The following is a 72,089-nucleotide window of genomic DNA, read 5'->3' on the forward strand; positions in this document are numbered from 1 at the left end:
ATATATATATGATTTTTTTTCCCTTGTACAAAACAGAATATATATATATATATATATATATATATATATATATATATATATATATATATATATATTCTGTTTTGTACATGGGAAAAAAAAACCTTTCTACCCTAAGGATACTTATTTTACATGAATCTTTTTCTTTGCAACAAAGTTTACTTATTTTGATTATCTTTTTTTTTTTTTTGTGGATTTAGTTGTGGATTAGGTTCCTCAGAGTGAATCTTCCACCCAATAATTATTTTTTCTAGTTATCTCATTGAGGTTCATAAAATGCTAATTGATGAGATTAATATGAAACTTTACCAACATAGAAGGGATACTAAATACAACACAAAAAAATGTGACACTTTTCTCCTCATTTATTGAAGCACTTCTACATAATTATTTATTTGTTATCACAAGTATTCCCATATATAGCTCACAAATAACAACACTTTGATAAGCCTCAATTAGATGGTAAGAAAAATTATTGTTGTGTGGATGTTTCACTCTTAAGGAATTTATCCATGAATAAATCCATAAAGAGTGTCAAACTTTATTGCAAGAAAATAAAACACAAAAGTGCCTAATCGGATAGATAGTTCATTTTATATTTTTATCATGTCAATATTTTGTGATCATAAAGCTTTCTTGCAGTGTTAACATATGATTTGAGAAAGTAACAAATTGTGATATTGAATCCAATACAATTGTTTCTATATAGCAATGAAATTATATTTATGGAGATAAATTTAACTCAAATGGAAAAGAGTAAGTTTTTTTTAATATTTATTCCCTTTTTAGAAGAATTTGGATCAAATACTTCACATAAATTGAGTTTCTGTTTTTATATCTTCGTTGTTTCAATGCCAAATTAGTGAATATTGTAATTAGACATTGTACTGTTTTGTTAATTAGAATTGCTTCAGTGAGTTTTTATGTAAAGTTGGTAAACAAAGAGATAAAAATATTCTATTGATAGTGTAGATTCTAAATTTTTCTAGTTCAAATGTATTGTTGTCACTATCCAAAATTCATAATGGTCATGATGACACATCTATACTGTGTAGGTAGATAAGTGATTAAAAAATAAAGGCATAAAGAGGAAGTAAGACATTGACAGATTTTAAATCATAAGCAATCTTTAATAAAAAGGATAATTGTATATAATAACAAACTAATAATCTAAAATAAATGGAGTAGCTACGGTTTGATTTAATTATGCTCCATAACAAACGTTAGCCAAAGTTTGCCAGTCGTCTCTCTCCCAAAAATCTCACTCGCCACTCTCCCATTCTCGCTCACCACTCTCCCTCTGCTCGCCTCTCTCGCTTTATACACAGAAGTGTATAAATTGTGTTTCTGTTTTGTATAAAGCGAGAGAACATTGTATATACACATGCAAAAATATATATCTTCGTGCTATACACTTAATTATACTATTTACAAACATTTTACTTCAATTCAATTGTAGACAAATGCAAATTTTATACAAATATTGCAGCGAAAAAAATGAATTATACAATTACGAATTATACAATTGCAGTGAAATACAATTTTCTCTCGCTTTATACAACAGAAGTGTATATATTGTGTTTCTGTTTTTGAATAAAGCGAGAGAAAAACATATATCTTCTTCCTATACACTTATAATTATGCAATATACATACATTTTACTTCGATTCAATTGTATGCCAAGCACATTTTAAACAAATATTGCAGCGAAATAGACAGCAAATTATACAATTGTGCATTATACAATTGAAGTGAAATAGGATAGCGAATTTGTCACGACCCAAATTTTGCAAGTCGTGATGGCACCTATGTTCCCAACCAATAGGTAAGCCAACACAACATATTAACCCAACTAAACCAACAAATGAGTAAAAAAGACCAACGCTTAGCAAGAATCTCCAACATTGAGTTCCTTATAAGTACGAAATGCGGAAGATAAAATATATCACCCCAAGAATTGGTGTCTTAAGTACAAGAGCTTCTAAAATTCTATGCAAGTCTGAAACTAAATGACAAATCTAACATAAGGGATATCCTGTTTGAATACTAATAACAGAATAAATAAAAGATAGAGGGAGATGTGGGCCACGGAACAGCCAAGCAGCTCACCACAACTCCAAGCTCGGACTCAAATTGCTCCACGAGATGTGCTTCTACTCGGAATCGAATCTGCACCACAAAGAGTGCAACAAGCGTAGTGTGAGTACGAAACCACGTGTACCCAGTATGTCTCATTGACCGACAACGAAGAAGTAGTGACGGGAGTTATATAAGAAAATAAATTCTTAGATTGTACAAGTATATATATATATATATATATATATATATATATATATATATATATATATATATATATTACACTTACTATTTAAGTTTCATCAATAAAGGAAATCAACATTTAATATTTTTCAAACACCAAACGAAACATATAGTCATCAAGAATATGTCTCAGAATACCCAGTACTCACTCAACCGTATATACATGATACTCCTCGGAAATACATCGAGAGTTCATGACCCATGGGGGACTCACGAGGTCCATATACCGACACGGACGATCTCCACGTGTCTGTGCGGACGATCTCAACGCACTATCATAATATCAAACAATTTTCGCACGGACGGTCTCCACGTGCCCAAATTACAATCTTAACATCTCACCATCCCCAGCACGGACGATCTCCACGTGCCCAACTTATACTCAGTCTCATCTCTATGCATGTGCACAATATTGTTTCAATAGAGGGAATGATGATGCATCTCAATCAATCAATATGAATATAATACATAACCACCTCAATTATCTCAACTATACGGGTGAAATAAATAAAACACAATCACACAAGGAATTCAAGTCAATAATATATCAGCTAATGCCCATATGCTTTGGCATTCTCAAATTTCAACCCACATTCTATAATAGAAATTTTCCGTTTTATAACACCGGTACTCGTACCAATGCCCGTCACACCATTGATACGAGACCACCATATTTTCCCCTTACCCCTTTGTCTATTTTTATTTTTAATCTTTAATTAGGAAAACGTCCTTCAACAAGTCTAACAAGTCTTAACATACCTTAGATGTCGAGCTTGTGCCACGAATCTTTTAAGATTTTTCCTTTCCTTTTCGCAAGGTTTCGGAACATTCCCAATCTACCAATTTTGCAATATTCGTAAGTAAGCAATTTTTGTAGACATTCAAATTATTATATGTCTATCATAGACGCTAACACTCACTCATTTTTTTCAACAAACTCCAAATCTTGATATATATTGGCATGCCAAATTTTCAAGCCAAGAACTTAACTCTAACCTCTTCAAATGGACTAAAATTGAATGTTAGATCATATAAAATAACACCTAATAATTAATTATCAATCCCAATATATATTAAAAACTAGCATTTTAATATACGAATAAAACACGAACCAACTTCCCACCCATTGGCAGAAGTGGAACGCCCCTCCCCCCTTTTCACGTTTTTTTTTGTAGAAACCCATTTGTAAACAAGTGCCAATTTTTTAGAATATTTATCAAATTCCAATCATTGGCAATCATTGACAATGATTGGCTCAATCTTATTCCTACCATTCTGAAACTAACAATATATATAATAAATTCTTTTGACAAAATCACAGAAAACATTAACCTGCAGCCATTCAACTATTCGGCTTCGATCGATTTATATATATATATATATATATATATATATATATATATATATTTGAATACTAACCCAATTGCTAACAATGTAATATAATTTAGTAATCATCACCAACTTACCCATTATTTCTTATCACCCATTATCAATATAGCATAAAATAATAACATAATCCCAAGCACTCCGACAATATATTACTATATATAGAATTGAAAAGAACAAATATCTCATATCTTTACCTGAACAATGGCTATGATTTTTCTCCCTCTCGCTGGTCGCCTGTGGTAAGGTTTTGCCTCCCCACTTTTCGTTTTCCTTTTCTTCTAAATAAGAAATTATTAACCGTGAAACTCCACTAACCTATTATCTAATTATTTATTTAATAAAAGTTTCATCAATTGGGTACTCATAGTTATCTAATAGTTTAAAAATACCCCTTTAAATTTTCAAAAGGAGTCAAACTAGTCCTACTTCTCAAAACGACCTAGCGGGCCGTTACATCACCTACCACTTAAACAAATGTTCGTCCTCGAACGGAAAAAGAAAAGAGCTAACCTGGACGCTAAAAAAGATGAGGATATTTACTCCTCATGTCTGCCTCTGTCTCCCATGTAGCCTCCTCCACTGGACGATGCTTCCACTGAACCTTTACTGAAGCAATCTCTTTGGACCTTAGCTTTCGAATTTGCCTATCCAAAATGGTGATCGGCTCTTCCTCAAAAGTCAAATTCTGATCAAGTAACACTGAATCCCATTGAATCACGTGATCACCACCCTGATGATACTTCTTAAGTATTGAAATATGAAATACAGGATGGACACCTGACAACCTAGGTGGCAAAGCCAACTGATATGCCACCTCACCAATACGCTCTACAACCTCGAAAGGACCAATGTACCTTGGACTCAACTTGCCCTTCTTTCCAAATCTCATCACACCCTTCATGGGTGAAACCTTAAGTAGAACCCTCTCTCCAACCATAAACTCTAAATCACGAATCTTTCGATCTGCATAACTCTTTTGCCTACTCTAAGCCATGAGAAGTCTATCTTGGATCAACTTGACCTTGTCCAAGGACTCCCTCAATAAATCTGTACCCCATGGTCTAACCTCAAATGCATCAAACCAGCCAATTGGAGATCGACATCTCCTGCCATACAGAGTCTCAAATGGTGCCATCTCAATGCTCGAGTGAAAACTATTATTGTAAGCAAACTCCGCTAGAGGAAAGAACTGATCCCAGTGACCACCAAAGTCAATCACACACACCCGCAACATGTCCTCAAGAACCTGAATAGTCCTCTCAGACTGACCATCAGTCTGAGGGTGAAAGGCTGTATTAAGATCCACCCGAGTGCCCAACTCTTTCTGCATTGACCGCCAGAAATGAGATGTAAATTGAGTGCCACGATCTGAAATAATAGAAATAGGAACCCCATGCAAACGAACTATCTCTCGAATATAGATTTTGGCTAACTTCTCTGAATTATAGGTCGTCTGAACTGGTACAAAGTGTGCAGACTTAGTCAGTCGATCCACAATGACCCATATAGCATCAAACTTACCCAAAGTACATGGCAATCCTACCACAAAGTCCATAGCAATACGCTCCCACTTCCACTCAGGTATAGGCATCCTCTGTGTCACACCTCCAGGCTTTTGGTGTTCATACTTCACTTGCTGACAATTCAGACACTGAGATACAAAATCTACTATGTCCCTCTTCATACGACACCACCAATAATGTTGCTTCAAGTCACGAGACATCTTAGTAGCCCCCGGATGAATAGAGTACCTCGAACTATGAGCCTCCTCCATGATCAATCTAGTCAAATCACCTGTACGAGGGACACACATACGACCCTTAATCCTCAAAACTCCCTCACTATCAAGAATTGCAGCCTTGGCTTCTCCTTTTAAAACCTTGTCCCTAATCTTACATAAATCACCATCATCAAACTGTTGAGCCCGAATCTGCTCCAACAAGGATGACCTAGCCTCCATATAAGCCAACACCTTACCAGATTCTGAAATATCAAGTCTCACAAAGCTATTGGCCAAGGATTGGACATCCCTAGATAAAGGACGCTCGCCAACCTGTAACATGGCTAGACTACCCATACTTACCGCATTCCGACTCAAGGCATCTGCTACAACATTTGCTTTGCCTGGGTGATAAAGAATAGTCATATCGTAGTCTTTGAGCAACTCCAACCATCTTCTCTGCCTCAAATTTAGATCCCTCTGTTTGAATATATACTGGAGACTACGATGATCTGTGAACACCTCACAATGCACACCATAAAGATAATGCCTCCAAATCTTTAATGCAAACACAATAGTCGCCAACTCTAAATCATGAATAGGGTAGTTCTTCTCATGAACCTTTAACTGCCTCGAAGCATAAGCTATCACCCTTCCCTTCTGCATCAACACACAACCAAGACCAATCCGAGAAGCATCACAATATACAACAAAACCCTCTCCCTCCACGGGTAGGGTCAAAATCGGAGCAGTAGTCAATAAAGTCTTGAGCTTTTGGAAACTAACCTCACATTCGTACGACCACTGAAAAGTCACCTCCTTCTGTGTCAATCTAGTTAATGGAGATGCAATGGATGAGAAATCCTCAACAAACCGTCGATAATAACCTGCAAGGCCCAAGAAACTCCGAATCTCAGTAACTGAAGCAGGTCTGACCCAATATCTAACCGCCTCAATCTTCTTAAGATCCACCATGATACCCTCCTTGGACACTACATGTCCCAAGAATGCTACCGAACTAAGCCAAAACTCACACTTTGAAAACTTTGCATAAAGCTTCTTCTCCTTTAGAATCCCAAGAACAATCCTCAAATGATGCTCGTGTTCCTCCTTAGTGCGTGAGTATATCAATATATCATCTATGAAGACAATAACAAAGGAATCTAAATATGGTTTGAACACTCCATTCATCAAGTCCATAAAAGCTGCTGGGGCATTAGTCAATCCGAAAGACATCACCAAAAACTCGTAATGACCATAACGTGTTCGAAAAGCCATTTTAGGGATATCCTCCGCCCTAACCTTCAGCTGATGATTGCCAGATCTCAAATCGATCTTGGAGAAAACTGAAGCATCCTGCAACTGATCAAACAAGTCATCAATACAAGGTATCGGGTACTTATTTCTGATGGTCACCTTATTCAATTGTCGATAGTCAATACACATACGCATAGACCCATCTTTCTTCTTCACAAACAACACTGGAGCACCCCAAGGAGATACACTTGGTCTAATAAAACCTTTGCTCAACAAATCCCGCAGCTGCTCCTTCAACTCTTTCAATTCAGCTGGTGCCATACGATAAGGAGGAATGGAAATAGGCCGAGTGCCTGGCTCCACATCAATAAAAAAATCAATATCTCGATCTGGTGGAAGACCTGGCAAATCGTTCGGAAATACTTCTGAAAATTCACTCACTACTGGAATAGACTCAAGCATAGGAGCCTCAATACTAGTATCTCGAATGTGGGCCAAGTACGCCAAACATCCTCTCTGTACCAACTGACGAGCCTTAAGGAATGATATCACACCCTTAGAAGGATGACTAAGAGTACCTCTCCATTCCACTATAGGAATTCTAGGCATAGCTAAAGTGATGGTCTTGGCATGACAATTTAAAATTGCGTGGTAAGAAGATAACCAATCCATACCAAGAATCACATCAAAATCTATCATTTCTAAGACCTTTAAATCTGCATGAGTGTCATACCCCATCAAAGTAACAGTACATAAATGATACACTTGATCTACAACTACAGAATCCACGACAGGATTAGAAACACGTATCGGCAAATCAAGAGACTCACACAATATATCTAGACTAGGAGCAAAATATGTGGACACATAAGAATAAGTAGAGCCTGGATCAAATAATACAGTAGCTGGTTGATGACAAACCGGAATAATACCTGTGATAACAGCATCTGAGGCTTCAGCCTCTGGCCTACCTGGAAAAGCATAACAGTGAGAACGACCTCCATCAGATTGTGAACCTCCACGACCACCACCTCGACCAGAAGGAGAACCACCTCTACCTGAATGAGAACTACCTCTACCATTCTATGCACCACCCCTAGCTGGAGGTTGTGCAGCCCTGGAAGTCGAAACCTGAGAACCCTGATGTAAGCCACCACGTCTGGTCCTAGGGCAGTCTCTCACAAAGTGTCCCATATCACCACACTCAAAGCAACCCCTACGAGACGCCGGCTGATGAGAGGAACCGGAATGACCAGAATGCCCTCCACGAACTACAGGTCTAGAAGATGAACCCTGCGAAGTATGTACCGAGCTCGAAGAGTTATGCCCAATGTAACCAGCCTCAGACGCTGGTATAGCAGCATGAATGGGTCTGCTGGACTGAGGGTGATAACCTCTGCCCAAGTAACCCCGACTCCTAGGCGGAGCACCACCATAATCACCTGAATAACGAGTCCTCTTGCCCTCTCGCTGCTCAAGTCCCTCACGTCGAATCATCTCCAACTCCTTAGCAGCATCTACCACTTTCTGGAATGGAATACCAGAAGCAGCAACCTGAGAAACTCCTAGACGGATCGGAATAATCAGCCCCTTAACAAACCTTCTCACTCTCTCAGCCTCTGTGGGAAGTATCATCGAAGCATGCCTAGCCAAGGCATGAAATTTACCCTCATACTCTGCAACTGACATACCATTTTGCTGCAAACCCTCAAACTTGGCCCTCTTGCGCTCCCTCTCACTGCGTGGAACAAATTTGGATAGAAATACCTGAGTAAACTCAGTCCAGGATAGTGGATGGGATCCAGCTGGCCTACTACGAATATAATCCCTCCACCGCTGCTTAGCAGAGCCAGTCATCTGAAACGTTGTGTAGTCGACTCCATGAGACTCCACTAATCCAAGATTATGCAACCTCTCATGACAACTAACTATGAATTCATATGCATCCTTATCTAAGTCACCAGTATAAGTAGGAGGATTCATTAGTCTGAACCTCCCAAACATCTTTTGCTCATCAATAGTCATAGAAGGCCTGTTCACCAAATGTGATGTCATATCTGGAAACTCCATACTATCCAAACGAGGAGCTACAGCGACAGCTGGCTGAGTCCTAGGAGTCTGAGAATCTGGAGAAACTATCGGATCTGGAGTTTGACCCCCAACACGGGTCTGTGAGCCATCAGAAGTGACAGGCAAAGCTCCTGCCTGGGCCATCCCCTCTAGGATTCCTAACATACGAGTCAAGGTATCTTGAAGCACTGGGGGACAATAGTACTGGTTGGAGCTTGAGCTGGCCCATCCCCCTCGACACAATCTTTCACATCCCCATGAATAACCTCTGCATCAGGAGGTACGGTCCTATCATGACCCTGAGTAGATACTGGTACTTGACCATCCACAGGTGCTGCAATACGCCCCCTACCCCGACCTCGAGCTCATCTCCTACCTCTACCTCGGACAGTGTTCCCAGAAGCAGGCGCATGAATAGGATCCTGACCACCATTTGTCGATGTACGATTCCTCGCCATCTGAGAGAGAATGAGATATCAAGATTGTAATTTCTACAAGGTCAAGTGTGCACGATAAGGAATAAAAGAACAGAATATTTCCTAAATGTCCTATAGCCTCTCGAAGATAGGTATGGACGTCTACATACCGATCCGCAAGACTCTACTAGACATTGCTCTTGTACTCTTGAGACCGATGAACCTAGGGCTCTGATACCAAATTTGTCACGACCCAAATTTTGCAAGTCGTGATGGCACCTATGTTCCCAACCAATAGGTAAGCCAACCCAACATATTAACCCAACTAAACCAACAAATGAGTAAAAAAGACCAACGCTTAGCAAGAATCTCCAACATTGAGTTCCTTATAAGTACGAAATACGGAAGATAAAATATATCACTCCAAGAATTGGTGTCTTAAGTACAAGAGCTTCTAAAATTCGATGCAAGTCTGAAACTAAATGACAAATCTAACATAAGGGATATCCTGTTTGAATACTAATAACAGAATAAATAAAAGATAGAGGGAGGTGTGGGCCACAGAACAGCCAAACAGCTCACCACAACTCCAAGCTCGGACTCAAATTGCTCCACGAGATGTGCTTCTACTCGGAATCGAATCTGCACCACAAAGAGTGCAACAAGCGTAGTGTGAGTACGAAACCACGTGTACCCAGTATGTCTCATTGACCGACAACGAAAAAGTAGTGACGAGATTTATATAAGAAAATAAATTCTTAGATTGTACAAGTATATATATATATATATATATATATATATATATATATATATATATATATTATACTTACTATTTAAGTTTCATCAATAAAGGAAATCAACATTTAATATTTTCCAAACACCAAACGAAACATATAGTAATCAAGAATGAATGATGGGATGAAATGTAATGCAATATGATGCCATGTAATGATATGTCTCAGAATACCCAGTACTCACTCAACTGTATATACATGATACTCCTCGGAAATACATCGAGAGTTCATGACCCATGGGGGACTCGCGAGGTCCATATACCGACACGGACGATCTCCACGTGTCTGTGCAGACGATCTAAACGCACTATCATAATATCAAACAATTTTCGCACGGACGGTCTCCACGTGCCCAAATTACAATCTTAACATCTCACCATCCCCAACACGGACGATCTCCACGTGCCCAACTTATACTCAGTCTTATCTCTATGCATGTGCACAATATTGTTTCAATAGAGGGAATGATGATGCATCTCAATCAATCAATATGAATATAATACATAACCACCTCAATTATCTCAACTATACGGGTGAAATAAATAAAACACAATCACACAAGGAATTCAAGTCAATAATATATCAGCTAATGCCCATATGCTTTGGCATTCTCAAATTTCAACCCACATTCTATAATAGAAATTTTCCGTTTTATAACACCGGTACTCGTACCAATGCCCGTCATACCATTGATACGAGACCACCATATTTTTCCCTTACCCCTTTGTCTATTTTTATTTTTAATGTTTAATTAGGAAAACGTTCTTCAACAAGTCTAACAAGTCTTAACATACCTTAGATGCCGAGCTTGTGCCACGAATCTTTTAAGATTTTTTCTTTCCTTTTCGCAAGGTTTCGGAACGTTCCCAATCTACCAATTTTGCAATATTCGTAAGTAAGCAATTTTTGTAGACATTCAAATTATTATATGTCTATCATAGACGCTAACACTCACTCATTTTTTTCAACAAACTCCAAATCTTGATATATATTGGCATGCCAAATTTTCAAGCCAAGAACTTAACTCTAACCTCTTCAAATGGACTAAAATTGAATGTTAGATCATATAAAATAACACCTAATAATTAATTACCAATCCCAATATATATTAAAAACTAGCATTTTAATATACGAATAAAACACGAACCAACTTCCCACCCATTGGCAGAAGTGGAGCGCCCCTCCCCCCTTTTCACATTTTTTTTTTTGCAGAAACCCATTTGTAAACAAGTGCCAATTTTCTAGAATATTTATCAAATTCCAATCATTGGCAATCATTGACAATGATTGGCTCAATCTTATTCCTACCATTCTGAAACTAACAATATATATAATAAATTCTTTTGACAAAATCACAGAAAACATTAACCTGCAGTCATTCAACTATTCGACTTCGATCGATTTATATATATATATATATATATATATATATATATATTTTTTTTTTTTTGAATACTAACCCAATTGCTAACAATGTAATATAATTTAGTAATCATCACCAACTTACCCATTATTTCTTATCACCCATTATCAATATAGCATAAAATAATAACATAATCCCAAGCACTCCGACAATATATTACTATATATAGAATTGAAAAGAACGAATATCTCATATCTTTACCTGAACAATGGCTATGATTTTTCTCCCTCTCGCTGGTCGCCTGTGGTAAGGTTTCGCCTCCCCACTTTTCGTTTTCCTTTTCTTCTAAATAAGAAATTATTAACCGTGAAACACACTAACCTATTATCTAATTATTTATTTAATAAAAGTTTCATCAATTGGGTACTCATAGTTATCTAATAGTTTAAAAATACCCCTTTAAATTTTCAAAAGGAGTCAAACTAGTCCTACTTCTCAAAACGACCTAGCGGGTCGTTACAGAAATATACAATTGCAGCGAAATAGGCCAGCGAATTATACAATTTAGGCCAGCGAATTATACAATTGTATATATATATATATAGCGAATTATATAGTTTCATGTATGTTAAGGAGCGCAATTATGCAAACTTTGCAATATCATACAAATATGAATTTTTTGTTTACTATATGTGAAAGTTGCCCTTAATAAAAATTAAATGTGGAAAGAGAGACTTGAGCCTCATTTGTTTGCAGTTAATGGAGGTATGAATCTTAGTCATTTAAATTCAGCCCATCAAATACATTTGATTTTTAAATCTAAAGCTTAATCATTTATATTTTCCCATCAAATTCATTTGTTTTATTTACTTAAAAACCTCTTAATGGGTCTGAAGAGGTCTGAACAAATCAAATATGTACAAGACTTTTAACAATATTCAGACTCATTTGATAAGTTATCGAATAATAAAGCATCGTTTCTCTGCTTTAGGCGTGCCTTTTTTTCTCATAACTAAAAACTTTATTTATCTATTTTCTCAATCAAACACCATTTTTTCCCTCTTGAACCGATAATTTTTCATAAAACCTTTCAAATATTTTTTTATGTCAATAACTTTCTTGTATTAACCAGTGTCAACAACACTTATTGCAATAATATTTTTGATGTATTGTTGTTTATCAAGGTTTTTGAATGAAAAAATAGTACTCCAAATCATGATTATTAAAACTTTTAAACTTTTGTTTTAATCAAAATTGAAATATTTTGTTGAAATGAAAATTTTATAATATTTATTAATATAATGTTCAATTTCACTTGCACATTCAGATATTGAAAACAAACAATATAATTATTTAGTGTTCAAATTTAGAGACCACAACATAATATTCAGTTGTGTATTCAGATCAAAACACCTAATTCTTAATGCAAATCTTAATATTTAAATGCGTATTCAGATTCAGACATCTTAATCTTATGGAAACAAATGAAGGCTTTGATTCATGTGTATACGAAAGACTATAAGTATATTACAATTATTTAATAATCTATACACTGTCTAAAAGATGAAAAAAGATAGAACCTGTAAGAGACAGCATAATCCAGTCATGTCCGGAACATCGTCTACAACAAAAAGAGTAGTATAGTATGAATTCTGAAAAATCATGTATACTCAATAGGTATCATATGATAACAATTATATCATATTATCGCTCCCATTTTAGAGGATCCAACTGAATGTGAGGGAGCATATAGTAGCTAAGTGTAGGGAATTCTATAAAGGTGGTGAGAAATCTCTCTTCCTTCCTGGCCTACACTTTAAAAGATAATCAAAGATAGATGTGGATGACAAAGATTTGAGGTGGAGATTGATTATTTGTTCAACCTCCTATTAGTGAAGTAGCAACCCTACAGAGTACAAAAGAAAATGAAGGTAAGTGATTTCAATGATGATGAGAATATTCTAGCTCCTCTTACTTAATAGTAGTCCCTGATATCTAACAACCACTTTGAGGCAAATCTGGCTGCAGTCAGGAGGTACATGAAGGTCACTCCTACTGTAACATCTCGTAAACCAAAATAGTTAGGATTAAATAAAGAAACTAAGAATAATTATTTTTGAAAAGAATAGGAAAAATTTGGAAAATTTTCTAAGTGTAAAAGTAAGTTTTTGGTCATTTTCAAATGGACATAACTTCTAGATCAGGATGAGTTAGGGCTAGTTCTTTATATGATTGCAAATTCCTTGAAGATATATTTCCAACGTTGTCGAGTCTGCGTAATTCTGATATCGTATGAGGGAGATATGCGTATGGGAAGTTGGGTTGTTGGATTGAGGAAAAGTCAGTTCGGATTTTAGTAAGGGTAAAGTAGTCTTTACACCCTATTATTTCCTAATTTGTTTTAAGAGTTTATTAGCGGTAAAATTAAGCCTTCGTTCAGTTTTTAGAAGATTGAATACGCTTAGGAATTGGGAGAAAAAAGAATAGAAGAAGGAGAAAGGAGAAAAGACCAAGATTTCGCCAAGATAGTTGAGTAAGTTTCGCTGGGGGTGATCCCATTAAGGTATGTGATATCTCTCTGTGATGGTTCCTCCACCCACACAACAATATTCTTAATTCAGCGCAATTAGAGTAGATTGAATGATGAACATTGAAGTTCTTGATGAAAAATCGTTGAATTCTTGTTGGTTGAGTTGTAGTATACCTTTGGTTGTTTAATTCATGTTTTCAGGCTGATTTACGAGTCTAAACTATTATGTATTGAGGATTTTAGTGATTTTAAGTGTTTTGGGTGAGATCCATGGGAGTTTAGAAGGTTTACAATTGAAAATCGGGGAAGAAAAGTCGGAAATCCCATCTGATAAGCCCTGGGGCGCCGCGCCTGCCAGAGCCCCTCAGGGCAGCCTCCGTCTGACAAGGCCTGGCGTGCTGCACTAGCTAGAGCCTCTCACGACAGTTTCTGTCCATCATGCTCTGGCGCCCCGCGCCTCTTAGAGCGCCAAAGTCACCTGGAGATCCCATTTCCCCCCTATATTTTCATACGAGTTCCTAAGTTATGTACCTACAATTTCTAGTTGATTCCAACACTCTAAAGTACATCTAAACATCATGAAATTATCCATAAACATGAGATCATGGTCATTGAATTCATAATTTATTTCAAGGAAAGTTAAGAACAAAGTCAAAAAAGTTAAGAGTCAAGTCTAAAGGTTAAGAAGCAAGTCAAAGTGAGTTCTTAAAGTTTTCAAAAGTCTTAAACAAACATTTTTACTTTGTTTCAAGGCTCATGTTACAAGTTTAGCAAAGAGTAATTAGTTGAGTTCAAAAACTCAAAAGCTATAAGGGAACTAAGTATACCGTAAGAGTTAAGTTTCAATTAAAGCAAAGAGCAAGGAGTGAGTTCATTTCTCCTAAGCTATAAGGGAACTAAGTAGTCCTAAGAGTATAAATGTTTTCACATTTTGAGAGAAAAAGGAAGCTAGACTTCCATAGAGCCTTTGGCTAGTTTTAGAAAATGGGAACTATGATTTCCAAGAGAGATTTTAAAGCTAAGTTTGAGCAATTACCTCAAACGAGATATGAAATTGTTTTAAAGACATATGAGCTAATTATTGTGGGAGTAGTATTGAGCACTGATATGGGGACGCGAGTTGATATCAACTCAAGTCTCCATAAACCATGTAGCCAGCATGGACAATTAAAAGATCATACTTTTTAGGTGATTCCTTAGTGCTTTTTGCATAGACTAGTGGATCTACTTAGTAGTTTAGAAACTATACCGACGGCAAGGTATAGGGTGGTCCTTTTGCAACGTGAGGTAAGACGTTGTACCATAGCTTAGGCTCACAGTGATGGTTGTTGGTTAGAGAATCTCCCACAGAACTGTATTACTTTCATATATAAGTAAAGTTGAGTTTGTTATTGCATTTTCTATAATGATCTGAGTTGTTTTACTGTTTTTACATGTTTTCCATATATATTGCATGAGCCAAGGTAAGTTCATTCTTAATCCTTTCAAGCTTAGTGGTTGTTGTTTAGCATTCCAACTCATATACTTGTACATTCAATCAACTGATGTCACTTGGCCTTCATCGTCTTATGATGCAAACGCAGTTAACCAGAATTAACGTCCAGTACCTCGTTGATCCATCTTGAGCATTCAGAGTCAGTGGTGAGCCTTTTTGCGTTCCGGAGGACTCTTTAATTATTTTTCTTTCATATTTTCTTTATAGAATATTGTGGGGTTTGTCCTAACATTCATCTTACTAGCAGTAGCGGTTTCATAAGCAGATAGATAGTCATACATTTCAGATTTAATCTCTTTTATCTTACGTGTCAGATGTTTTAACTTGGAGACTTAAGTGTCATTTTGGCAAAAATAATTATTTAATCTGATGAGAATGTTCTAGCTTTATATTTGAGTTAAGTTAAGTCTTCCGCTGAGTTAAGCAAGCTAGACCAAGGGTTCGTTCAAGGCCAATAATGGTCGTTGGGAGCCGGCCACGTCCAGGATACAAGCTTCGCGTATGACAAACTTAGTATTAGAAGACAGAGTTCAAGAGTTATAGGGAGTCTACGAAGCTGTGTCCGTAAAGTCTTAGTCATCGGTGTGAAGCGCACATATCTATGATTAGGAGGCTGAGACATTTAGGAAATTTCTCATTTCTTTCATATTCCTTTTCATGCGTTAGAGTTTATCTCTAACAAAATTCCTTCTAATTCGTGCCTGCGCGTGCTTTTATATCATCATGCCTCCACGAAGAGCAGTCAGAGATCGACCAGTCAGAAGGAATGTCAAAGAGCCAGAGGTAACTCATGCACCGAATGTGCAACCTTAAGAAGAAGTCACCAACTCTGAATTCCGTGAAGCTATCGGGATATTAAGCCAAGTTGTGACCAACCAAGTCGGGCAACAAAGAGGAGCTCGACAAGAAAGAGGCTGACACTTCGAGGATTCATGAATTGTGGAGGATGAATCCCGCAGGCTTCACTGGTTCAAGCACTACTGATGATCTAGAAAACTTTGTGGAAGAGCTAAAGAAGGTGTTTGAGGTGATGCATGTTGCTGACACAGAGAGAGTTGAACAAGCTGCTTATCAACTCAAGGGCATTTTTATGCTTTCTGCATTGATATGAGATGGAAATAGAAATGTAAACATTTTAGTAATGAAGGCAAAAACAAAGGAATCCAAGGGTCATGTTCTGCCTCACCCTGAACGTTATAGCGATTAACACACCACTAAAGTGAAAAATTCACGCTATGGCAGAAGCACTATAGCGTGTCAGTTATGCTATAATGGCCCTGATGGGGTCGATCCAGAAATTTTGAAATTATACAAAGTTTCCCTATTCTCATATACATACCAACCCTTGAAACACAACTATACTTATTAAGATAATCTTAAGATCATCTCATAAATGAGTATCACAAATATGCAATCATAAAATCAAACATATAAATCCCAGTATCATACCCACAACACATATTTAAGTACTTACCACCACATTATAAAATACTAGTCCTGAATTATACCAGAATATATTACTTGTCCACAATCTCATCAAATTTCAAGCAAGTATATTTCATACTTTTTCAGTGATTCAAGCGATATAATGCACACAGTATCAATCATCAAGATTTCTGTAACACTTTCAAAGTTCATAGCTCAGTTGTACATAGAAGAATTCCAAAACATATTGGTGCGCTGATTCCAAAATCCATATACAGACCATAAAAGACTGCACTGGTTGCAGGAATTGGTTGTGTTTTGAGTCCTCAAAGTTGAGAAATATTAAGCCTTTGATGGGATTCTACAGACCAACATAACAGATCATAAAAAGAGGTACGTTATGTAGATGAGTCTCGTGAGTGACTTCAAGACATAGTGAAAAATTTGATAATTTAAATACCACTGGTGTCTTGTATAATTCATACGATAAATGACAATGCGTATAAATATGATTGTGGTTGATGTATGAAAGAAATTTCTGGACATGACATGTACGAGAGGTGTCGACGAGTCGAGGTTGGTTAGACGGACCGTAAGAAGTGGCTCATGGTTAATGATCAGAAAAGTTGATGTTTCAGTGATCCTTTTACCGTTGATCGGTACCGTCCGTAAAAGCTTATATGAACCGTACATAGTGCTCGTAGAAGTGATTCAGCACATTTTAAGTGGGGTTAGTTTAGGCTTTTTCACCCCTTCTAAGTTTAACCCTCATCGGTTTTATACCTAAATAAGGTTTCTATCATTTTAGTTTGACCCTAATGCTCTCATAAACAGTCTCAAAACTTAGAATAAGGATCTAAGAGGAGAAAGTTAGGTTTCAGTCGCCGTCTTCAAAGTTGCTCTGAGAATATTGTTCTTTTAGGTATGTAAATTTATTTATGGTGATGGACTAAGTTCGTCGTTACTCTCTACATCTAAATTCATTTAGTAAAGATATATATATATATATATATATATATAGTATTTACTATCTTTGAACTTTTATTGTGAAGCTTAAAAATGTTCATGTTTTACTTACATGAGTTGTTTTTAGTCTTTCACTTCAATTTTCTATTTCCTTCAACCTTATTACATATCGTACATCTATGTACTGATGTCATTTGATACTACATTATTTTATGATGCAGATATATGTATTCAAGATTATTAATAGACGTTTCGTTGAGATTATATTATCCATGCTTCAGCTTTTGGTGAGACCTCCTTCTTTTTCAGAGGACTCTAGTCTCTTATTGCTTTAGTGGGGCTGGTTAAGATTGTCGTGAGTTTTGTCTCGACACCTATCTTTAGATAGTATAGGCTTTATAAATAGACAGAGTTAGCAAGTCTTTCAATTTTTATTTTAGATGTTTTGATAAACTTGATCATTTACACTTAGTATCTTCAGACAACTTTAAGATTCAATTAACTGTTTTAAGTGTTCTTCAGTTGTAAATTTATGTATGCTTGAGTTAATCTTCGCTAAGTAGTCAGCCAGGTCAAAGATTCACTTGGATATCAATAATGATTTTCGAGTTCCGAACACGCTCAGAGTTTAGACTTGGGTCATGCCACTTTATCACTAAATTAAATCAAGTTCACTACATTATACTCGCACAATAGATAACTATAAACTAATCATCCATACATTCACATGCCTCTTAAGGTCAAATACCAATTGGAACCTTTCTGATTCCAACTTTCCTTGCTTGTTTGTGTCCCTTCAGCCGTGACAATAACATATGGTTTACTTCGTTGATACCAATTGAACTCAAACCATACCACAAGTGAAAGACCACACAAAATGAGTAAAAAGGTGAGACGACTTTCTAGATTTTTTCATGGCCTCCTTGAAGGTTAAATGTGGATGTCAACTCACCAATCCATACCTGGGCTCTGATATCAAATTGTCTGTATCCAACCTACTAAACCGTGTGAAGACCTATTCTAACACCTAGATAGGAGGACCCTTACCTCCTAATTTGAAAAAAAGGCAATGCAGAAATTAATAAAATATAATCTAACATCCTATTTAATCATAGAGATACCCTTAACTTGATTTAGAACAAGCCCTTTGTATAGAAACACACTAAACACTCCTCAAGGAACTAGTCTAAACAGGTATAAGAGTTTCTAAGAGTACACTTTATAAAAGAAATAAGACACAACTCTCACCACAAGGAAAGAGGATTAAAGGCTATTGGAGATCATCTTTGCATTCGACTAATGAACATCACTAATCCTACAACCAAACTATGTTAAGTGGCATAATAAGAGTAATATCAGTACAACCAACACATATTGGTAGACACCATCAATCGACCCAAATACACCACATAATATCATGCAAGTACTAAAAAAATTATACAATTTGAAGATCAAGGTAGGACCCCAACCCCTGTTTCACCACTTCCTTTCACTGCAAACTCCAACATCTAGGTCATTTCACTCACATATCATATCGTAACTTAACACTTCTATCCCATAGAGATTCCCTAAAAAAACAAGATTACTACTAACTTTGTTAATCACTTTACTATCTCCCCCCTCAAGCTCGCATGCCTACTTTGCCTTAATATTCACAAACTTATGACATAGCACAAACTTAACATTCACAAATCGCATGATCCTCAACCTCATAACAAGCAACACCCAGTCCATCATCCTTTTAATCTTAATCTGGACCTCCCTAATCATCATCTACATCGTTTAACATGCAATTCCGATCTACACGAGAACCGTCCGAGCATTTATACACACATCTTGGCCACTCATGGACCAATAGGTTATAGATATAACACAAAATTGTTAGTTTACTAGTGTCTGGTATCCATTCCAATTGTTATAGATATAACTCAAGTATAATTATTTATTTAATTTTTTAAGTTGATAATATAGATATTGTTTTGTAAAATAATATATAACATGGCTTGACAGACACGTACAATCCGTATGTAAAAGTATGAACAAATTAAAGAACTATACCAAATAATTAGTTGGGGCTGGCATGTTTAGGCAGGGCACTATAAAGGGCCGTTTATTAGAATATTTTAGAATTAAGTTCGAAAGAAAATATTTAATTAATTGTATAATCAATTTATCTCATCAATCAAATGCAATATAAATTTTGTTTTTATTTTAATCATAAAATGTCTCATTTTATGTCGCTCAATTTAGAATTATTTCATCTTATTTTTTTTATGAGATAAATTAATTTTGAATTATAATTCCAAAATAATTTAATCTGCGTATCAAATAACCCACGCAAGGAGAGTGGGTGGGAACCAAAATTGGCCTTTTCTATCTTGTTGGAAGCGATTATTACAATTTTCCCCCTATCTCAATGGGAGTGAAATTAACAAAAACACCAGGATTAAACAATTTAACATAATAAAATTGTTTCACCCTTAATTAGAGATTTGAATTAGAGCTCGAGATATGAAAAAATTATATTGAGAGTATTACTCTTAAATGACCCTCTATAATGCACGATCTAAATTTAGACGAAACTCCATGCGAACTCCGGACACGGTTTGGTATATGAGAGGAAGGAAACCATGATAATCACTTTAATAATTTTTTTTTTCATTATTTTCAAAATGGAGGATAAATTTGATGATATACTCTTTTTAGAGAATATATATTCAAACCACGGAGGATAAATTAGCATCTTCAAAAGGAAAATATATATTCAAACCATGCCTTATTTTATTCACCGTCACAAGACAACTCACAAAGCCTAGAAAAGAAAATTAAATTACAAAAGATTCATTAAAGTGAATATAATCTACAAAACAAAAAAGTCAAGATAAAGAGATTTGGTATTAGAAATGTGGATAAAGTTTCCCATAAGATAATAGTAGTATATATTGGAATAATAATATAATAGAATAAATGGATGAACCCATGATGTGCTAGAACATAATTTACATGAAAAAACACACTATTTATAACACTTTATGTTTATTTCTTGTAATTAATGTAACGATAATCTTATAGTCATATATCTTTTTAAGTTTAATCAATACTTAATGATTAAAAGACTATAGTTAACTTTTAAAAAATAATTATAAACAATCACTCATAAGAAAAAAGAAAATGGTTCAATATATATACAACTATATCAAACAAAACAATGATATAACTAGATAGGGATATCAAATAATTTACATCATTTTACTTACAAACTATAATTTACCATAAAAATAAATGACTTTGACCAAAAATTGAATTTATTAAGTGTATCTTTAAACTATATCTGTAGGGGAAAACAAAACTAAGCAAACTCTAATAATCTGGGAATTGGGTAAAATTAAGGATGTATTTGGTGGGAGGAGTACAATTTTTTTATATTTGATTGGTCATAACGTTTTGAAAATATATTTTGTGATAAAGTAAGTCTTTTGAAAATAAGAAAAATGACTTCTTTTATGAAATAGGAAAAACAAGTTCAATTACTAACTTGTCAAGTTCAATAACGGAAGAGAATGTAGAGAATATATGAGGAGCTAGAAGAAGACGGTTGCTATCCGTCTATCTCGAAATTCAATATATGAATAATGGGGCTTTTAATAAGTGTTTTTCTCGTCTTAGAGCCGTATTCAATTCTCATAAAACAAAGTGAGAAATATTTGCTTCTCACAATCCAATTTTTTTAGGTGAAAAGAAGATAGGTGATTGAGAGTCACAAAATTTTAAAAGCGTCGCTTCTAGCTAGCCTTTCAACTTCTACAAAAAGATGACTGATACAAAGTGATTACCTGTCTCCAACACCTCCAATCCTCACCCCATCACCTTGAACCAGTGGCGGAGCCAAACCCTCTTCGACGAAAAATTTTATTTTTATAAAGTTAAAATAATTTTGTAGGTATATATAATAAATGTCGAACTCCCTTCGCAATTTCATGTGTCTATTTCTTTGAATTTTGAATCCTCTTATCGAAAATTTTGACTCCATCTCTACCTTGAACCACATTCCATATCATATTCAACTCCTATTATATATGTTACTTTATGGAGTCCGAGTCCGGAGCCTAAAGGACATAAAATATTAACAAAAATTTCAAAACGGTTTATAAAATTTTATATTAACCAAAATGGCAAAATCGCTGAAACAACAGCGATTTCCTCCACCGAAAAAAGCAAAATCGTTGTTACTGTAGCGATTTTGCAAAATGTGATTTTTTTTAAAAAAAAAATCAAATCGCTATCTAGGAAGCGATTTTCAATTTATTTTTTTTTAAATTTTTTTTAGAAAATCGCTGTAGTGATTTTCATTTTAAAAAAAATAAAAATTTAAAAGAAAATAATATTTTTTTAAGAAAATGAAAATCGCATCCTAGGCAGCGATTTTCTTTTAATTTTTTTTTAAAAAATAAAGATTATGAAGAAGGTACTAAACTCACCAATGAAACTAATAATCGGTGATGAAAAATATGAAAATTAACATTATATGACATTGTGGAAATATAAATAAAAGAGGTTAAAAAGTTAGAATTCTATTTGAACTCAAACATCATTTAAATTTAAATTAAATATAATATCTTTTTTTAGAAAAAAAATATTTTTGTTACCTTACTTATTCTTAATTTTTTAGAAAGAAAATATTTTTGTTACCTTACTTATTCTTAATTTTTTTAAAACAATGCATATTTTCTTATAAGCTATATATTTAAATTTCAAAAAAATATTTGAAAATCAATTATTTTTTTAAAAAAATGGAAATCGCTGCCTACGCAAAGATTTTCTATTTTTTTTTTTCATAAAATTGAAAATCGCTGCCTAGGTAGCGATTTGAATTTTTTTTAATAAAAAATTACATTTTGCAAAATAGCTACAGTAGCAGTGATTTTGCTTTTTTCGGTGGAGAGAACCGTTGTTGTTCCAGCGATTTTGTCGTTTTGGTTAATATAAAATTTTATATACCGTTTTGAAATTTTGTTAATATTTTATAACCTTTAAACTCCGAACTCTTACTTTATGTATACTTTCTTTAGGAATAATATTCTTTGCTTACTTATCAAACACAATTTATAAAATTCTATGATTTAGTCGATAGATCCTCGTTATAATTATATTATAAAATACTATATGATTAGTGTGCATGGGCATGGGACAAAAAGCCGTCTTAGAAGGGGCATTTGAACCATTTTTTAGGAATCTAAGTACGCACGCCTAGCTAGAAGAAGATATTTTAAGTATGTAGAAGAAATCTTAATTTCTTAATTAAACTACATAGCAAATCAAACATGGTCATTTTAAATAAAATAAAGAAGAGGAATCAATGTTTGTTATTTGAAAATGGTGTAAATCCATCAACTTAACTTAATAGGTTCAATAAACATAACTTGTTATACTCTCAATTAATATTTATTGTAATTTTAGTGTATTTTTGTACATTCACATTCACATATTTCATATGTGATCCACCTTGAAAATGATAAATTTAAATCGATTGTTACAATTAATTTTTTTATATATATAATTATACTTCAAAATATACGACGATTTATTAAATATTTAGTGATCTATTTATATAAGACAAACACATTTAGAATCGTTCTAGCTCTTTCATTGACTTGTCAAAAAAAATAAAAGATTTCTAATCTCCATAATCGAAAAATGTGATTGGCTATGTAATTAACTAATTAAGAAAAACGTCTAAGTCATTTCAAGTTGTTATTTTTTTAAATTTTATTTGGAGCGTCTTTAATTTATTCCACAACCTTTAGATTGTGTTCTTTTGACTTTATCCTAAAATTGTTTGAAACAATCAATTAAATATTTAGGTATGCATTGTTTTGATGCTTCATCGTAGGTGTCAAACTATTTCATTGTTAATAGATAAGAAAATGCGTATCCCTTCAATTTATGTCTAAAATTTTAAATACATATTTATATTATATCAAAGTCTTATTACTCCATAAATTTATTTTATAAATAATAATATATCTCTTATAGATTTACATGACACTAGTTTGAAAAAAATGTCAATACATGCTGGACCCACAAGATAGTACCACGTAGGACGAAAAATGCTAAAACATTATTTATTAAATAAATTCAGGGGTAATAGAACCTTAGTATAGTATAAGTGTGTCTCTAAAATTTCAATCATAAGTTGAGGGGTACTTAAATCATAACTAAAATAATTTAAGGATCAGTTTGAATTAGTTATTAATTAAAATTAAAATTAATTAAATTGTAAATTCTTAAAATTAAATTAAATATAATATATATTTATGATTGTTATTGATTTTGATTTGATTATTATTATACATAAAAATAAAATAAAACATAAGAAAGGATTTATTCAAGAAGAAGACAAACAAAAGACAGCAAGTCAGTCAAAAGAAAAATAGTTAGAATCATAGCATTATAGATTTGATTTTTGTTTCAAATAAATTTTTACTAAATCATGAATAATCCTTCTATAGAACCAATCAATAAATAGTAGAAGACAATTTTATCTATGACAATATGTGAAATGATTTAATATAAGTGAATATAATTTGTTTTGAAAAATCTCGTGTATTAGTTGTATGTCACGAGTTTAAACATGATACAAATTAAATTTTTAACATTTAAATTTAAATAAATAAAGATTAAAGAGTGGTCCATTACCTTTGAAATTTTTTGAATTATAAAAAATTATTAGTTAAGAACAATTTCTTATATATTTAAAAAAGAAGTTTAGGTGCAAAAGTCTAAATATATTTGTGAAAAAAGAAAAGATTTCTTATAATCCCTTATGAATTGAACATAAAAAATAATTATTTAAAAAAGTTTTTGCCTCTACTATGAAATACTATAGATGCAAAAGCTGTCATTAATTTTACATAATTTATTGCTTCATCGTAGGTATCAAAATATTTCATAATTCATAAACCTATAAGTAAGATTATTCATAGATATATTTGAATCTGTTATTACTTAAAGTTAAAATTAAATTAGTTTAAATAATTTTTAAATTAGTTTAATTAATTTTTAAATTATTAAAATTAAATTAAGTATAATATATATTTATCAGTTTGGCTGTTATTGATTTTGTTTCAATTATTATTATACATAAAAATTAAAAATGATTTATTAAAGAAGAAGAAAAACAATAGACAACAAGTCAAAAATAGCTGAAATTGTAGTATTATACATTTGACTTTTTGTGTCAAATAAGTTTTTAGATTTGTACACTCCTGCCTATAGCACCAATATATAAATAGTTGAAGACAATTTTGTGCGTATATGTAAAAACGATTTAATATTAGTAAACGCAACTTAATTTTGTAATTCGAAAAGAAAAATTTTATGTGTTAGATATATTTCACGAATTTAAATAGGAGACCAAATAAATAATTTAACATTTAAATTTAAATAAATAAAGATTAAAGAGTTGCCCATTACTTTTGAAATCTTTTCAATTATTAAAAATAGTTAGTTAAGAGAGCAATTTCTTAATTATTTAAGAAAGAAGTTTTTGGGCATAAAGGCGAAATATATTTATGCAATTATTTTTCTTTTTTTATTTTTTATGATCACTTATTAATTGAATTTAAGAAATAATTATTTAAAAAGTTTAAATGTAAAAATAATTTTTTTGATAAATAATATATATTTCCTTTGTTTATTTTTATTTGTCATGTTGACAGTGGCGGATTCAGAATTTCTTTGTTATGAATGCTTAACTATTTGTAATTTGAAGTTGATATCAAAATGGGTGGTGCTCAATTTACATATTCGTACAAATTACTATGTTCCTTTTATAAATAGTAGTATTGGCTCCGAATATAATAAGAATGTGCATTCACCTGTTGCGCTTTTTGAAAATGAATTTGATTAATTTTTAAAGTTAAATTTGATTATATTAATTTGATATTTTAAATAAAAAAATTAGATATTATATGTAAAGTACTATAAATTATAATTTTTTACATATCTATATATTAAAAGATAATTCTTAAAATGTTAATTAAAGTTATAATTTGATTCTAAAAATACAAATCGTGACTAATAATGATGGACGGAGTGGGCAAAAGCTGTCAATAATTTTACAAAATCTCCTAGAAGCCAATCAAATCATTTCACATATCCATATGTACTATGAAAATAAAAGATCTTTTTTTTTAAAAAAAATGTATTAATTAATCTTTTTGCCTCTTGAATTTTTTGAAAAATTTGAAAATCTTAAAAATAACAACTAGGACAACAAACAATATATAATTTTTGAAACTTTGGTATTATGTCACCTCCATAGACCATGCTATGGCAAAAGAAAATTGAACACAAAGTGGGTCCCACTTAAACCAAAAAAAGATTGTTTTCCAACATTTTCATTCTTGTCTTCCTTAATTCATTTACATGTCCTTTCTCTCTCTCTCCCCTAAATTTTCTAGCAAGATTTTCCATTTTTTGGATACCCAATTGGGAATTATTAACTGGGTTTTTAGCTGGAGGATTGATTTTAAGATATGCTTCTGATTCATTTGGAGGGTATCTTAATTTGCTTCTTTTTACTGTAAGTTGATGTAAAGTTCAAATCTTTTTCTTTCTTTTTTGCTGATTGTTTAATCTTTATTGTTTTTTTGAAGTTTGTAATCTTGTTATTAGGATCTTTTTTTTTTTCATCTTTTTAGAGAATGGTTTTAAAGATTTCTCATGTTGATTAGATTGGAATTTTCCTTTTTGTGTTTTTATGAATTTTTAATTTTAGGCTATGGCATTGCAAGTTTGGGATTTCTATGATGTTTGTGAGTTGTTTGAATAATCGAAATTGGGTACAAGTTTGGCTACATAAATATTTATCTGTTTCGTATAGCCGACCATAACTTTGTTTGGGACTGAGGCGTAGTAGTGATAGTTCTTGTTGTTGGTTCATAGTAGAGTGGTAAGTTCTTAAATCTAGAAGATTTAATTGGAGTACTTTTTTGATAAATAAAGAAGAATGGTCTTTTCCCTTTTATTCTATGAAGTGACAAACTAATTCTGTCAATCAGTGATTTATGAACAAGTGTTGATATATGAAAATCCCGCATAGTTTTATCTTTTATGTTTTTTTAGCTCTTAATGGGAGGTTATCCATGTGCCCTGTGCTACTTGGTCAGAGCCTAAGCTAGTGATACTTTTGGTTACTGGTCTTACGCCATCTAGGATGCAGGATTTGGGCTGATCCACATTTATATGATTGGGTAGTACAAATGTTTTCTTTTTAACTTTCTTCATGTGTATTGTTTTGCGGCAATTGTTTTTTAATCTATCTGGTCTATCTTAGTCAAGGAAATATTTGTCTTTTTTTTGGGATGAAGGGAAAAATTTGTCTTTCTTGTAATGTGAGAATGTTTTTTTCTTTCTTTCTTTTTTTTGAGGCGTTTCGGATGTCAAATCCTGATTTATTTTCGTGCTCTTTAATTCATGGATATTAGTATAGAGGTTTGTGCCAAAGGACAGAAATAGTTACGGTAACTGAACTCCTACTTATCATGGAAAAAAAGGAATTGAAGAAGAATATAACTGTATTCCTGTTTGAGGCTAATGGACATTGTTGTGAGATACAATCTGTCATGTTACAATGTTTTGTTTTTGTCAATTCATTATTTTTATGTCATACGTATATATCACTGTAATTACATTTGTGAATGTATTCTTATTTCTTAGTGGTTATATTTTTTTAGGACAACTTTAACTGCCAAGTTTGTTTGGTTTTGGACAGCTTAATGTCTCGTAGTTTCCCATAAATGGTTCTACTTTTTCAATTCTACTTTCTGGAATTCTAAATTGCTTTTTCATAAGCTGTCTACTGATGCCTATTTAGCATTTGAAACTTAGCCTCTAAAGTACCCTCTCCGACCCATATCTTCATTTTGCAACTGTTTGTTGCAATGCCCATTAATGTAGTAGATCTTTTAGCCCCTTATCGTGGTGGAGGAAAAATCGGACTATTCTGGAGAGGTAAAACAGTATTCATTATGGAATTTGGCAATTGCAACCGATTAATTACCCCACCACATATCTTCTGCAACTTTTACTTATAACACAATTTAGAAAAGTTAGAAGGTTCTGGAATAACTCCGTATAGAGTGTCAAAAACATATATGATAATGGTTTTATTGATCATCTTAAGTTCAAATATGATTGTAATATAACATGAAACTAGTTCAATATAGAGTGTCAGTTGAAAAGGATGCTTGCCTATTACAAGCATGTGCTAACAATGTAGAAATAAACCTTTTCTTTATTTTTCTAATGAAACTTGAAGAAAAGAGAACACAAGTGATAAAATAATAGTGGTAATAAGTTGCAGAAGGGAGCGTAGTAATGGATGATATGTGACCAGTGAGGAGGTGCGCAAGCTTTTATACGTGACGGGAAAGAAACCATGCGATAATGTTTCATTCATGGTGGGTGGATACACATGGTGAACTATGGGATGTGGGACGTTCTCCATGCACTTACTATCATTTATAACCATATGGGGAAGCAGGATTTGAAGTTTACGCATGCAAGGTTCTAGCCCTTTATAAGTTATTGTGCTCTTAAGTAATAATTTATACCTATTAAATGGATTTCTTAAGACAAATACATGAGTTTGGACCAAATTACTTGGTTTGGCTGATCTCGTACCTTGGTCTCTGCCTCCTCCCTGTTTATAGCACCCAAGTGGTATTTAGAAATTACATCACCAAAAAAAAATTATTTCTAACTCTCACAAGTTTTTCTTCAGTATGTTTCTGCTCTATACTTTAAAAGCAAGGTCATTCAAAGGTGCATTTTTTCTCGTTAACTGGTAAATTCATAGAGATAACTTCTTAAAGAACTACATATTTGGTTATCGAAATAATGCCAACATGAAGTCATTAAGCTTTTCTGATAGACTTGGTCGTCTTCATATGAAAGATTTAGGTTGCTGCATCATATAAATCTTTGTTGTTGAGAGGATGGCTCTTTTGTTTGTTTAAGTTGCTCACGTTGTTTTTCTCGGCTGTTGTAAGTTAGCAGGCTTAAGATCTTCCTTGCATCCAATATAATTTGTGTCAATACTGTGGTGCTCAATCAACAAAGTCTAGTGGAAGCATGGAGAAGCTGGAAAGTGGAAATTCCTCTAAGTTTAATGACAGGGATTCTGTACAATTGCGCCAATTATGTCGCGAAATGCCAGATAATTCAATTTTGATGATCAATCCAGCTGCTTCATTACCAAGCCTAAACAGCTCTGGCTCATGTTGCAGTATGCTCTGCTTTCTTTATCATATTCTTTGACATATTAGTTACATTTACCATGCCCCTTAAGCCCTATTCTGTGACCTTTCAGGTGACTTCTCTGTTGATGCAAATTCAGATGTGAGGTTAGTTGTAATTAGTTATATCAATGTTCTTCTTAGGTGGAGGGTTAAATAAAGGCGCTAATTGTTCTGGTTTGAATAATGAAAAAGCCAACTTATTTAGACTTGGTTCCCCTTTTGGCTTTATTATCAGGGTGTATGTTGATGAATGTAGTACAGACAGCAGTCAAGAGGATTTTAGTTCTGCTATAGGAAGGGATGCAGAACAAACAAGAACTGGCAACTCTGAGGAACCCAATGACAGTAGAAATGAAAGATATGACAATGATGAGGCTGGAACCTCTTGTAATGATGAATTTGATGCCCAGTTCTGGTTTCCCCCACAACCAGAAGACGATGATGATGATATTGAGGACAGTGTGGCTAATTATGATGACGACGAATGTGTTGATGGCCAGAAATGGGGTAGTCCAGCTTCGTTAATCAGCTTTGGTGAAGAAGACTTTGGTAGTTATAAGCTTAAAGAGGAACGGCGAAAGGCATTACAAGAAGTAATGAACATGAAGCTTAAGGCCTTTGTTAGTGGCCACCTTAAATCTTTTGGTGTTGCCGCTTCAGTGAAAGAAGGTAATAATTGGGTTGATATAATCACTTCCTTGTCATGGGAAGCTGCTTCTTTTGTGAAGCCTGATCCTACTGAAGGAAAGATGAATCCAATTGAATATGTGAAGATAAAATGCATTTCAACTGGTTCTCGCAGCCAAAGGTATCACTCTAACCACCATTTCCTCAACTCTGTTGTATTTCTCCATTTCTCATTCATTCACAATTCTAGGCATATTAGATATTAGGTAATGTGTATTCAGCAATTTTACTTTTTATGTGGTGTTTCCTCTGCCATGCTTTCATTAATGTCCACTATTGCCAATTAAACTCTGTTTTGAAATTCTGCAATTAGAGGATCAAAGGCATTGTAGCAATTCGACTTCGAGAGGGTTTCTGAATAGTCTGGACTTAGCCTAAAACAGGGGATGGTTTGAATTGATTTAGTGTGTTTGGTCTTTGAACCAAATTTATTCTGTAATCATGACTTAGTTTGAAAATAACACCTTTTTGAATTGCTCGACACCATTTGTTTGTGGAAAAAGAGTTCGCTTTAAGAGGTTCATGTGGCTAACGAAAGATGTTAGACAGACGTTGTATTCCATATCAACTAATCTTATCCAATTTAAGTTAATTTTCCAAGTTTTAGTCAAGGCATTCTCACAAAAGTGAAAGTAAGGATTAACTGTTACAATCATATTGAATGAATGGAGGAGAATTGAACTTTAACTAATAATTACAAACGGGTGTTTTGATTTTTATAACTTTCAGGTAACTCTAATAATCCTATTCATTAGAGGTTGAAACTTGAACCTGCAATTATACAAAATTAGTCTAATTATCCTTTAAATTAAAATAGTCAGATTCAAATGTAAAAAAGATTAGATATCATTCATCTGAATCATGCACATAATTACATTTCAATGATAGACAGTTCAAGTTCTATCCAAAACTTCAACTAAGTATTTTTAGCGTTTTCTTAGACTCAAGTTGGCCTTGTTGACTAAGTGGGATTCCTCACAATTAATTATGTTTTGGGCCTACATTTTATTTAACTCTTTCATCAGATTGGATGTGACACATCCAGCGCTCTAACCTATATGCTTTCCTAAAGATGAGATCACAAGTGATTAACATTGTGTCCTGTGTTTTTGAACCATCAAGCATAAACCTTGTCGGCGCAGTCAAACCTAAAGCTAAAGTCTAAACCAATTAGCTTTTACTTAAGTTTGTAATTCTCTTGAATGTTTTTTGTATCAGAAACTCAAAGTTTCTTCATTTCTAGTTTCCTTGATTAAGTGAGAAGCCTGAGGTTCGCCTACCAAGGTTCTTTAATATTCCCAATTGAGTTTTCAAGCTGAACTCAACTGGTTTTTAGTTAACTGCATGATCAGTCCAAAGATCAGCCCATCTGGCCCAGCTCAACAGTTCACAACCGTAAGCAGTATTCTAACAGATCTGGGTTAGCCATAAATTTTTTTTATTAGTTTTATTAGGTACTAAAAAATTATAAAAGAACAAAAAAAGAAAGTAAAATGAGGGCCCGTTTGGCCATGCGATATGGAATCATGATATGGTATCATGATATAGAATCATAAGATGAAATTGAAGTTTTGTTTGGACATGCGATATGGAATTTTGGTGTTGTATATTCTCATAAACATAAAAATTTCATAAGTTCTAAAACTATTAAAATAGTCCCAATTATTAGTTCAATTTATCAAATAAATTAAAAATTATAAAATCGCATAATAAATTATTACAAAGCTATTTGTTCTCCACTTAAGTAATTGTTTCAATCTAATTTTCAACCTAACTTTCACTTCTTATCAATATATTTAAGTAAAAATGAATCACCTTTCACAGGCTCTTCAAGATTTTATTACTAAAAAATCGTGAAGTGTGAGTTTATGTCGGTGAGAATAATAAATTTTAAAAAGTAATGTTGTTATTATAAAATTTTTTTACATGTGAAATAAATGGTTAGTAGATATAAATGCGGGGTTGTTCTAACAAAATATAAATTTGTGGATCAATTTTTGTATTAAAATATCTCAAATCATGATATGGTATTCCCATATGATTCCATATCATGATTTTTGGAGAATATGAAATTACATCTAATGAAATGGAATCATGAGGTGGAATCAGCGTGAAATCGCATGTACAAACACTGATTCCATCTCACGATACCATATCGTGATATAGTATCGCATGGCCAAACGCCTACTTAGTAATAATTGGGTGGGTTAGGTTATGACCCACTTTTTAGCCCATTTCAAACCAAAATATTTTAGCTCGAGTAACCCTTCGGGGTGGCCCAGTGGTTTGAGCTTGGGACTTCCGTGTTGGAGGTTTCAAGTTCGAAACCCCTTGCCAGCGAAAGCAATGGGTTTGCCTTTTGGGTCGAGTTCGGGTTACCTCTCTTATGTGGTTTGCGAGCTAGGAGCAGGGGTTTTACCCTGTGCGCACCCAAAGGGTAGCTACTGCCGGTATCCCTTGTCAGAAAAAATATAATATTTCAGCTCAAGTAACTTTTGGGTGGGTCGATAACGTGTCCATTTTGACCCGCCAAATGCAACCCAACCCACCTATTTGACCCCTAGTTTTGTACAAATTGGATACTAGCATGCATTGGGTAATGTAAATACACTGGAGTCATGAATACATTTATCCAGAGTAGGTTACAATAAAGCAGGAAAAGGAAGAATCAGACATGTTTAATATGGACACGATATAGCAACATCCAAGGGGCATAGGTAAATGTGCTATCCTTCAAGGATGACATGAAGGAGTGAGCGGACATGAGGAGTTCCTGCATGAATTCCAATTTCATTAGTATTTGGCTGAGTATAGTTACGCCTAAGGCTGGGCGCCTGATCGGGTTGTACCGGTACCGTTCGTATCCGGTAGTATTCGAGACAAAATGGGATACATTGAACCGGTATTTGAAACGGGACAGTATCATGATTTGATACCGATTCATACCGATTCCGGTCCGGTCCGTGAAAATGGATTGGTTATTTTAATTTTTGTCATTGTTTTACACTTTTTTTTTTGAGAATGATAACTTATTGTTTTATACTTTTATTAGCATTTCTTTTTTGTTTATTTAATTTTTTATAATTACAAACTTAATTCATCAACTTCAAATAAAATAAACCTAAAAACTTTAAAATTTATAAATTTAACAATTTACAAACTTAAGTTATTTAAATTACAAGTTACAAGTTTTAACTTATAACATATAACTTGTAAACTTCAAAACATTCAAATATTGAAAACTTATAACATAAACTCAAAAACTATTTTTTAGAAAAACTTTATTGAAGTTAATTTACAAACTTATTAGTAAAAATTTTAAAAAATTATCTATAAAATAAACGTAAGTAAAATTACAAATAAACATTATAATTTCAAATCTTAAATACTTTATAAACTATAACTTAATAAAATAAAAAAAAACATTTATATTTTCGTAATTCAAAATAACTCAAAAAACTATTATTTTTTGAAATATCTATATGTGCCTCCTGTTTATCCAATCCTCGTCCCATTCTGGTTCTATCCCGGCATATAGTGGGACGGGACGAAGCCGAGTTTCCCTCCCGATAATTCCGGTTTGGTTCATCCTGTTACTGGTCAACAACCCGGTCAAACCATTCCGGTGCGGTCCGGTGCCCAGTCTTAGACTTACACCCATTATTTGGGATGTGTGCGAAGGCAAATGTTAACTTTCTCATCCACAGTACTTCCAGGAAGCAAGAACTTCACTCATCGCTGTAGATCAACTCTTGATTTGATAGCCATAATTAGTTTTGTGTAATCAAATGATCCAAGTTTAATGCCTCTCTAATTTTCTGGTTTTTACCAAACTGGGCATGGACCTTAGCTTTTGTTTTACGCCTTGGATTAAGTCGTTTTCTTGGCCTTTAGACTGACATAGCCTTTTCCAGTTTGGCTACCTTCTTACCTTTGTTTTCTCTTCTTGTTTGGATTTTCTTTATTTTGTTCTGCTTTGGTCTTCTTGTTTTGATTCTGTTACCTTCTTTTTAGATTATCTTTTGGTTTTTCTTCTACTTTTTTGAATAACCACAAGTCTACAACAGCAAGAGGAAAAATGATGCATTTAATGATATGATGATAATAATAATGTCACAACTTTAATAAAGATAATAGCAACAACAACATACCCAGTGTAATCCACAAGTGGGTCTATGGAATAACAATATAAAATAAAATAATAAAAGAAAGGAAAATTAGAGTAAAAGATAAAATACGAGGAGTGTGATAAGATAGCCAAACAAAATAAAAGGAGATCGCTGATAGGAGCGCACAGATTTGGTGTCTAATCTACATCTTTGAGTAATTCTTTCAATTTTAGTTATTTCGTCATTCACAAAAAAATTGGCTCCTCAGTTGAATGGCCTGAAGAAGTTTGAATTGGGAACCTCTTCTTTACCCACCATTCGTTACATTTTGAGTGATAGTTCTTCTTCAAAAGTCATATTCTTGTAAGGTCTTAGGGCCTGTTTGGATTGACTTTTGGCTTATGACTTATAAGCTAAAAGGCATAAGTTATGATTTCTAACTTATGGCTCTTCGCTTGGCTTATTTTTGTTATTTGGCTTTCAAATAAGTGCTTATAAGCACTTTTTAACTTTACCCAAACACTTCAAAACTGTTTAAAACCTATTTTGGCTTAAAAGCACCTAAAATAAGTCAAACCAAACGGACATTTACACTTATCAATTATCGACTAGTATGTTTATAACCCTTTTTTTGTTCTTGCAATTCTTGTAGCCATATCAAACAGTAGATTTAAGTCTAATTCAGGGTCGACTCGGTGTATAACATGCAGTCTGGTTATAAAATTTACAACTTATGTGCTTGTTCAAACTATGGCTCTGGGATGGATGGACCACTAAATTCTCCAGGCTTACCGGATATCTTTGTGTTTTGTAGTCGTTTTGTCAGAGGCTTGGTCTTTAAAAAGCATGCTGCGCACAAACACATGCCAACCAAGTACGATAAACCTAGGTTGCTGTTGATCGAAGGTGCACTAGGGCTCTCCAGAAAAAGTGAGTTGTCATCATTTGAGGAGTCTGTGCAACAGGTAACCAACAAATCCGCGGGTGTGTCACTTACCAAAATGAGCACATTCTTTGATTAGTGATTGTCTGTTTTTGTTTGTTTATGATAACAGGAGAAAGATAGTGTGAAATCTATCCTCGATATGATAGAAAGGTACCAACCAAATGTAGTTTTAGTGGAGAATGCTGTTTCTCGTGATATACAGGAGTCTATTTTGAAGAAAGGAGTCACCTTAGTCTTTGATATGAAACAACATCGCTTGGAGAAAGTTGCACGTTGCACAGGTTCATTGTCTGCTGATATATTGGTTAGCCAAAAGCTCAGGCAGTGTGACTCCTTTCATTTCGAAAAGTTTGTAGAAGAACATTCTGCTACTGGAGATGCTGGGAAAAAGCCTAGCAAAACATTGATGTTTATTGAGGGCTGTCCTACTCGTCTGGGATGTACAGTGAGTGTATTTGCTTATTGTCTGTTTCTTCATTGATATTATCTAATGTGTTACTGATAGTCGGTTCATGCGACAAACTGTTAGGTTGCTCATGAACAATATAAGTTGGTATAAGATTTATCTTTCTCCAGTGCCATACAAAAAGTATAAGATATTGCATTGTGGACCTTTCAGATCTTCGCTCTGCTGTGCTTATTAGCCATATTATCAAATTCCTCGTTACAGCTATCTTGAGATTGATGACATGGCATAACTTATCAAAAATAAGGATTGATCACATGTCATATACAAGATAGGCACAGAGCTTGTGTAACCAAAATATTGGTTTATCATAATAAGCTTGTGTAACTAGAATAATTGGTTATCATCAATGTCTTAAAACAGATTGCTTTTATATGATTAGAGATTAGTTTGAAGGAGGTGGTCATGCACTGATAACCAAGAATTCTGAATTTCACTTTGGAGCTGTGACTCTTCGAAAAATTAAAGACAGTTTGTTACATCATTGTACATTTTAATAGCAACACTTTGTCCACATAAACATTCAACAATTGCTGAAGCTGTTACACTTACGAGTCCCCGTTTGATGGTTGAGTGATGTTTTCCTTTCCTCTATGTTTTGTTGAGTAAAACTCCAAACTATTTCTTAATTTACGAATTTTTAAAAGATTTTAAAAATTATAACACTGCTTGTGAAGTTTATTTCTTAACTAAGTCATTTTGCTATCGTATATGGAGTTACCTTTTTCTGGTTCTGCCTGTATGACTAACCCATACGAGCATCAATGACAATGATAAATGGCTCAACGAGCAATTGGACAAAATTCTGCTGAATTAGTATATTCACATCCCATGGATTGTCTACTCGGTGTTTCCTTATCCTCAGTATTTTAGAAGGCTGTTTTGGGACTCACCCTGTGGCTCACCCCGGGAGGGGCACCGGCAAAACACCTCGAGAATCACATGCGGAGCTTAGTTCTGTGAGGCTTACACCCTAAACACGCCTAACGCCCAATGCTCGGGTGTCCCCCTGACAATTCTTACACAAGTTATATGTCAAATTCCTTAGTCAACACTATTGATCCTCATAATTCCTTAATAGATGAATGATGCTTGGTAGTTTTTTTCATCTATAGAAATAAGAAAATTGAGAATACCTCAAATAACAAGTCATAGTATTGCCTATTTACTATTTTAGAACGCCGTGAGGGTGCATATCACTTAACGTTTCTGTTTTAAAATACATAGCCAAATGTTACATGTTCACTTGTCATTGCTCTTCATGTTTTTGTCCTATGTGATTATCATATTTCATTATTTGAAAATATTTTGCCTTTATTCATGAAGGAGTGATGTATCAATTATAATAGTAATAGTTGATTGATTATTTCTTTTAAGGAGGTAAATCGCATGGTATAATAGTAATATATTTTGAGAAATTCTGATTCTTTATTGTTTAAAAGTTAAGATTTTAGAGTTGATTTGCATCTCGTAATAGCTTTTGTATCACTGCGTTATTTCCACTTGTACAGTGTTGTTACTTGTTAGAAGTTTTGTTTTCTGAGTTTCTTAAATCATGTTTTAAAATTATAATTGTATTTTTTTTTATAATTTTTGTGTTATTGTACTATTTTACTATATTAAAAATTAAAGATCAATGGGTCTTATGCCTCACCCCGTGCTAAGTAAAATGCTCCGCGCGCCCCCGCAATTTACATCAGTGCTTGTCCCTTCTCCACTACATCTGGAGGTATTTAGTTGTTCTCCACTGAATGTTAATTTTTTGTGCAGATTTTGTTAATGGGATCGAACAGTGATGAATTGAAGAAGATTAAACATGTAGTCAAAGATGCGATCATCGTGGCGTACAATTTAATCCTAGAGACTTCGTTCCTTCTGGATCAAAAAGCAATGTTCTCAACTCTACCTCTTAGCCAGGAGGTGAATCTAACACTTGGTAACGAAACACCATCTGTTAGTGATGGGCAAGGAATTATCTCTAACACTGAGGAGCATGTCGGTGAAATAAGTTCATCTGGTACAGTTGATATTCCAATATCCAATGGCTTCCATGAAGAAATAAGTCATAAGTTAGACGCACAAAGCGAATCTCTACAATATGAGCCATACAACCCAGTCGTTCTCTCTGGATTATCATCTATCTCATCCTCTGTCAGAAGGATTATGGGGAATAAATTTCCTCTCTTCTCCACCTCTCATCAATCCATGTCCTCGTATTTCAGTCTTAATGGAACCACGAAAGATGATCAGGTGCAAGCTGATGTTCAAGTTTCTAATATGCCTGATTTAATACACAGTGAGGCAGAACAAAAGACAAGTTTTGATGGCGTGAAGGCCCCTGAAAAGGAACAACATCATACTCCACTTGTGAGCCAGGTAGAATCTTTGGAATTAGAGGGATCTGGTGAACAGCTTGAAGACCAAGAACATATGAAGGATAATGTGACATCGTTTTTGGATTCTGAGAGTATTTTGGTTCTGATGTCCTGTCGAAATGCTTCAAAAGGGATTATGTGTAAGCGTAGTCATTTTTCTCGGATCAAGTTCTATCAAGATTTTGATATTCCCCTTGAAAAGTTTTTGCAGGATAATTTGCTAAACCAGGTGCATATACTCAAATTTCTCCACTTGAAACTCTTTCTTTGCGTTAAGGTCCTTTCGGTTAAATTCACCAAATCTATTAGAATGATATCACTCATTTGCAGAGTACATCATTTGATGTGGCTTTACTAATCTAATTGTATCCGTTAGAATTTACTAATCTAAATGTACATTTTTTTGTTGCATCAATTGTGTCTTTTCAATACCTGGCAACATTTGCTTGTGTTTTTAAGAAGCTCTGTTGTGCAGAAGGAGTGCAAGACGTGTGGTGAATCCCCTGAAGCTCACATTTTTCATTATGCGCATCACAACAAGCTCCTTACGATTCAAGTCCGTTGTCTTCCCATGGACAAGGGCTTGCGAGGTGAACATGAAGGCAAACTTTGGATGTGGAGTCGTTGCTGTAAATGCAAATCCCAGAATGGAAGCTCATCTTCCACTAAAAGAGTGTTAATATCTACTGGCTCCCGTGGGTTTTCTTTTGGAAAATTTTTGGAGCTTAGTTTCTCAAATCCCTATTTCTTTAGTGGACTGTCTGCATGTGGTCACTCCTTTGATAAGGATTTCCTCTACTTCTTTGGGTATGAACGCGTAGCATAGTTCTATTTTCAGTTCTTGTGATGTAGTTTGTAATTTTACTACATTTGTATCCAGTGGCTACTACCAATCGGCAGCTGCTCTTTCTGTACCACTTTTTCCCTTTGACATGGCAACATTATTTTTTGTGATAATCATCAAGGCTGTTTCCTATGAGTTAAATAGCCATGCTGGGGCATGAGAGGATGTATATTATATTCTCTCTCCTCTCTGAAGACTGGATACAGCCTCTCTACCTCCAAGAGGTAGGGGTAAGGCCTGCATAGACTCTACCCTCCCTAGATTCCACTTTGTGGGATTTCACTTGGTATATTTTTGTTGTTGTGTCTGTCCTCTCTGAAGATATTCATGTCATCTGTAAACGCGTGCAGATTAGGGCGAATGGTTGCAATGTTCAAGTACTCTACTGTTACTACTTATTCGGTGTTTCTTCCTCCCAAGAAGCTGGAATTTAGTAGTTCCATCAAAGGAGAATTTCTTATGCAGGAGTCCAATGATGTATGTGCTCTTACAAGTGTTCCATTTTGTTTTTATGTACCCATGCTTTTATATATTCGGCCATACATGTACTCTGCATGTGGTATTGTTCTTGTTGACCTAGGATTTCTTTTGTTTCTTACACCAGGTGTACTTGAAAGGGATTATGATGTTTGTTGATGTAGAAAAAGCTCTGAAGGCTATAGAGTCTCATGTTGGAACAGTGCTAAATCTTCAAGGATCAGTTATAAAATTTTCTGAAATTGAAAACATGTTGAAGGAAGAGAGATCTCAGTTTGAGGTTAGTTCCTTTTTGTTACCTTCTAGGACTACTAGTTTGTATGAACCATGTTGGATTGAGGCATTGTTGTAGTGGTATGAGGTATCTAAGAGGGATCTCAGCATGAACTTAGTTCCTTTTCTGCTACTGTTTTAGATTACATGTTCCGATAGGATTTAACTTGACCGGCCATGGTGGATTTATCCATCATAATTGAGTAACTAGAATTTGGAGACATTATGTTTTTCTCAACAATGGTGGATTTGTGTGTCATCATTGTGACTATGTTCCCCTGGGATGTTTTTCCCGTAGTATAATTAGTTTCCTAGCTTTCTCGCGAGAGTTTGTTCACTTTTTTATGTTGACGATTTTGATATTGATGTTGATGCAATGTGTAGGATGTGTTAGGGTACAATAATGTTCATGTATTCTCAAATATGTAAACATGCTAGTAACAAGCAGAGGCAAACCCAGGACTCGAAGATAAGGGGGCGCCACTAAGAGTGGCCTCAAGGGTAAGGTTAGCAGAGAGCCCTGCTTAGGCCTCCAAAATTTTGAGGTCCCAAAAAATTTTAATAGTGAATTTTATTATTTTATTTCACTTTAACCAATATTGAACATTATAATTACAAAAATTTAAAAAATTAAAAGAAGAACAATCAACTTTTTATCAAGAATATTTTAGAATTTTGAATAAATAACTCAAACCATCTCGAATATGAGCCCTTAAACCATGCCTTACAAATCTACGCATTTTTCGTTCCGAATCTAGTTTGAGGATATTCATTATCATTAATATCCGGTTGACAAGGCCCTTGTTGAATATAGTGTCTTCTCACTTCATCTCGTATTCTTGGGCTATATTTGTCAATGGATATTCTTTCTCCAAGATCCGGTTTAAGTGATTGCAAATCAAACTCATCTATAAAACGCGAAGAATTGTCTCTAAAACTAGCACCTGGTTGAGAAGAATTATGTTTCATAAAAAATCTACCCATTTCAAATCACAAGAATTAACAACAAATTCTTACAAAAAAAAGAACGCTTGTAAAGAAGAGCTTAACAATTTATGCGAGATAATTGGGGTAGGACTTCAATTATGATGTGAAGGATACTTGTAAGTTGTAGATTTTCTAGCAGTCTTATATTTTGTTGATTTTTAAAAAAGGTTACTTGTAAAGAAAAAACTGATTTTAAAGTTAAAAAAAGAAGCCTTTCGCGGGATTCGAACTCGTGTGGTCGCTGTTTGAAATGGCGACTTTGACCAGTGTACCCAGGCGAGTTTTTGCTGTAAGGGTACACATTCAATTATATTATCGTTTTTATCAACTACCTATACGTATATATACAATATTTTTAAAAAAAGTTATGTGCACCCGGGTCCGCCTCTGGTAATAAGAGTAGTTATGTTGTTGATTTTTTTGGTGCAGTGCATTTAGGATATGGAGTCTAGAATTATCAAATTAATATCGAATTCATAAATAATAAATCAATATATGAATTTTAGAGAGAGAAGCACTTGTTTTGTGCTTTCCCTTCAAGCGCAACTCAAGTACCACATGAGCAATGTGAATTGCTTGTATTATGCCTTGCTTCAAGGGCAACTCAAGTGTGTCTTAAACAGCAGTTAGCTGAATATTTTGTGTGTTTTCCTCATTGTGCTGCTCTTAGGTTTTTGATTCAGACATTTAAAGTAGCTATATCTAAACCCCTTTTTCTTTGTCTCATATATTTATGTGGACTCAATATCAGGTTGACGTAAAAAATGTTATTGAAGATGGGATTCAGGATGTCATGGTATATAAACATTTAAGTTTGAATAGAATACGACTAGATCTTCTGCTTGAGTCGTGTGTGTGGGATCGTCGTCTTCATTCGTTGCTATCTTCTTATTATATGGATGGTGATTCCAAAGCCATTAACCCAAAGCAATCAACACTGCCAGATATTGAACCTATTAGCCAGAAGGAGAAACTAGGAAAGTACAGTGGTGAAAGAGATGCTAATGGGACAGAAGCAAATCTGGGAGGTGGTGACGAAGCTTTGGAAGATTGTCATGATATCAATATTGATTTCGCTGCGGATTCTTCTGCAGAGGAAAACAATGGGACAGAAGCTATTAAAGAACATTTGAACCGTAATTGTGATTTGAAATTGAATTTGGTATCTACCGAAGCAAATGGTTCTCTGATTGTTGAAATCCCTGTCGAAGCTAGTGTTGGTGGATTTAGAGAACAAAATGGATCACTGGATTCGTCTGCTTTTACTGAAGTTATTGAGTTATCAACTGCAGCAAAAACAACTGGAAATGGATCATCCATCGACGATCCTGCAGGGAAATTTGAATGCTTACACTCTGGTGATGAAAATAATCTACAATCCAATCTTCCTTCACCTACACATTTGCAGTTGGAAAATCCAAGTGTTTCTAGCACTAATGGGAGGAGTGCCAGTGATTCTATGGACCCTCAAAGGAGTAAATCCCTTGCCTCAATATTATCCAATATTGAGAATGATAAGGGGTGGTGGGCTCCATTTCCCGAAATTCGGCATAAATACATGAAGGATCTGCAGAGAGGTTACCTGCCAAAATTAGGATCCATCACAACCCATGCTGTAGAAACTACAGCTTATAAACTTGTTATTGATGAGGGTGCAAGGGTGCACATTCCCCTTGGAAATGACAAGTACATTGTGTCTGATTATGAAGATGAATTTTCTAGCATCATCGCTTGCGCTTTAGCATCGCTGAAGGATTTACCAATTGTGGGTGAAGATCTTAGAGATGTTGGAAGAAAAGATAGAGGAATTGATGATAAGGCACATGAAAGTTCTCAAGGCATAATGAGATTATTCTCGCTGGCTCCTCATTTCTCTTCAAGTAGCTCTTTAGATCTAGAAGGGATCCAGTCTACCCAAGTTTCAGAACAAACACGTTCATCGAGTATGAATGGGTTAGATATGTTAAATTCTTTGGTTTCTTTTTCAACTCTTCATCCTGAAGTCTCTATGGGTTCTGGGAAATTGCCTGGGAAGCGTAAATACTCAGTTATATGTCTCTATGCTAGTGAGTTCTCTCATTTGCGAGCTCGATGTTGCCCATCTGAAGTTGATTATATTGCTTCACTAAGTAGGTGTAAGAAGTGGGATGCTAAAGGTGGGAAAAGTAAATCCTTGTTTGCCAAAACTCTTGATGACCGTCTCATCATCAAGGAAATACAGAGAATCGAATTTGAATCGTTCTTGAAGTTTGGTCCTAATTATTTTGAGTACATGGAACAGTGCTACGAGAAGGGAAATCAGACCTGCCTTGCAAAAGTTCTTGGCATTTATCAGGTTTATTAATTAACTATAAACTTCATTTCTGCCTATTAGCACAGAACTGATTTAAAATTTGCCAACACAGTACACATGGTCTTTTGGACTTTGGTCTCAGTATTTGTAAATTGCAGGTCATTGTAAGGCCAACAAAAAGTGGGAAAGAGACGAGACATGATCTCATGGTGATGGAGAACCTTTCATTTGGAAGAAATATTACTAGGCAGTATGATCTAAAAGGAGCTCTGCATGCTCGATTTAATTCAGCTGGCAGTTCTGACGGAGATGTTCTTTTGGACCAAAATTTTGTGAATGACATGAAAATCTCTCCTTTGTATGTTGGCACGAGATCAAAGAGGAACTTGCAGCGAGCTGTATGGAATGACTGTGGTTTCCTCAATGTAAGTTTTGCATAAACTCCTACTGATGAATTACCTGTAGCTCACATTTAGTAAATCCTAAGTAGTGCTAAAAATCATGTGACTTCTGCTTATGATAAGCATGCACTCCTACAATTTATGGCTTAGTTTCTAAACTGGTACATTTTCTGAACAACAGTCGGTCAATGTGATGGACTACTCCTTACTTGTTGGAGTAGATACTCAGCGCCGTGAACTTGTTTGTGGCATAATTGACTATCTCAGGCAGTATACTTGGGATAAGCAAATTGAGAATTGGGTCAAATCCTCGCTTGTGGTTCCCAAGAATCAGCTTCCTACTGTTCTCTCTCCGAGGGAGTATAAAAAGAGATTTAGGAAGTTTATCGACACACATTTCCTAAGTGTTCCAGAAAATTGGTGCTCTCAAAGACCTTCAAATCCTTGCATACTTTGTGGCACAGCAGGTACTAACGCACCCCCTGAGTCAAAATCTGAAGATGCCAACTCTAAAGGTCAAGAGGAGCACAGACATGAGTCCTCTGGCACTCAATCAACTGCTCATGGAAACCAAAATGATATTTCTGCCTGAGTTCTTGTTTTTTTAACCTTCCTTCTTGGTGGTTCATTTGTTTTCCCTATATAGTATCTAGTCATTAGTTTGTGTACATAGCTGCTCGGACCCCCGTTGTCCAAGCACCTATATATATATATATATATATATATACACACACACATACACCCCCTTTCTCATTTCTGCGATTTTTTATAGCAACTTTATGGGGATAGTTTCATTCTTTTAAGGCCATTTTAGGTTTGAATATATCAAGTCTATTGTTTAAAAATTGTAAAAAAAAGCTCTTCCTGGTGCAGTTAACAGCTGCTCAAGCTTTTATAGTATTTGCTGTAAGATGTTATTCATATAGTGGTATAAATACATTGCTCTCTTTTGTTGAGACACTAAAGTTTCAATACTTCCTCTCTAGGGTTATTCCTTCAAATAACCTAGTTTGAATGCTCATTAACTGTTGTATTGTTTGTTTAGATACCATCTTTGTTCTGATTGTTATTTAAATTTTATTGTATTGTATCGTTTAGATCCGTTGTTAGGTAATGAAGGAAAGTGTCATTTTTAGCTATCGAATCGGTGTAATTGTGTTATTACCTTGATATTTTCTTTTCGTCTTGTCTTTACTTATTATTAATAATCTTATTGTATCATTTATCCTACAATTTCATTGTAAGAGAGCCAAAGCAAAACATTGTAAAAGCACTATGGAGTATGAGATTTTACTTAATAGAAAACCTTTATGTAACACAGATAAATCATAATTAGCATCACAAACATATAATTGTGTGTGTGTGTATGGATATGTAAACCACATATGCATACATTGATATATAAAAAAAATTTCTAAATTTTATAAGAGGAAAGGAATACATACCTTTCTTTGTGTATGGTTGATCATGAAATGTAGTTTTTCCTTGCTTTTTTTTTTATCTCTAATTGAAGGGTAATTCATTGTAAACTTTGCCTTGTAATGAGAAATCAATAATGAAATAATCCATTATTTTCTGTTTAATATATAAAGTTAAAACACAGAAAATAGATTAGAAGAGAGATTTGTTGTTAAAAGATGAAAATTGTGTTTTTCTTTTTCTTATTGGAAAAAGACTTATGGTTTTCACGGATTTCCTATTATTCAGATCAGTCTCCATTCTTTTCCAACTACTTTATTTTATTTTTTTTCAAAATTATTTTCCTTTAATATATTTTTCACCTTCTATTTATTTATTACTTTTTCACAAATGTAAACTTTGCCTCTGTGTCCTGAGGGATATGTATCTTCCATATACACGTATACTACTCAACCATAAATATTGTCACTTTTAAGAGAAACGACGTAAAGTCACCATTGAAGTTATTCCAAATTTTCAAAAAAATATTTTAACTTTGCAATCATCATGTTACCAATTTTGCCACTTATATAATAATCTGTTTAAAATTATTTAGTGGGTAACATGACGATCGTAAAGTTAAGGTGTCTTTTTGAAAATACGGAACAAATTTCGATGGTGACTTTATATCTTTTCTCTTACTTTAATTAATACTAACTTTTTCATATTTGGTATTGATTGGCTTAAATATTTTCCTTTAAGGGATGTGTTCTTACATACCAAATAAACAGGATTATAGGCAAGTACAACTGTATAACACACCTTATCAAAATCTCATAAGAATTTGTGTTAATACAAAGAGACTCAATTAAGCTACCTACTAGCACTAAAATTTTGGACAACAACCTCTTTCCATTGAAAGGCACATTGCTCAAACTAAACAAAACCTTGATGAAAACTATGATTTCTCAGTGTACTTTGATTTAGACTAGTTGTATGAAGCATGCATGATATGATATATTGCCTTTTGAAGCAAGACAAAGGAAAAAAGACTCAGAAAACTCAAGTACAATGGCAACGAAGGGGAACTGAGACACCGGGAGGTTTCCTCTTCTCACGGATGATAGCTTCTTTAATCATGGGCAGTTTTTGGTGAACCTTTCTCCATATGTAATTTATAGCACCATTTGGAGATATAGGACCAATACCACCTGGTTGACCATTTTCATACTCAAAAATGGGCTGTACTACAGCCATATTACGCCGAAACCTATCTTTTTGCTCATAGGAATAGCTTCGAAGATGGTTCACGAGCCAACTTGGTTGCAGTGCATCACTAACTGACACAAACACTGCAAATTCTGAATAGTCCACCATCCCTTCAAATGGGAGCTCGATGTTGTCACTAACAATGACAGGAATACAAAGACTTTGAATGGCATCAAAAAGTCGGCATGAGGTTGGTGTGTCCCCTGCAGGGTGCAAGCAGAACTCTGAAGTCCTCATTCCCTTTATAGACTGCTCCTTTCCAGTGGCATTTGGAAAGCCTTCCTCCATCACTACTCTGGGTTCATTTATTAGCAAGTCCCAAAGCTTTTCACGAACAATGCCTCCCTGCACAAAGAAATACAAGACGATTTAAGTCTGGTAAGCAAGAAGTGGGATGTTATGGTTTAATCTAGACCTTTCATGAGCAGAAACCGTCTATAAAACTTGTACAACTGGTAGCCAAATCAAGAATTAATAAGCATACAACAGAAGGTCCTCTTTGTGCTTCACTCTGACAATGATTTTACCAATCAATGACTTAGTTATACATATAAAACGTTTCTAGACATAGAGCAAGTTCATTTACAGTAGTCCAAGAAATTACAATCATATTGAAATACAAATACATTGTTTTCTGACAATCTGATGATGGAGAGGAGTTTCAGTTATAATCTTGTGAAGAAGCTCCAGTGCAAGAATAGATTAATTGACTTGACTCACAAGTAAAATAGATCATACACCCAGTATGATTGCATGACGGAAGCAGACAATATATTTTTGTGGATGTCTGGAAGAACTCAACAAACTACCCAATGCCTATGTTTAGCTCCATTGAAGCAAAGGGTTTTTTGTGTCTGTAATAGTTGGGAGAAGGAGACAGTAAATAGCTACACGAGACAATTACATACTTAAGTGACCAAAACTTTTGCATGGTTATCTAATAAGACTGATTTTCCATGGGGTGCTTCGCTAACTCCTACCAGCACAAGTACCAAGTAACTCTATCCACCATGGCTAAAGTAAGTGGGAAAAAAATTACCTAGCGTTTGTTGTTTCTGCAGGTATAAGAACCCTGATCACTCATTTTCACCTACTTCATTGATGCTATGCAACACCCTTGCATTCAAGGACCTTGTTTTCTACCAGGCCTTAATATAATTCAAGCTACTTGTTTTCTCTTAAGCTTTTATAAAATTGTTTCCCTTTATGGAGTCATTCAGATTGTTGGAATTACATTCTGAAGTCATGTCATTTTTCATCTCATTCCACCTGCTCTTTTCAACATATGTACAAATATAAGTTACACATCAGCAAACACCAAGATCCATGTGCCAGTTCCACCTTCTACCACCATTACATTCCACCAACTTTATGTCTGACCAAATAACAAAAAATGTCTTAAGAAATGATCTTAGGTAAAATATCTTGGATGAAATTGGTATCCACGGCAGACAATGTTGTCATATCAATCAGATGACAAACACCTAATATTTAATGACAAAGTTGTCTCCATTTGTTTGTATCATTATTGCAAAGAGCTGCAGTCTTATGTGAACAAGCAATTAAAACCTCAACTTTAAGACAAAATAATTGTTTGACCTGACTTATACATAAAAATGGATTATATACACAAATTATTAGAAGCAGGGTTGCATTTTATATGTAGCTAGACTTCTGGAAAAAGTAAATCGTACTGACCCGATGCCTATGTTTAGCCCCTTTGAAGTAAAGAAGGATTTCTCGTTTTTGGTTTTCAGATAAGGGCAAACGAGGAAGTAGATGGGTATAAGGCACTATGACATCCTTCAGCAATGAAACTTGAGTGTGGTGTATCATGTCAGATGAGCTCTCATTAGATACTTTTGAGTCAAGCTTGTACCACCCACCAAAATCAACCACCAGTAGAATTGCTGGAGCAACCTCAGCCTTCACATGCCACATTGCAACAGGGTCTGCCAAAGAATGCTTCAAGTTTTAAAATAACCTGACATTGCAGAGACTAAATATAAGATGCTAAGATGTTGTTCCACTTCCAATTTGTTTTCAGGCAGAACATAATTGGGAAAGAACAATCGCACAGTCAATAGAAAAGCAAGGCTGGTAAGACGATCTAACAACAAGAACTTGGGTTGTTTGCTACTTCCAATTCATGGTCATACACGAATTCTAAAAATCAGTTAAGCAACTGCACATGATAAAGAGTCAACATCATACCAACAAACAACTTTTGCCAATCACAGAACAACTGAAAGAAACAGAATACTGGGTAATATTCAAGGTGGAGTAGAGGATGTGTGATGAAAAATGTTTGCAGGATAATTAATCGGTGATCACAACTGCATTGGATTAAATAATATAGGTGGAAAACGGAAGGAGACTCAAATAGCAAGATATGGCTCATTCAACAAAATACCATCAAAATAGTAGTGCGCTTCACCACATATATGCAATGAAGAATGAACTGACATTCACCCGGAGAATCTCCATAGGTGCATGCCTGTTTATGCAAAATGCAAGAAGGGGAACCACTTCTCCACCTAGGTAAATTTATCACTCTTCACAGCCCCTATCAAATCCATGTGCCCATAAGAAGGTCTCCAAGAGCCCCGCTTATTATTTTGCGGCTTATAAGATTCAAGCACTTAAGGATAAGTACATTTAACAAATTGAACAGTTGTTACCAAGTCTGATCAAACTCTTCTGGGCTCATAGTTACGACTTAGCTTACATCACATAACTCAGATGCTCCCCAGTAAAATCGAAAAAAAACAAACCTAAAATCCGAAAGCTTCTGATGACGTAAAAAGGCAAGCTCTACATAATAGAAGGGCCACTATCCGGATGATCTTTTATACCGAAATTTAAGTTGTGTTGCAAGATATAAGAGTCCAAATTGGATTCGACAAACATAGAAATCAGCAAGTTTTAGCAGAATCTTTCAGTAACTGTTTGATAAGGTTGTAAGCATGAGTCAATGTAGAATACAACTATATACAAACAGTGTACAATAGCCAACATAAGTATTATATGAGAATTCATAAATTACATTGCGGCTGCAGTCTAACAGATCAACCAATTGAATCTATGATAAAATGAAAGTCTAAGCTAAATATCCACCTATTTCTTGACAATCACCTTCATTAAATTCAGATTTCCAGTTCCATCAGTTATGTCCTTAATTTCTTCAATTAGAGTTGAATGAGTGATGTCCGTTCATCCAACAATGCTGAAGCGGCTATTGCGGTCTTTTCTCAATTTTTTTTTACCATAACACAAGGCGTAGGACAAAAGGAAAAGGAGGAATGGGATGCTACATACGAATTTGGAATCCTCCACCTACTTGGTGAACAGTAAGGATGTTCACTAAGTGAGCTAGCTATCAACTTCAACACCTATGGAGGGTAAGCCATTTGAAGAGCATTTACAAAAGAATATGCAGAAAATTTTGCTGGCTCAGTTCCTTCTTTTATTTCAGGGGGGGAAATAAAGAAAAGGAAAATACCAATTTTATATGCAGATTATTTCCACGCTTCGGAAGTTACTAAAACCAAAAACTAAGATATACAGAAGAATGGAACCCCTCTACAAAAGGTTATCCTAATTGCAAAAAGATCAAATTCTATCTCAATACCATCTATTGCATAAAGTACCGATGGTACCAGGAGTCTCTATAATCGTTAAGACACATGCATAAACAAAGAACTATACAAGCTTCATCTAGAAACACCCAATGTCCAATCTTTCAAGTAACGGTGCACAATAAAACAGTAACTAAAAAGATTAACAGACTCCGGAGCATGGTTATGATGAATCACAAATTCCCCATCAAATTGATAATTCAGATCCGTGGCACCAGAACAATACAACCGTGAACTCTAAATTTCTCCATCAAATTTGCAATCATTCATGTTTTACTTTTTAGTAGCAGCATCTTGTATCTTGCAATCCAACTCAACTACTAAATCTGGAATTTTCCTATAACTTCTATCTCAAATCATCTCCAATTAAGAAAAGAATTATAACTTCAAACTTCCTCAAGAAATTAATGTATCATCTAGAGATGAATACTTAGTAATTGGATAGTAGTTTAGGTAGCGAACGACTAACTTGTCCCGTGGAAAAGATGTCATGAACCCAAATATTACTGTGGCACATGGGAAACACTTGAGTTTAAAGTGCTATTCACTCTCACATATACACACATTAACTTGGCTCAAAGGGTTATGCTAAATCTGGAAAAATTCCAACAATCCAAAATATCTTCTCTCTACTCCTTCCTCTCTTTCAATCTTTTCTCATCTTCATCTTCTTAATTCTTTCAGGGAACCACGGAGAAGTTCAAGCTCATTAATGGAGTTTTAGCTTCAAATCTTTCCTCTTTCATTTTGCTCATTCAAGATAATTACAGTTTTATTCATTCTACAAGTAATAAAATTCCCATTTCCGCCTAAATTCTCTGATTTTGATATAACTACATAAACAAAAGAACTATATATTAAGGGTAAAACTGCTAAAATGTCATGAACAAAAATGACTGACATGAACAGCAACTGAACATTTCGAAGCAATAAGATATAAGGATGTACACAAAGCTTACCAGTAATAACAAACACATGATCACGACCACCAGAGCGTTTCCAAACCTCAGTTTGCTTCAAAAAATCCAGAACCATTCTTTGTCTCTGATAGTCCTCATTCCCCTCTTTCTTCCTGAACACACCCTTATTCACAATCAGTTGCATCTCAGCACTCAATGTAGCAAAAAAAGGAACAAAAATCACATCAGCTTCCTCAGCAGTAAACACCCTTTTCGCAGAAGATCCAAGTTTTAATTTTTCAGGTGTCATCAAATCCCCCAAGATCCAATACTCAGCACTGTACTGTTTGATTATTGGGTTTTCTGGATAAGGAAGGGAATTCTTGGAACTTTTTCCTACATGGGTCTTCCTTATTTGATTATCTACTTCACTCCCAATTCTTGAATCTGAATCTAAATCCCAGTAATTTTCCAATAAGCCATAGTTTAGAGATCTTGGAAGATTTGCTACATAAACTTTGATGGAATTTGGAGATGTTTGAAGGTTGATTTGTGGGTTTAGGGAAAGTTGGGTTGGAGAAGAACGGAAGAAGAAAAGAGAGATTGGTAGAATGCAGAGTAGAGAAAGGGAGATGAAGAGAGATGGGATGCTGCAGGATGAACGAGTGGCAGAGTTCTTCAATGGTATCATCTTCTTTGATAAAGTACTACTACTGTTAGTGGAAATTTGTCAATAACAACACAATCTCCATAGATTTTGTGAAAACATTACCAATAGTGGAAAGATTTGGATTTATGTTTTCATCTCCCCTTACCTAAACTGGTCCATTTGTATTCCCATGTTATAACCTGGATGGGATGGAGTGAACATCAAAATCCAACTGAAATCAATAATTCGAATTAAAAAAAAAATTACTGATTTAATGTTTTGATAATAATTTTAATTTTTTTATTATTATTGAGTTATTGATTCTTTAACGATTTGAGGGTTTTTGCACACGGGTTGATTTGGTTTGTCACCTTGTTTATAAAGTGATTTTTCAATGATATTTTTTGTGTCAATCTTGATGGTTAAGTTGATAACGATCAACAATTGATAACTTTGATTGAATTATTTTTCAGCATAATATATAAATGTGCTCTTTAACTTGACCTCATTTTACGTTTATGTCCTCCAACTTTGGCTATACATAAGTAGACACTTAAACTTGTATAAAGTAAAACAAGTAAACACATGAGTCCTACATGACATAATACACGTATGACGTAAAATGACATGTAAATCTATTTGTTCAAATTTATACAAGTTTAAGTGTCTACTTGTGCACATCAAAACATAAATGTAATTTGAAGCAAAACGCCTAGATGTCCAATCAATTGTTGCGCCTCAACGCATTCCGGGGAGAACCAGCTAGCTCTGGGTGCAAGTGGCATTTCACCCCTAACCACAACTCACCCGCGAATTTCCCAGAAAAAACAACAAACTAATCCTTTAAAGGTCATATTTATGTATTATGCCTTGTTTTTCTGTCAATGTTGCTCTATAATTTTCTTTCAGTTCTACTGATTAATAAAACTCCATAAACACTGGCATATAAAAATGAAAAAAAGAAAAGAAAAGGAAGAATGAAAGGGAATATCAACAGATAATTATATAGAAATTCTCCGTTGTGTGACAATGTCACCCAAAACTAGATTTTCAAAGTACTGGATTCAAAATTCTATCTGATTTAACGCTAAAAGGCAAGCATAATGTCTCTTCTGCACCTACATTCCAGCATTTACTGGACTAACGCTCCAACACAACCTCGTCAAAGTTCCAGTCTCTGACTATATCCCTCCTCACAGCACGGCTTCTGACAAGCCGTGGGGGGCCTGTTATGCCATTATTCGTATCAGTAGGCTGAGGGGTCACTTTAGAGGTTGTGATGCCACCATTTGCAGCTGGGTGGCCAAGCGATATTTTCTTGATCAAACAATTGGCAATCGCTGAACATCTTCCGTCATTGTCTGAACTTGATACAGAGTAACTTCTGAAGGACTGTGATGGGCTTTCAACACTATGGCACACCAGACATGCCAGACTCATGTTTCACTTTGAGCAGCCTCAAGATGTGAAAACGGTTTTGCTGTAATTATACATTCAAAGAATATAAGGTCCATGGCAAAAGAAAATATGAAGAACAAAAGTGCGTCTGTGTGTGTGATATGCTGTGGTTGCAATAATAGGAAAGGAATTGTAGAAACCATAGATCAATTGACATGCGATGATTGCTAGTAGAAATCCTTAAATCTATTGGTGACATGCAACATTTTCAACTTTTGCCAATATAACAAACCATGTTGCAATTTCACCAATAATTACAGTACAAGCTAACACAACCACATCGAACACAAGCTCATCCTACCCCAAAAAAACAAAGAACGTGTTCCCAGGCATGCAGGGTCACAAATTATTAACATACTAGGGAAACTCATGATAGTAAGTGTTCTATTCTAATAAGCATCCATTAGCACAAACATTTTGAAGTGCCAAATTGACTTAACAAATCGTATACAATCCAAACCTCATAAAAAATTTTGGAGAAACAAAACAAGATATAGGACTGAAGAGTGTTGTGCCACCATAGTTGTATTATGACTACGAAGATGCAGGCTATTAAAGTGCCCCATAGAGTGCTTGCAATTAACTGCTCAATTTTCAACTGGTACACAACTATCCTTGGAAAATGAACATATATTTCAAAAATCAATAGAACACGTGGAGACTGCCTCTCCTATTCCTTCTACAGCTTATCCTCACAAGGTAACTGAATAAAATGCATTACGAAATATGAACACAACATAAAGCTTCTCTAATTCCTGAAGTGACCAAATTAAACTTCCAATTTTCTGAATCAGCCCATACAGATGTAAGAAGTTGAATCAACCTTTATTGGCCCCAAAGAAATCAGATCTATTGAAACTTAGCCTCTTATCGACCTGAATTAAGTCATGCTAATTACCACTAAGAGTACTTCTTTTTGCTTTATAACCATTCTTTACCATCATTCTTTCAACTTGATTAGTTGCCAACTCCAAAAACAACCAATCATTTTACTACTAATTTCAGTTTACGATTTTAATACAGAGTACGAAAACTTTTTGGCTCCTGTCATAATGTATGTGAACCAATATCAAGAGACAACAAAATGTCAAGCCAAAAAATTGCAGTCCTCAAGTGTAGAGATACCTATAATAGGATACAAACCCATGGATAAAGAAACTGGAATAAAAGGTCCACTACACATCTTAATAAAGAAAAGAAATAGAACTATAAGCATGACTGGGACATTCTAGACGCGTAACAGTAATACATTTAGAGCATTAACTTTTTTCTAAAGTCATACTTCCACAAAACAAAGTGCTTTGTGTATTTCATATTTGTGCATGGACAAAGTGCACCTTAATTGTTACGAGTATATGAAAACATAATATTTCTTATCTTTGCTACTTGTCCTCGTCCAGTTATGTAACCGTCTTCCAATTTTTTGGAATTTAAAAGTTGAAAATCATTATATTCCTTCTTGTTACCAACAAAAAGAAAAGGTGCTGCCTATTACCAGGGCTATATCAAGAATAAGGGACCATGAAAAGTTATATGAGGTGCCCTTTGTTTTTCTTTGGATGAACCAGAAGCTCAAAAGCTATCCTACTTCAAAAACCCGCCAAAAGAAAAGCAAGAACTCAACAGACAACTCAAGAAGACATTATTAAATACCAACTATACAAAACCTGTCAACTACAGATTATTTCCTTCATTTTACTCTGAAGTAAAACAATTTGTCATGGACCACATCACATTGTAAAAAAGAAAGCTTGATAAGTTTCCCAACTTCTACTTGCAGATTTGTGGCATAATGCTTACTAACTTTCTTGTGCAGCTTAACATTTTCTAGTAACAGTGTGACCAGGATCATCAAGAGTTGGCTTTGGGTACATGCAAATCCAATATCCTAATGCATAACCACTTCCAATATTGAAGCTCGAGTTCTATTAAATTGCAACTGATTTCAAAGATCCAATCAACTTTGAATACAATGAATAGCTGGATAGATAAAATCTTTAGCATTCTAATCAAAATAAAGAAAACTGAACCGAATAGACGAAGATAAAACATGCAACTCCATCTATATCAAACAAATCATGTCACTTGATTATTACTAGCTGGAATCATTTAGTGCATATAAACTGTATGATAAGCATAGCAAGTCATAATATCAGATTATCGAAATAAACGAGACCTAATCATAAACTATTCACTAATGGAAACTTCTAGGTATATATTGTTCACTATCAGGTAAGATCCTATTAGAATTGAACTTGTCTTGTTTATTTGACTTGAACACTCACGACCCTTCTACTGTCTAGCTTATAAGGGGAGTGTATAACCCTTTACAACAACAACTACGCCTCAGTCCCAAATAAGTTGGTGTTCACTATATGAAACATCATTTCATCATTTAAACTCATATCATTTCTTCAGCATAATAAATAAATAAAGTAGAAGTGAAAAATACATTAAAAGATATATGAATAATACTTATACTAATAAATAATAAAAGGTCTGTACTACTCTAAAACCTATCCTCAACAGAGTGTATAACCCTTTGAAGTACATTATCCATTATAAGTCCACTCAATAATATTCTCCCTTGGTATCTGATTATAGCGTCCGTCAAGACAAAAGGGTAACTAAAAAGAAACATAATCCTGTACCTATTTACACCCCTTGATTAGAAAATTGAAAAAAAACGAAACCTTTAACAGTTAAATCCGCAGCTGCTCAATGAAGCAAAAGTATAGAATTCACTTCAGCGAAAAGCAATTCTCATCTACAATTAACAATTTCATAAACCACCTACAACATGAATATTCATTCCAGTTACAACATACTGCATTTACGATTCATCAGTCAACAATCCCACGATAGCACAAGACAAAAAGCAACTAACCCTAGAAATTTAAGGCAAAGCTCCCGGAACGAAAGAATTACCCCATACCTACTTTGTAAACAATACCTTCAACCCAGCATTGATGCACTAAACACCTCAATGTACAATAATAAAAATCAAGACCCGAGTTCAACCACAACTCAAATTCAAATTCAAAACAGAAGAACGAAAAAGGGGACTCAGCTATATCAATTCATTGTTGGCAAAAAAAAAAAAATCCTCTAGGCACCACTATCTGAGAAACAGAAAACAATCACCTTGAATCCCTTATAAGGAAAACTCAAGATTTACCTACAATACACCATAAAACTAAGAAGTACCTCTACCAAAAAGGGTATACACAGGAGAACCCCAATGTACCCAAGAAACAAACAACCAAAAGAAAATGTGGGTAAGTCAAGAAACTTACCACAGATCACTAACACAAAAAGGGTACCACACAAACAAAGAAAAAAAAAATAATCAAGAAAACCTCACAAACAGCACAAAATTAAATTATTTCCCCATTCACAAAATATTGAGGATCTGATAAACAAACCTTAATTTGTGGGCAGATGAATGCTGGAGTGAATTCAAGGATCTGTTGGGTCGCTAAAGTCGGAGAAAGACTTCACTCAAAATCTGTAAAAATCCACAAAAATAAATGCTTTGGGGTGTATACTCTAACCAATCTTGAATTATCTATTGTACAATACTAAACTACCCCTCTTGGAACCATTTTTGGTAAAATAACAAATTTTTACTTTTGAAATTTTATGTACATATATAATATTCAAGCACAAATCTTTTTAAGCATATTAAGTTATTGTGAGATGATCAAAAAAAACTTATCTAGATTCATTCAATATTACTCACTAGGTAAATTATTGAGAAAATTTCATAAATAGTTTTTTTAATTCTATGAGTAGGTGTAAAATGGTCTTTTAACTATTCTTTTGTTGGATTCAGTTCTTCTATGGTTTTGGTCTCTAAAATGTATATATTTATCAGTTTTAGCTCTTTAATTATTTAAAAATTTATCAGATTTAGTTTTTATCCATTTTAATACAAATAACTTAAGTTTATATTATAGTCAGTTTGGTAGGACACCCTGATAGTTGGATTTGATGTAATTTATGTAATTACGCTGTCTTGTCTTGTTTGGGAGGACATGTAATTACTTGGTCAACATGTAATTGGTGTAATTGGCGAGGGTAATTACATTCTAAATTCATAGGCAGAGACTCTGAATAGCTCATGTAATTACCACCTGGTTACTTTTTATTTTTTTAATTTCTATTTTAAGTTTTTTGTTTTAATTTTTTTTTACTTCTATTATTTTAAGTTATTTTATCTAAAAATTTATAAAAGTTTTTTTATTATTTTTTATTATTATATTTTATTTTCTTCTTGTTCTCAACCTTACTTTAGATGATTCTATGTAATTTTCTCGTATTATCTAGTTATTTATGTCATGCTTATTTTCTCATTCGCATAATTTTATTAGTATTTTAATTTTTAAATTAAAAAAGAATTATTATTGAGTAACGTTATAGACTTATGTATTCTTTATTAAGAAAAATTAAAAGTAAATTATATTTAATGCTATGTTGCAATTTGTTATAAGAGTATTATGTTAATTTTTTTTGAATTTATAACTTATGTTATATTTTCAGTTTCATTCTTTTAGTAATATTGAATTTACGTTGCACGTCATTTTTTAATTAGAATTGATAGATTATATTTTTATCAAATATTTAATAATTTATGATATTTTATTTATATATTATTCTTTTTATCAAACATGCATTTGACTATTTTCATAGAAATATCATACTTTTAGTTGTTATGATCAATTCAATTGAAATTTATTAATCTGAAAAATATAAATCAATTACTTTTTCACAATATTTGTTACAGAAAATTTGTTTATTAATCAATATATATTAAAAAAATACATATATCTTAGATATTTAACTTAATGTCATTTATAAAGTTTCTTATTTGTCTGGTATAAATTTTAAATAATTAGTTTTTATTTTTATAATTTATTATAATTTTATTATTGCAATTGTTCATATGTCCTGTTTGGATGTCACAATGTAATTACTAGGCTGGTAAACACTATCCTAGTAATTAAATCAATTCCAATTACCAAGTGGCTTTCTATTCAGACCCTTAATGAAATCCATATCTCGAGAAATTAAATCCTTTAGCCATTTTTTCAGTTGTTTCTCTCCCTGATAATTTACTTCAAACTACCTTTATGCAAAGAACTTTAACTCAACAATTCAAAATAAGATTCACAGAGAGAAAAAATTTGAGTCATAATTTTATCCAACGGATGATAAAATGAGGCATATTGTTGTTATTAATGACTTCAGTATGCTAAACGTTATTATGAAAAAAAAATTATTACTCGTTGAATTACAAAAATTTTACTCCAATAACTTTATTTAAGGAAATTTGCTTAATATTTGACAAGTTGAAATTTATAAAATAATAGATATACAACTTTTTTAGTTTTTTTTAAAAATGGATTGCATTTTTTTTCTATTTCATATTATTTACATAGAAAAATTTGAATAATAACATCAAATCTCTTATATTTCTTTTGTATAAAAAATAGAATTAAAAAAGTCATGTTGATTGTGAACTGTTCATTGTCAAAGAAGGGAACACAACTACCGAAGTCATAAGCAATATTTATATGCTTCATTTTATCTTTCATTGAATAAAATTAAGATTTGTATCTTCTTTTCTCATAAATTTTATTTTAAATCGTGGGGGTTATTTTTTTTCATAAAAGTAATTTGAAGAAAAAATAGCAGTGGTAGAGAAACAATTTCAAAAGATGGGTTAAAGATTTAACTTCACCAAGAGTTCCGCTAGTATAAGTCTAAGCTATTTGTAATTAAAAATGGACAAAGACCTAAGTTTTTGAGGACTTAAAAGACTAAAATCGGTAAGTATATAATTAAAGCATCAAAATTGATAATTTTTTGTATACTAAAAGAGTAAATTAAAACAGGTAAGTGTCTAGTTAAAGACCAAAACTGATAAGTTTTTGAATAGTTAAAGGACTAAAACCAACAAAAGTATAGTTAAGGGAGTATTTTAGACCTAATCATCTAGTTAAGATACTATTTATGGCATTTTCTCGTAAATTACCCATACTTTGCATCGGATTGAACTATTCTATTAAGTTTACATATGATCATTCAGTACTATTAGTATTTTTGAGAGACACACTATACTGTTAAGAACAATTATCTTAAGGCAAAACGTTCCTCCGAAATCATGAAGTGTCATATTTTTATAATTTTCATTTTTGTTGCACAAAAATTATGAGTCATAGAAAGAATTTAAGTATAAGAAAATCTCCATGGAAATAGTATGTCCAAGTGCAAATTTTTCTCAATTTTAGAAAGTTATAAAGAACAACATCAGACTTTAAAAAAAGAGACCAAAAAGCCTCGAGCAACAACACTCTCATGTAAAGTGGAATATCATGTTCATCCAAGAACAAAATTAACTGAATTCAAATGAAGAACTTTTAATTTCTTTCTTATGAACTTCCATCAATCTCTTTTCTTTTTAGGGTAAATGACAGAAACATACTTTTAAGATAAAATTACCATTTGACCCTTATAAGTTTATAATTACGTAAATCCCTAAAACTGATACAATTATGTAAGCATTGATACATTTATCTGATGCGCGAGATAATCAATCGTTAATTAAGATACATTACATTTTATACATGATCACTAATATGATGTACATTTTATACATGATACACTAACCTGATGCACGAGATACATTAATCTGATCCGTTGATACATTAATATGATGCGATGAGGTATTTTGGGGATTTGTAAAACTAATAAGAAATTATGATAATAAGAGAATTTAAAGGTGGAATTTTGGTCATTTTTCCTTTTTTTAATAGTATTTGTATCATGCATATATAAAAATGATCCTAAAATTGTAAATATCATAAAAGTTTTTCCTCTTTATCTCAGAACATTCATTACTATTTCTTAGGTTTCATATCACCGGTCCCAAGTTATTTGCAATTCAACCTTACTTATTGTTAGGTTATAATATGTAATTACAAAGAATCAATGCAACGATCAACCACGAAGAGGAGACATTTGAATGGAACTGTTCACATCTAGATATTTTAAATCAAAATTTTGATATATAACATATTAAAATCTCACAACACAAATATTTACTAATAATAAGAAAAAGACACATTGTTTAACACATTTTTAAAAAGATAGTATGTTGGTTGTATCTATGGCTGCGCATATTTTGGTTAAAATTAAAAAAACTGACCTAACTGAATTTTTAATTAGGCAACTTTTACATATAGCAAATAAAAAATTCATATTTGTATGCTATAGCAAAGTTTGCATAATTGCGCTCCATAGCAAACATAAAAATTGTATAATTCGCTATACATATATAGTTGAAGCAAATTGTATAAAACGAAGTGTATAAAAGAAGAAAGAGAAAAACACTTGGGCAGAGAACTGTATAAAAACGAAGTGTATAAAATGAATTGTATTATAATAAGTGTATAGAACGATTATATACAATTTGAATTTGTATAAAATGAGAAAGAGAGAAAGACAAAAGAGACTTGACAAGGAATATACAATTGAATCGAATTGTATAAAACGAGAAAGAGAAAAATTAGATACAATTTGAAAATTGTATAAAACGAGATAGAGAAAAAGGCAAAAGAAATTGGGAAGGGATATATTTATTGTATAATTATAAGTGTAAAGGACGAAAATATATGCACTAGCATGTGTATATACAATTTTCTCACGCTTTATACAAACAGAAACGCAATTTATACATTTCGCTTCTGTTTGTATAAGTGAGAAAGGCGAGGGTGGCGAGCGAGATTTGGGAGAGTGGCGAGCGAGATCTGGAAGAGGGGAGAGAGGAACAAAAATATATGTACTTATACAATTTTCTCTGCTTTATACAATTAGAAACAATTTTTATACACTTGTGTTTGTATAAAAATTGAGGAAGCGAGCGAGAGATTGTAAGAGAGTGGCGAGCGAGATATTTGGGAGAGAGGTGCTTGACAATTTTTTGCAAACGTTTGCTATGGAGCACAATTAAATCAAACCGTAGCTACTCTATTTATTTTAGATTATTAGTTTGCTATTATATACAATTTTCTCTTTTTTTAAACATCAGTTTAATTTTTTGATTTTGATTTTATATTTTAAAATTTTAGTTTTTCGATTTGGTTTTAGATTTTGAAATAATTAAATTCGAATAATAAAAAAATCAAATTTTATGGCAACTCAAATATTTAGATCTCAATACATTTACAACCTATAAAAACTGACCATTAGCCCAACCAAAATGTGAAATCCCTAAACTTAAAACTGTGAATAAAAAAATTCTAATCTAAAAATTCACAATACCCAACCATCATAGACGCCACAAGACCAGGTCGATTCAATTCCAATTATGGTGTTTTCCATAAATCTATATCGAATGTGAATAGTCAAAGAACTCTAAAAAGTTTTTTTGGCTGAATTTTCAATATACCAAATCACTTGTTTTTGCTTCATATATCTATAATATTGTAGACTTGATCATTAATTTAGTTTGGAAAACTATTTTTTTAAAGAAAGAAAATCAATCCAATTTTAAAAGTTCAACAATAATGATGAAAAAATAGTGTCCAAGATGATGATATTCAAATTGAAAAATTGAATAGAAATATATTAAATCGAAATTGTGAAAACTGAACTAAACCAAATTTATTTTACTTTTGTTTTGATTTACATTTTCACCAAACAGAAAACCAAAAAATTGAATCGAAATTTACAAATTGAATCGATCGAATGTCCAGCCTTAGTGGTATTCAAGTTTACTGTCATGCCCCAAGGGTACCCTTTAGACGTAACACGAGACCTAGAATCACGAGTGATCCCAAGCTAATCTTGTGTCTGGCATATATCAAACATGATGAAAAATAACTAAGTAAATCATGTACTATGCGGACGATAAAAACAATGGATATCTAAAATGGGGGAAAATCTAACTAGTTTGAAAATATAAAATATAATAAGAGATTAGTGATGAATGAAACAACACTTAACAAATCGAGGTGAAACTACTACTATTTATGAAAAAACCTCTAACTGAATTGAGTTGGTGGGACATGCCCACAACTAACTCTAACAAGACTTATCATGAGAACTAGTTTAATGTCTTTCTTTATGAGTTCTTGATAACTCTTCAAGAATTTCTTAATATTTTTTGTTGGAAATTTTTATGTAACGAACATTAGAATTATGATTTATGAAAATTTTCAAATATAAGACTTATGACGCTATATTATGATTCTCCAGCTTTATTATTTTGATATGATATATCTCGTTCGTGAATCCAAAAGCGATATGATGACATGAATTGAAGTACGGAGTATGATAGTTGAATAATATGAATATGAACCTTCAAACTATTTCATGATCATGTGAGCTTAAGAGAGATAAATAACTAATCGAGAAGGTATAAGTTTAAATATCAAATACTGAAACTATATTAACTGACGTAGGTTAAAGACCATACAGGGAGACTTTTTCTTTATGCCTAGGCTAAGGGCTAATTATCGATCCATATGATCTGTATACATACTGCTCATACTCGACAAAGTATGAGATGACTTAACTAAACAACATGAGAATAGACTTCATGTGCTCACATGGTGATTTATGTCGGTTACACAATTAATCTCTTATAATGGACTAAAATATAATGAAAAAAATATTCTTCAGGAGTCAGAATGATGTCATCTCTTAACCGATTATGACTATGTTATTTGTATTTAATGATCTACTACGTACGTTATATTTTATTAGGAAAAGAGTCTGATATACCCCTCAACTTTGTCATTTGGAGCTGATACACCCCTCGTTATAAAAGTGGCTCATATATGCCCTTACCGTTATACAAACGGCTCACATATACCCCTGCCGTAACAAAATGGCTCACATATACCCTTTATTTAACGGAATTGTAAATAATTAGTTTTAAATTTATATTTATGACTTATAATTTTTTTTAAAAAAAGTTATTTAGTGGTATCTATGATTCTTCTATAAAAGTTCAAGGTATATTTTAATTTTTTTCATACATAAATTATTTTTTCACTTCTTTTATTATAATTATTTGAGTTTCTTATTCTTATTTTATTTTTTTCTTTCATTCCTTATTTTAAAGAAAAAAAATTAAACTATTTTTTTGTGTGTATTGTAATTTAATTTCGTATTCGAAAAAAATTTGATCATCTACAATAAGTTTTACAAGAATATTAGTGAAACATAAATAAATTTGATCATCAAAATAATAATTATAAATTAGTCATTGAAACAAAAAAAAAGTCAAAAACATATGTTTGACGAGGATTAAATTTACTCATATGGGATTATATTTTTTAGAAAAAATAATTAAAATTTAGATTGAAAATTATTATTTTTTCATTTCCATTAGAGGAAAAGGGTATATGTGAGCCATTTGTTTATAAGTATGGATATATATGAGCCACTTTCATAACAAGAGGTATATCAGCTCTAAATGACAAAGTTGAAGGGTATATCAGACCCTTTTCCCTATTTTATTTCGTCACTTTACATATAGTACAATTTCATATGTACTTCCAAATACTTTGTGAGGAGCGTTGCATTTTCTTATTGATGCAGACTTAGATACACATACACATGATCAAGCCATTTTCTAGGTTCTATATCTTCTGCTATTGGTGATCCCCTCTCGATTTTCGAGGCTTAGTCTACATATTTTAGAAAATTATATTTGACTAAGATATATTGGGGACCTTGTCCCAAATGAAACTATTCAGTTACGTTTAGATGCTTCATAAATAGATGAATTGTTATGTTACGTTTGGATCTTCATATCATTTGACAATGAATTTAAATTTCTATGACTTACGTTATGAAATTTGTTTCTGAAAGAATATTGATTGTATTGAAGTGTTAACCTAATAAGGGAATACATGGGAGATATATATAGGGGATATAGGAAGGAGTACTAATCCTAATAGGACTAGGATTAGTACACAGTAAATACTAATATTATTTAATACTATTTATTTAATACTATCTGTTATTATCCCCCCTCAAGCTGAGCTGAGCGGAAGCGAACGGAAGCTTGGAACTGAGGTAATCGTGCTGTCGGCTCGGGAGAGGCTTGGTGAGAATATCAACCGGTTGTTCTTCAGTGGGTATATACTGCACAGTCATGGTGCCGGCCTGAACTTCATCGCGAACAAAGAGACAATCGGTATCAACATGCTTCATTCTGGTGTGTAGGACGAAATTCTTGGCCACACAGATGGTTGATTTGTTGTCACAATAGAGAGCAGGAACAGTGTGAGTGGCGCAGAGTTCGCGAAGAATATATGTGACCCACATAGTCTCAGCAGCAAGAAGAGCAAGGGCACGGTATTCAGCTTCAGTCGAGGACCGAGAGACCTTGGGTTGTTTTTTTGTACACCAGGAGATCAGGTTCGGCCCCAAAAAAACGAGAAACCCCGATGTAGATTTTCTGTCATTTTTATCATTCAGCCAATCTGAATCTGAGAAACTCCGAAGCTCCAAGTCCCCGGATCGAATGAGTAAACCACGACCAAGAGTGTCAAAAATGTACCTGAGAATGCGTTTTAGACAATGATAATCATGTTCACTGGGTTGATGCATGCACTGAGCAACTCGGTTGACAGCAAACTGGATGTCAGGACGGGTAATGACCAGATACTGTAGATCCCCAATGAGGCTGCGGAAGTGGGTGATATCGGCAAAGGGGGTGTCGGCTCCATTCATAGACGAAGAGACTGCCATAGGTGTTGGTTGACTTGGTGCATTTTTCCAGTCCAGCTTTCTGCAACAGATCTAAAGCATATTTTGACTAATGAAGAAACAAGCCGCTGCATGTCCGAGAAACCTCCATTACATAATATAATGTAACGGGCCAAGGTCCTTCATTTTGAAGGTAGTATGCATAGCTCGAGTGACATCCTGAATGAGAACTGCAGTAGAGCCTGTAATAATGATATCATCTACATAGACAAGAAGAATGACTGTACCGTGTGCTGAATGTCGAGTAAACAGACTCGTGTCGTGTACGCAACACGTGAAGCCGAGTCCCTGGAGGAACGTTTTCAGACGTGTGTACCAAGCACGGGGGGCTTGCTTGAGCCCATATAGAGACTTCTGGAGTTTGCAAACATGTTGAGGGAAGCAGAGATCAACATAGCCCGGTGGTTGCATCATGTAGATAGTTTCATCAAGCATGCCATGAAGAAAAGCATTGGAAACATCCAACTGATTGATGAACCAATTGTTGCGCACGGCGAGTGACAGTACCAGGCGAATGGTTTCTTGTCGAATAACAGGACTGAATGTCTCGGAGTAATCAAGCCCATACTCCTGATTGTAGCCTTTAGCAACCAAACGAGCCTTGTACCTGGAAATACTGCCATCTACATTGTGTTTAATTTTGTACACCCATTTATAGCCCACTGGGTGCCGCCCATGGGGCTTAGGTACAAGAACCCAAGTTCTCTGATCAGTCAAAGCCTTAAACTCTTCATCCATAGCATGACGCTAATAAGCATTTTTTGAGGCAACAGAGTAGGTTGTTGGTTCACTATCGGGAAGGGGTGTATTTGGTAGTATGGTAGCCTGAAAGGTTTTGGGTTTAAAGATACCGACTTTGCCACAGGTTAACATGGGATGAGTATTGGGGGGTGGCACGGGCGGTGGTGATGCGGGGGTGGTCGGGAAGGACCCAAAACGGATCGGACTGGAGATGTTATGGGTATGGGGTGGTTCGGGTTGGTTGTGAGTGTGAGTGGTGGTTGCGGGTGTATTGTGGGTGACGGTCGAATGGGTAAGGAGGGGTGGTTGGGTAGTGGGTGGAGGTGTGGGGGAAGGTGGTGAGGGACCCTGTGAGTATGTAGGAAAAAGGGGAAGGACGCCAATGAATGATGTATTTGTGGAGGAGGAAATAGACTCGTAGGAAACTCATTTTCGATAAATTTGACATGATGAGATATGTAGACTTTATGAGTTTGTGGGTCAAGACAGCGATAACCCTTGGAGGTAGGATGATAGCCCAAAAAAATACAAGGACGGGATCGGGGTTGTAATTTGTGAGTAATATGAGGGCGTAGCCAAGGGTAGGAAAGACACCCAAAGACGCGGAGGTTGGTATAATTGGGAAGTTCTTGGTAAAGGAGTTGATAGGGTGATTTGTTGGAGAGGGTGTGACTGGGCATTCTGTTAATGAGGTAGTTTGTGGTGGCTAGAGCTTCTACCCAAAAGGAGACAGGGAGATGAGATTGATGTAGAAGAGTAACCACCATTTCAATGAGATGGCGATGCTTACGCTCAGCCACCCCATTCTGTTCGGGAGTGTATGGACAGGAGGTTTGATGTATAATTCCCAGGGATTGCATAAACTGGCCAAAGATGTTATTTACATATTCCTTTACATTGTCACTTCGAAAAAGTTTAACATGAGAATTGGATTGTGTTTTGACCATTTTTTCAAAATTGACAAAGGTGGTGTATGCCTGTGATTTGTGTTTTAGTGGGTACAACCAAGTGTATTTTGTAAAATCATCCACAAAACAAATATAATAGCAAAAACCAACAAATGAAGGAACAACAGTAGGACCCCATGGTCAGAATGAATAAGTTGAAAAGGTGCAGTTGTACGCTTCTCAGATAAAGTAAAAGGTAATTTATGAGATTTAGCAATTGAACAGGAGTCACAATTGTTTACATGAATGGAAGAAAAACCTAATTGAGACATTAAAGAATTTATTATTTGAGTAGACGGGTGACCAGATGACTGTGCCACAACAGACTGTGGCCATTAGCCGAAAGAGCCACCAGAGCCACAAGAACATTTTCTGAAACTGGGTGGGCAGACGAACTTGTGCCAGGAAGAACGTACAGACCATGCTCACAGGGCCCCTGAAAAATCACCCTCTTGGTAGTATTGTCTAGGATCTGAAAATCATTAGAGGTGAACAAGAGTGAGCAATTATTGTCTTTTGTGAATTGGTGAACTGAAAGGAGATTGGTTTTAATAGAAGGGACGTGGGTAAGGTTACCTAGGTGAAAGATACCGGTGGGGGTTTTAATGGTATCCGTTCCAGTGTGAGAAATATTAAGGGAGTCACCGTTGCCAACAGTAATACCATTGGAGCCATGATATGGATTTGGAGCGTTAAGTTTGGATAGATCAGAAGTAACGTGCATGTTGGCCCCAGTATCCAACAGCCATTCAGAGGAAGGGCCGGCTTGAGATGCATAATTGGCACGGTTATCACTATTTCGGCTCTCCTCATATCTAAACCAGCAACGAACAGCGGTGTGTCCTATTTTCTGACAGATTTGACAAGTTGGACGATCCCGCTCGTAAGTGCCCTGCCCACCGCTGCCGAAGGAGTGCAGGCTGTTGTTGCTGCCGTCCTGCTGACCGTCGTACGGCGGACGACTGCGCTGCCGACTGTCACGCCCGCGACCTCCGCTGTTTCTTCCGTAGCCGCCGCGGCTCCCCTGCCGGCCGCCACCACGCCCCCCGCGATAGTTCTGACTTGCGGTGAGGTCGGTGGCCGGCTCCATAACAACGGCTTCTCGGAGAAGAAGTTTGCTCTCTAGATCCACGTTGATTTCTTCACTTTTTAGCCACGAGGAGAGAGTAGCCAGGTCAACGGGCGTTGGACTGATGTGAACCGCCTGTTTAATGGAGGAGTAAGCTGATGGGAGCCCCCGAACGACGCATATGACGAGATCTTTTTCGGGAATGATTTCGTTCACGGTGTCGAGGGCTGTGATGATGGTGGAGACCTCGTCTAAATACTCTGCCATAGTTTTCGTGCCTTTGGTAATTGTGTGGAGACGATCACGCAATTGAAAAATATGAGAGTGGGAAATTGATGCATAGCGTGTTGCGAGGGCCGTCCACAGGGCTGAAGCAGTTGTGTAGGATCGGACGTGTTTCTGAACCGTGGGAGAGATGACCGCAATCAAACATGATCGGATCTGGCCATCCACTGCTTTCCAGGCGGCATGGGCCGGATTGGTTTTTTCTGATTTGTCTGTGGCCGTGATGACTGCCGGCGGCGGTTCTGTGCTTCCATCGACGTATTTGAGAAGGTAATTTGCCTCAAGGGCTGTAAGAACGGTGATTTTCCATGTAGGATAATTTATGTCTGATAATTTTTCGGGAATCAGGGCATGAAGATGCCTGAGAAGGAGTTTAACGCCAGAAGGAAGTGAATCGAGAGGATCCACCTCGGTTGTCATGGCTGCCGCCGCCCAAGAGAAGAGAGGGAATGATCGGTGCCCTAAAGAGAGAAAAAAAACCTAGAGAAAAGAAGATCTAGGTTTTCTGGCTCTTGATACCATGAAAGAATATTGATTGTATTGAAGTGTTAACCTAATAAAGGAATACATGCGCGATATATATAGGGGATATAGGAAGGAGTACTAATCCTAATAGGACTAGGATTAAGGAATACTAATCCTAATAGGACTAGAATTAGTACACAGTAAATACTAATATTATTTAATACTACTTATTTAATATTATCTGTTATTAGTTTCTAATGAAACTTATCTCTTAAATGCCTTCAAATATACTTTTTCAATATGTTTAGATGTATGCTCGAATCCAATGCCATGTTATAGGTATGCTCATGCCAATAATTCATCGAGTATCAGCCACGTCCAGAGTATAGGCTCAGAGCGTGACAAACTACCTGAGAGTTGATCATAAATTTCTTTTTACTATTCATGTGACATGTCAAAGAATTCACCGTGATATATTCATTACTAATATACATTTTGAACGCGAATAAATGGTAAATGATCTTCCATAAATTTAAGTTTGACTCGATTTTCTAGACAAGTCTAAGGGCAAAATATGTAATTTTACTTATAAGGAAATAATAATAACTGCTATTGTATCAAAATTGAATAAAGAAAATGTCAGTTGATTTGATTTCATATACAATCTAAAAAGAGGTAATCGTTTCTTAATATTTTTATAGATTTTTAAAGAAAAATGGAAAATTTGAATAATTTTTGTAATGATTAACTATTTATCGGAAAAGATTATATTTACCCGAAATAATACACTAGAGGATTATATATACCACCAAACATCATATTCATACATACAAGTAGGAGTTATACCTTTCAAACTATTAAGGTGTAAGATTTCAATTCTAAAATATATGAAATGTTTTGGAGGAAAGGCAAAAGTAAGGTTGAAAGTGAGTTTCCTTTGGTGAAATGGTTGACGAAGGATTTTAAAGGTATAAGATTTAATCAAAGTGATATGAAATATCTCTTCAAGAATCTAGATCCTATAGTCGCTGTAATAGCAGAGAAAGAGGGTGAGGTCATTATTCCTCTTTGGGATCAAGACACTCAAGTTAACCATCTCTTCAAGTTGAAAAAAGACATGGATGGATTTTTTGGATTATATGAAGATTGGATTGAACGTGTAGTTCAGAGAAGAGGATTTGAGGGAAAAGAATTAATTGGTTTCTATGTCAATCGGTTGAATTTGGAACTAACATTTTCAGTGATTGACACAACATAATTTCGCTAAAAAATCTATCCAAAAAGATCTTAGTGTTACTTTCTAATTGCCATGATTTTATTTTCAAATGCATGTACAATAAGAATTTGAATCAAGAATGTATCTTGAGGGATAACATATGTTTACATACTTTTATTTTATACTCTAGCTCTTGAATTTATGAAATATTATTCAAATGCTCTTCTATAATCAAATTTGGTACCAAAATATCCTTTTGCTTACATTTTGGCTCCAAAAAGCTTCTACATCAACGTAACATATTGTGCCTATTATGACCTTATTTTTAGGGGGCCCATATATACTAACAAACAAATTAACAAGACAACTGATACAAATTTTTGTTGTTTCAATAACTAGATAATTGAAGGTCCTTTCACGTGCTCACTATAATCAATTATCTTTACAATTTTAATAGTTTTACACCTAAATTCACATATTAATATAATTTTTAAAATTTTCTAGCATTTAAAAAAATTACAAAAATCCATATTTAATACATTTCTCTTCTCTGTTAGATACATAACTATCTCCTTTCGAATACATACACATCCTCTCTCGAATACATCTTCATCCCCCTTCAATACATTTCTATCGTCTGTTGGATACATATCTCTCCTCTTGGGTACATCCATATTCCCTCTCAAATATAGCTCTCTCCTCTTGGATCATCCGTGAGTTGTGTGTCTGCAAGTTTCCTGAATGGCAATGTATCATGACCGATGTATTCGCATGTCTGCTGATACATCTAAATTTTTTATTTCTAAGATTTTTTTGGTAATTTGAAAAAAAAAGTAGAGATATAATTAACTCTTAAAACAATGAAAATTCTCAGAAGTCAATTCCAAAAGAATGATGTATTAGTATTTTTAATAATTTTTTGACTTTTAAATGTACATTTTATTCTTAGTAAGAAGATTTATAATCGTATCACATATGAACATTTATGGTTTTTTTTAGACCACGAGTTTTAAAAGTAATTTTTCTAAAAATAAATTAATTTTAAGTCAAATAAACATTATATAAATTGAAATGGAGAGAGTACAAACTTTGGTTAAGTTTTTTTTAAAAAAAATTATTTTGTTGTTTAACAAAATTTAAAATGAAAATGCTAAACCTTTTTCACAATTATGTTTTATTATTTTTTTTACATATCTAGTCGATTATAACCAAAATTTTGACATAAATAAGGTAATAAAGTAACTTAATTCTAAAATTCAAGTTAATTGAGAAAATATTTATTTATAAATTGTAAAACAAGAGTTGATGTATTGAAGAGTTCAAGATACTCAAAATTTTGTGCCATAAGAAGAATTTAAGCGAAACGAAAGAATAAGATCTTTCATATAGAATCTTGGTTTGAAGTTGAAGGATGTATGAATTTTCATATATAATATCTAATATGACTATGGATGTGAATTTGTTTGGTATAGACGTACCAGGTTTTCGTCAACAATTTTTATGAATGTAGAGTTTTGTTTTGAGTGAAAAAAAAAAACAGTGTAGTGTGTAAGATTTTGTGTTGTTATATGAGGCTAATTTATTCAGAGTATGGTAGGTGACTATGAATACACAATAGTATGAACCTACAGTTATACAAGGTTAATGAGGATTTTGAGGGGATTAAAACTAATTTATTGATGGGACAATATTAGATTGGTATGATGTGTTACATAGGCAATTGATAGTGAGTAGAGATGATGAGCTAGCTTATAGTATCTAAATTATTCGAGTGATCAAGAATATTTCTTTGAGTTTTGGCATGAGGTGCATGATGGTTGAAAAATGACATGTAAAAGTTTGTGTGACGTTGACATTGGTGTGATTAAGTTATTGTACCTCGATGGAAAAGTACTTAGATTTGAAATTAGTGCTATCAATCTTAGTTGTGACTCATATCTGTCATGTAATGCTTATATAGAAGGAAAATAAAAGGGGGTCATATTTTGGATTTTTTAAAGTATACAACGTGTTTGCTAAAAAGACTTTGATTCTAGTGACAGTTTGAGTGAGGTAAATGGTTGGTGTAGTTATGTATTTTTTTTTTGTATAAGAGTGTTAGCTTCAATGGAGTATTGAGAGAAGTACATGGAGTTTGATGAATCGAGTATTTGTTATAAAGTGATGGGGGATCAGACTGGTTGATTGTGGGTGGTTAAACATCGAGAGATGGAGAAAGATGAATGGAATTCTATTTATATAGGCCCTATGGAAGGAGTAGCTTATTTTATTCGACCTTGCTTCTATGTATTCTTATTTAATCACCTTCTTCGTGTTGAGCACTATTAAAGTATGATTCCCTACTTATATTACGCGTGTTTCCACATCTATTGGTGAATTCTTAGTGGTGGATCGGATGAAACGATCCTCTTATGTCCCTTGATATGATGAGATCCTTGGGCAAAATTGATCATTTCAGTTATGATAGGTTTGGTTTTGTTTGGAAGTTGGAGTATATAAGTAGTTCTACACGCACAACCTTGCTTATGAGAACTTATATAAGAGCTATGAAGAGTTACTAAAAGTATTGTTAGAGGTTCTACATTTTGAAGTGTATTGTTTGTTGGGTGTTTACATGATCATTTCCTTCATTGGGTTAGATAAGTCTGATTCTCTCTTGGAGAGTATCCAATTTCTATAGATCAGATTTTTATAATTTAAGCTTGTAAAAAGATTGTGTTGTGAAAAAGGAATCGTGATAAGAGGTGTGATGGTTTGTGCACTATGAGTATGTGATGATTGGTTCAAGTTCACTGCTGATTGTAGCCAGTATCAATAGAATGTTATCTTTGCTATGTGAGAAAATAATTGTCATGATTGTTGTGTTACAGTCCAAGGGGTTTAAATTTAGATTGGGTTCATGGGCTAGTATGCGGCTTGACAATCACTTCTGATATGTAGATTTGTCAAATTCTCTATAGTTCAGTTCTTGGTAGTTGATCTTGATAAATGGTGTTAAAAATAAGCTTTCATGGAGAGATGAACAACAACTCTGGAAGATCATACATTAGATTTTTATAACGTTAATAATTCTTCCTTCTCCTATTTTATGTTCGAGGACGAACATGATTTTTAGTAGTGGATAATGTAACGACCCTCTTAGTCGTTTTAGAAATTTCAACCATTATTTTTATATTAACCTTTTTAGTAGATTTTATAATTAATTTATATGACTTATAAGAATGAGTGACATGATTTTTAGATTTAATAAAAGATTATTTTGTTGCTAATAATGGGAAAAAAAGAAAAAAAAGAAAAAGGAAATAAAATAAATAAATAAAATAAAATAAAATAAAAAGAAAAGGG

At 34.1% G+C, this 72,089-nt stretch overlaps 4 protein-coding genes and 1 long non-coding RNA gene across 11 annotated transcripts; 1 reads left to right on the forward strand and 4 right to left on the reverse strand.

Annotated features, from left to right (window-relative positions):
- Nucleotides 1-4,243: 4,243 nt before the first annotated feature.
- On the reverse strand, nucleotides 4,244-8,917 carry LOC138339686 (uncharacterized). The gene is made up of 10 exons (XM_069291565.1): nucleotides 8,744-8,917; nucleotides 8,471-8,560; nucleotides 7,702-7,786; nucleotides 7,105-7,587; nucleotides 6,703-7,056; nucleotides 6,334-6,438; nucleotides 5,699-5,850; nucleotides 4,793-5,362; nucleotides 4,493-4,621; nucleotides 4,244-4,411 (listed from the first exon to the last, which is right to left on the reverse strand). The coding sequence occupies exons 1-10, from the start codon at nucleotides 8,915-8,917 to the stop codon at nucleotides 4,244-4,246; spliced, it is 2,310 nt and encodes a 769-aa protein (XP_069147666.1).
- Nucleotides 8,918-26,047: 17,130 nt separating this feature from the next.
- On the forward strand, nucleotides 26,048-43,888 carry LOC101259601 (putative 1-phosphatidylinositol-3-phosphate 5-kinase FAB1D). Of its 6 annotated transcripts, none has more exons than XM_010314505.4 (13): nucleotides 26,048-26,346; nucleotides 28,817-29,052; nucleotides 29,137-29,170; nucleotides 29,301-29,873; nucleotides 34,676-34,826; nucleotides 34,917-35,252; nucleotides 37,044-37,877; nucleotides 38,124-38,455; nucleotides 38,843-38,969; nucleotides 39,097-39,249; nucleotides 40,981-42,564; nucleotides 42,681-42,947; nucleotides 43,105-43,888. In XM_010314505.4, exons 2-13 carry the CDS (start codon nucleotides 28,899-28,901, stop codon nucleotides 43,513-43,515), a joined length of 4,956 nt encoding a protein of 1,651 aa, XP_010312807.2. In that variant the 5' UTR covers nucleotides 26,048-26,346; nucleotides 28,817-28,898; the 3' UTR covers nucleotides 43,516-43,888. The 6 variants fall into 6 exon arrangements, with proteins under 6 accessions (XP_010312807.2, XP_069147447.1, XP_010312809.2 ...); XM_069291346.1 differs by having other exon boundaries at nucleotides 26,164-26,356; nucleotides 28,821-29,052; XM_010314507.4 differs by having other exon boundaries at nucleotides 26,164-26,346; nucleotides 28,821-29,052.
- Nucleotides 32,869-44,521, reverse strand: LOC112940326 (uncharacterized). Its single transcript, XR_011212382.1, has 2 exons — nucleotides 44,369-44,521; nucleotides 32,869-33,810 (listed from the first exon to the last, which is right to left on the reverse strand). It is a non-coding gene; the product is annotated as an uncharacterized lncRNA (long non-coding RNA).
- A 593-nt stretch (nucleotides 44,522-45,114) lies between these two features.
- LOC101258813 (probable arabinosyltransferase ARAD1) lies at nucleotides 45,115-51,063 on the reverse strand. The gene is made up of 3 exons (XM_004250308.5): nucleotides 50,188-51,063; nucleotides 47,289-47,542; nucleotides 45,115-45,935 (listed from the first exon to the last, which is right to left on the reverse strand). Exons 1-3 carry the CDS (start codon nucleotides 50,816-50,818, stop codon nucleotides 45,384-45,386), a joined length of 1,437 nt encoding a protein of 478 aa, XP_004250356.2. The 5' UTR covers nucleotides 50,819-51,063; the 3' UTR covers nucleotides 45,115-45,383.
- A 691-nt stretch (nucleotides 51,064-51,754) lies between these two features.
- On the reverse strand, nucleotides 51,755-55,800 carry LOC101259108 (uncharacterized). 2 transcript variants are annotated; one of them, XM_010314509.4, is made up of 2 exons: nucleotides 55,660-55,800; nucleotides 51,755-52,256 (listed from the first exon to the last, which is right to left on the reverse strand). In XM_010314509.4, exon 2 carries the CDS (start codon nucleotides 52,214-52,216, stop codon nucleotides 51,917-51,919), a length of 300 nt encoding a protein of 99 aa, XP_010312811.2. In that variant the 5' UTR covers nucleotides 52,217-52,256; nucleotides 55,660-55,800; the 3' UTR covers nucleotides 51,755-51,916. The 2 variants fall into 2 exon arrangements, with proteins under 2 accessions (XP_010312811.2, XP_069147449.1); XM_069291348.1 differs by lacking the exon at nucleotides 55,660-55,800 and adding an exon at nucleotides 55,170-55,295.
- Nucleotides 55,801-72,089: the final 16,289 nt, after the last annotated feature.

The sequence above is a fragment of the Solanum lycopersicum genome, chromosome 11 (genome assembly GCF_036512215.1).
Source record: "Solanum lycopersicum chromosome 11, SLM_r2.1".
NCBI lineage: Eukaryota > Viridiplantae > Streptophyta > Magnoliopsida > Solanales > Solanaceae > Solanum > Solanum lycopersicum.

What these genes read in the sequence shown, in the direction of transcription:
- LOC138339686 (XM_069291565.1), bottom strand. Translation starts at nt 8,917, where the DNA reads ATGGCCCAGGCAGGAGCTTTGCCTGTCACTTCTGATGGCTCACAGACC. An exon ending in CAGATATGACATCACATTTG is followed by an intron (nt 8,561 to 8,743) that starts GTGAACAGGCCT and finishes ACAACGTTTCAG; the next exon opens with ATGACTGGCTCTGCTAAGCA. An exon ending in GAGTTTCTTGGGCCTTGCAG is followed by an intron (nt 5,851 to 6,333) that starts GTTATTATCGAC and finishes TTTATCACCCAG; the next exon opens with GCAAAGCAAATGTTGTAGCA.
- LOC101259601 (XM_010314505.4), top strand. Translation starts at nt 28,899, where the DNA reads ATGGAGAAGCTGGAAAGTGGAAATTCCTCTAAGTTTAATGACAGGGAT. An exon ending in GATGCAAATTCAGATGTGAG is followed by an intron (nt 29,171 to 29,300) that starts GTTAGTTGTAAT and finishes CTTTATTATCAG; the next exon opens with GGTGTATGTTGATGAATGTA. An exon ending in TTATGCAGGAGTCCAATGAT is followed by an intron (nt 38,970 to 39,096) that starts GTATGTGCTCTT and finishes TTCTTACACCAG; the next exon opens with GTGTACTTGAAAGGGATTAT.
- LOC101258813 (XM_004250308.5), bottom strand. Translation starts at nt 50,818, where the DNA reads ATGATACCATTGAAGAACTCTGCCACTCGTTCATCCTGCAGCATCCCA. An exon ending in TCATGTGTTTGTTATTACTG is followed by an intron (nt 47,543 to 50,187) that starts GTAAGCTTTGTG and finishes ATTCTTTGGCAG; the next exon opens with ACCCTGTTGCAATGTGGCAT. An exon ending in GGGCTAAACATAGGCATCGG is followed by an intron (nt 45,936 to 47,288) that starts GTCAGTACGATT and finishes TTCTTTGTGCAG; the next exon opens with GGAGGCATTGTTCGTGAAAA.
- LOC101259108 (XM_010314509.4), bottom strand. Translation starts at nt 52,216, where the DNA reads ATGAGTCTGGCATGTCTGGTGTGCCATAGTGTTGAAAGCCCATCACAG.